The sequence below is a fragment of the Uranotaenia lowii genome, chromosome 3 (assembly GCF_029784155.1).
Source record: "Uranotaenia lowii strain MFRU-FL chromosome 3, ASM2978415v1, whole genome shotgun sequence".
Classification (NCBI taxonomy): Eukaryota; Metazoa; Arthropoda; class Insecta; order Diptera; family Culicidae; genus Uranotaenia; species Uranotaenia lowii.
Window position 1 is genome coordinate 73,154,882 of NC_073693.1, and position 50,569 is coordinate 73,205,450.

Sequence of the window (50,569 nt, forward strand, 5' to 3'; positions counted from 1 at the left end):
TGACCAAAAATGACACAAAAGGAAAAAAAATGACAAAAATAACAAAAATGACAAAAATGACAAAAATGACAAAAATGACAAAAATGACAAAATGACAAAAATGACAAAAATGACAAAAATGACAAAAATGACAAAAATGACAAAAATGACAAAATGACAAAAATGACAAAAATGACAAAAATGACAAAATGACAAAAATGACAAAAATGACAAAATGACAAAAATGACAAAAATGACAAAAATGACAAAAATGACAAAAATGACAAAAATGACAAAATGACAAAAATGACAAAAATGACAAAAATGACAAAAATGACAAAAATGACAAAAATGACAAAAATGACAAAAATGACAAAATGACAAAAATGACAAAAATGACAAAAATGACAAAAATGACAAAAATGACAAAAATGACAAAAATGACAAAAATGACAAAAATGACAAAAATGACAAAAATGACAAAAATGACAAAAATGACAAAAATGACAAAAATGACAAAAATGACAAAAATGACAAAAATGACAAAAATGACAAAAATGACAAAAATGACAAAAATGACAAAAATGACAAAAATGACAAAAATGACAAAAATGACAAAAATGACAAAAATGACAAAAATGACAAAAATGACAAAAATGACAAAAATGACAAAAATGACAAAAATGACAAAAATGACAAAAATGACAAAAATGACAAAAATGACAAAATGACAAAATGACAAAAATGACAAAAATGACAAAAATGACAAAAATGACAAAAATGACAAAAATGACAAAAATGACAAAAATGACAAAAATGACAAAAATGACAAAAATGACAAAACAAATGACAAAAATGACAAAAATGACAAAATGACAAGAATGACAAGAATGACAAAAATGACAAAAATGACAAAAATGACAAAAATGACAAAAATGACAAAAATGACAAAAATGACAAAAATGACAAAAATGACAAAAATGACAAAAATGACAAAAATGACAAAATGACAAAAATGACAAAAATGACAAAATGACAAAAATGACAAAAATGACAAAAATGACAAAAATGACAAAAATGACAAAAATGACAAAAATGACAAAAATGACAAAAATGACAAAAATGACAAAAATGACAAAAATGACAAAAATGACAAAAATGACAAAAATGACAAAAATGACAAAAATGACAAAAATGACAAAAATGACAAAAATGACAAAAATGACAAAAATGACAAAAAGGAAAAAATGACAAAAATAACAAAAATGACAAAAATGACAAAAATGACAAAAATGACAAAAATGACAAAAATGACAAAAATGACAAAAATGACAAAAATGACAAAAATGACAAAAATGACAAAAATGACAAAAATGACAAAAATGACAAAAATGACAAAAATGACAAAAATGACAAAAATGACAAAAATGACAAAAATGACAAAAATGACAAAAATGACAAAAATGACAAAAATGACAAAAATGACAAAAATGACAAAAATGACAAAAATGACAAAAATGACAAAAATGACAAAAATGACAAAAATGACAAAAATGACAAAAATGACAAAAATGACAAAAATGACAAAATGACAAAAATGACAAAAATGACAAAAATGACAAAAATGACAAAAATGACAAAAATGACAAAAATGACAAAAATGACAAAAATGACAAAAATGACAAAAATGACAAAAATGACAAAAATGACAAAAATGACAAAAATGACAAAAATGACAAAAATGACAAAAATGACAAAAATGACAAAAATGACAAAAATGACAAAAATGACAAAAATGACAAAAATGACAAAAATGACAAAAATGACAAAAATGACAAAAATGACAAAAATGACAAGAATGACAAGAATGACAAAAATGACAAAAATGACAAAAATGACAAAAATGACAAAAATGACAAAAATGACAAAAATGACAAAAATGACAAAAATGACAAAAATGACAAAAATGACAAAAATTACAAAAATTACAAAAATTACAAAAATTACAAAAATTACAAAAATTACAAAAATTACAAAAATTACAAAAATTACAAAAATTACAAAAATTACAAAAATTACAAAAATGACAAAAATGACAAAAATTACAAAAATTACAAAAATTACAAAAATTACAAAAATTACAAAAATTACAAAAATTACAAAAATTACAAAAATTACAAAAATTACAAAAATTACAAAAATTACAAAAATTACAAAAATTACAAAAATTACAAAAATTACAAAAATTACAAAAATTACAAAAATTACAAAAACTACAAAAATTACAAAAATTACAAAAATGACAAAAATTACAAAAATTATAAAATTTACAAAAATTTAAAAAAATTACAAAAATTACACAAATTACAAAAATTACAAAAATTACAAAAATTACAAAAATTACACAAATTACAAAAATTACAAAAATTACAAAAATTACAAAAATTACAAAAATTACAAAAATTACAAAAATTACAAAAATTACAAAAATTACAAAAATTACAAAAATTACAAAAATTACAAAAATTACAAAAATTACAAAAATTACAAAAATTACAAAAATTACAAAAATTACAAAAATTACAAAAATTACAAAAATTACAAAAATTACAAAAATTACAAAAATTACAAAAATTACAAAAATTACAAAAATTACAAAAATTACAAAAATTACAAAAATTACAAAAATTACAAAAATTACAAAAATTACAAAAATTAAAAAAATTAAAAAAATTACAAAAATTACAAAAATTACAAAAATTTCAAAAATACAAAAATGACATAAAATAACAAAAATGACAAAAATGACACAAATGGCAAAAATGACAAAAATGTCAAAAATGGCAATAATGACAAAAATGACGACAAAAATGACAAAAATGACAAAAATTGTCAAAATCAAAAAGATTGCAAAAATGACAAAAACTACAAAAAATGATAAAAAGGACATAAAATGACAGAAATTACGAAAATTACGATAATTACAAAATGGAATGAATTGTAATGTATTGTAATGTATTGTAATGTATTGTAATGTATTGTAATGTATTGTAATGTATTGTAATGTATTGTAATGTATTGTAATGTATTGTAATGTATTGTAATGTATTGTAATGTATTGTAATGTATTGTAATGTATTGTAATGTATTGTAATGTATTGTAATGTATTGTAATGTATTGTAATGTATTGTAATGTATTGTAATGTATTGTAATGTATTGTAATGTATTGTAATGTATTGTAATGTATTGTAATGTATTGTAATGTATTGTAATGTATTGTAATGTATTGTAATGTATTGTAATGTATTGTAATGTATTGTAATGTATTGTAATGTATTGTAATGTATTGTAATGTATTGTAATGTATTGTAATGTATTGTAATGTATTGTAATGTATTGTAATGTATTGTAATGTATTGTAATGTATTGTAATGTATTGTAATGTATTGTAATGTATTGTAATGTATTGTAATGTATTGTAATGTATTGTAATGTATTGTAATGTATTGTAATGTATTGTAATGTATTGTAATGTATTGTAATGTATTGTAACGTATTGTGTAATTTTTTGGAATGTATTATAACTTTTACCAATCGTTTTACATCTTAACTTATGCTAGTTTCACTCAACTTCGTCCTGATTGCCATCTTTAAAGCTTTAAATGTCGAGCCAACTGTTGAACTGTTTCACCCGAACGGTGGAGAAGCCATTTCTCTTTTTTCAATTATTCTACATCCTCTCAGGGCATGGCACGGCACATTTCCGGTGTCAACGCATCGCCCCGGCAGCAAAACATTGTTCCGGTTTATCCAACTTGAAGCGATTATAATCGTCTTCAAGGACTCGATTGCTCTTCTTTCCTGAAAGGTTGTGTGCCGATTGCCTCATATCGATTTCAAATCTCTGCCTGGTGTTGTGGAGCAGAGTAGAGCGGGGGTTTGGTAAACTTTTTGCAGCTGTGTGCCTCTAAAGGGGACCATTCTTGGAAGAAGATTTTCTGCTCCAAAGCATCACCACAAAAGGAAAACGACTGGGGATGGCTTCGGGAGGTTGTTTTTCTTGTCCATTTTTTCTTTGTAAACTTTCCGTCGGGAAATCGCACTCGTAAGTAAGTAAGTAAGTGCTGCACAACCAGTAGTGAGTGGCAATGTAGGGAAATCCGGAACCACAGAGAGATTCGATTGAAGATAATTGAAGCAACAGAAGCGATGCGAATGATATGCCGTATGAATGGATTTGGCTTCCTATTTTCCTAAGTTTCTATTGTTCCTCTGGCATATTTAGTATGGAGGGAAGTTTTGAATTAAAGGAAATACATTATGATCACTTGTTTCCGAGCGGAATTTCCTTTAAAACTAATAACAGGAATTTGAAATTGAAAAAAAATGGAATGTAAGCATTTTTCTAGATTACGAACATCATGGAGACAACACCTGCTAATAATCATCACATTTTCGTAGCACATCACATATACAATATACAAGTAGAGAAGTGTATACTGGGTTTGGTAACACTTCCATTTTTACGAGCTACTGGGCTTTTCCAATATTAATGTTTGGATACGTTGACGTACATTTTTTTTTCATTTTCTGCTGTTTCATCATTATTTTTGCGATGGTGTAGGCATTTGGTTTACTTCATGAGTAGATTGCTGTTTTCATCAGAAAGATGTATCCGATTTAACGCCCATCCAAAACGGTATTCTCGGGTTGAGAAATTACCATGGAGACATAGACTGTTAGACATAAAAAGGTTACATTCCTTAATTTTTTTTTTTCAAATCAAATCAAACAAAAACTTTTTTGTCCGTAAAAATCTGTTTTAGAAGAACTTGACATAAACTTGGCATACCACTTCACCATACTATCAAGAAAATCTGTGCCCGCGATTCTATCTTTCGCCCTAACTGACCTAGATCACTTTGACATTGTTGGCTTCCGGCCCAGAGATTTATCAGCCAGCAAATTAAGCTCTCCCACCCATTTCGTAATTTGCCAGAATGGCGCTGGTGGGCTTGCCAGTAAACTTGTTAGAAAAGGAACAAAGTATTTAAGTTTGCCATTTGAAATTCTCTTTTTAATTCAAATTTTAGTCAAAACGTGTGAAAGATTTTACAAATTTTGGAAGCAAAATATCTTTCGGTCTCAAAAATGTTTCAATTCAAAATTTCAATTATTTTCTGGATTTTCGATTATACTATACCTTACCATAAGTTAAGTTGTTTTCTCCATCTCAAGAAAATTCAATTAGCACAGGAACGGCCATTTCAAGTACCGTGTACCCTAAGCTTGTCCAATGTAATTAAACTAAATTGACATCGTGCCCAATCAACTCAATGATGGCCGTCCTCTGGAAGTAGGCCATCATCGATTAAGGTCCTTTAAGGAGGCGTTCTCTCTATCTAATGGGAACACAACCCCTTTGAGTCCCTGCGAGTAATGGGGTTTTTATCACGCCCACTTCTCAAAATGGGGCGGACAGATACCGACTTTGCAAATCGGCCCCTAATCAATTTGTCTGATCGACGTTGAGACAAAGAGAAGGACCGAGAACGCGTTGGCTATTCCACGTGATCCTTACTCGCTCCGAGCTGAGGGGAAATGCAATCAAGTGATATCAATCAATCACACGTGAGAGATGGCCCGCGCAAAAAACACGAACCAAAGTCACGCGTGCTCCCATTTGCGGATTCTTGGGGGGCTTCCCACTTTGAATGCAAGATGGGGTTTATGGGAATGGATGGCGCCGGTCGTTTTAGCTAATTATAAACAAAAGTTCTGACGGAAAAAGAGGTCGATGTTTAGTTTATTAGTTGAAATAGAAAAAAAACTAACAAAAGTGGTTTTTGATTTCTTTTGACTTTTATACGTAAATGTGCTCACTCAACTCGAAATTCCATAAGTAGGATTTTCTAAATCCAAGTGGCTTCCTGGCAATAATTTTTCTTCCAAAATACACCAAATTCGATGGATGACGTATATTATAAAAAATACCTCTAACGAATTGACTAAACATATTTTTGTAACCGCATCAACGACGGTTTCTTCTCTCAGGTCCTAAAATAATCTTACTGCCCTTGAAATAGCGGCTTCAACCAAAGAAGAAAATCGATCCAACCTTTTGGGTACCTTTGACTATAAACCTTTTATTCGTCCTATGGGTAAAGCAAATCCTTCGGCTAGGATTTTTATGAAAGAATGATTCACCAAATCATTCCAACTCGACCGACCTGCGGCAGCAGCAGTGGGAAGAAATGAATGGCTCTGTTTCTTTCTTATAAAAAGCACAAGTAACAATATTCATAACAACCACCCAAATGGCACTCAGTCACGCCACCGCTAGGCCACAAATGGACATCTTTTCTTGCTTGCTTTCCAGGAGGAGAGATGAAAGTTTTCCGATTCGTTGGAGTTAATATACTAACCAGCTGGTGGCGGATGTTGTTGGTACTGGCACCTTTTTTTTGACATTTTACGTTCAATTTAAAGAAAGAATTTTTCAACTTATTCATCAACAATAGAAACTAAGTCAGAATTTAGGATAAACATAAAATTACTTACCTTAAGAACAGCATTGACGTTCATGAAGCCCATTTTGAAATCTTGAAAGAATCTTTTTCCATGAGATTTGTATGTGTTTTCCAAGAAGTAGATCTGCAATGGAAAAATATGTACTTTTTATTAAAAATTCTGCCAATGTTTAAAAACTACTTCAATATGCAGTAAATACAAGTATTGGATCATCAAATATTTCTTAGCAGAATGAATTGTGAACTAAATTCTTACTTATTCAATTTTTTAGTTAGTTGGAACTAATATTTAAACGCACAATTAAAAAAAAGATCTCATGATAGGGATGAATAAACCAATCGGTTTTAAATCCCAAAAAAAATCTCATGAGACTTGTTAAGAGTTGAACGACTACACTATTAAATCAGCTAAACAGAAGATACAACTATAATCAAAACGAAGAAAAAACTTATGGAAATGACCAATAATTGTGTAACAACGATCGTGAAGATACTTTAGAAACTTAAATTTGGTCTAATAGCCTTTAATAAATCTTGGAAGCTAGCTGGGTATACAAACTAGTACATTTTATATTTAACACACAAAAAGAGATTTATCTAAGCCTAGGTCAGGCAAATAGGAATTTTGCTACAGCATTTTTTACTTTTCGACAAAAAAATGAGCACTTTTTGAAAAGATTTGTAATCTTTTATGGCAAAAATTCGTGCCAGAACCAAACAAAATCAACAAAGCTGTTGTTTCATAGATGAGGCATGCTCAGTTTGGTGAAACTTGTAAACTTATCCAATGCAAAACATGTCTCAACGACTCAAAAAAAGTTTTAAGAATGGTCATTCGAATGAAACAAAATTTGATGCCTGCTCACTGGTCGGTGATTTAATCAGATCAATTTGTCATTTGAGCGCCTTTTTTGTTTTTTTCTTCTGTTTTCCACCCCTAGAACTAAGCTATATTAAACGAAGTAGAACTATTATGTACGGTCTCAAAATAAAGAGCTTATAATGCATTTAAAAAAAACAATTTGGTTTTTATCAAATCTAAAACTTTTCTACGAATATGTACTCTTACTCATCATTGCAAACGCCTGTATTGTGACATCATCTCTTCTTCTATCTAGCCGCGTGACGTGACAAAACAAAAACACCTTAAAACATCTTCTCAGGAAGAATTTAACTGTTAAACTGATATGACATGATGTTTTTGTCTACAAAAAATATCTACTGTCGGCGTTGGGGAGTTCAAGTAGGCGTTGCCTAGTAAGGACGTCAACATTTTCGCACCGGGAATTTTTTTTTCAGGAGTTAGGAATTAGTGTAAAAAAGAAGGTTATTATCAATTGATAATTGAAATCGAAAGATTCCCTTTAATTCAACAACGGTAAAACAAAAGTTCAGATACCGGTATTTCGATAACAACCTACCATCTTCTTCAGTGAGCGTTTTCGATTTATGAATGTGTATCGTTTCCCTCCCTCATATTTTCCTAGTTAGGAAACATTTTCTCGGTAAAGTAGTGAAAGATTTCCGTTGAAATTTTTTTTCTTTTTTCCTTAGGATGGCCTGAATGGCTCTGTTTGGTATCCATTTTTTTTAGCCGTTCGGAGAATACCTATATTGAAGCTCCTTTTCTCTTCCTTCAGTTGAGAGAAGAATGGAGTTCATTCGATGGATCATGTGGTGGAACGCCGCCATCTTATGCTGGAACGAATGGTTGGAGGTGCTCTGTACTACTCTCATGGTATTCGTCGGCTTTCTATCGAATCGGAATAGGCCTTCATCTCTTCTTACCAGAACATCCAGGAAAAGTAATTTTCTGTCTTCTTCTATTTCGCAAGTGAATTTGGTATTCTTATGAAAACCGTTTAGGGATGTGTCGTGATTTTACGAATCTCAATTCAAAGATTCATTTAGACATGCTGTCGCTCACAAGAATAGATCAATGACTGACTTTGTTTTGTTTGTTCGCCTAGTGTTGCCAAAATAGCAAACGTTGCCATTAGTAAGAATTTATTTCATTTTATTTATCTTCAGTGTTGCGGAATACAACTATTATTTTATTTTATTTTTAATTAAATTTGATTTATTTTCTGCATATCCTTCATCTTATCCCTACATTCCTTCTCACCTCTATTATCAATTAAAAAATTTTACGCGTCGACTTTTGTTTTTTTTCCTCTAGAACAAAATTTTATTTACCAAAAATCCTTAATTTTTATTCCATATTCAACATCTTTATTCTCCATACCACAAATTTTATTTAATTTCTGCTTATCCTTCATCTCATCTCAACATTCCTTCTTAACTCTATTCTCAATGGAATCTTCAATTTACAGACTTTTGTTTTTTCTAAAATACAAAATTTTATTTATATCCCAAAAAATTCTCATCTCAATTCTACATTCCATTATCTGCAAAAGCTTTCCAAATCTTAATTTTTTTTTCTGCATATTCTACATCCCATCCAAAAATATTCTTCACTAAAGCCTTCCTAATTAGTGTTGTTCCTGTCGCTCTGCATTTGTTTACTAGAGCCGGAACAATCCTCAAAAAAACATTCTTAGCAACAGCTTTCTCAAACTGCGCTTTTCTTGTCACTCTGTCTCTGTTAACCATAGGCGGAATAATTCGATATAGTGTTCTTAGAAACAGTCTACCCAACCAGAAGGCTTATTCAAAACAAACAATCAGCAACAGTAGCCTTAAAAATCCAAATCCAAATAAAAAAAACGAAAGCATCAGCCTTAATAATCTGCGCTTCTTCAGCCAATCCTCTCTTTTCCACCAGAAGGCCAAATCAAAATAATCAATCAGCAACAGCAGCCTTAAAAATCTTACTTCCTTATCCAATTCCGATTTTTTTTACCGTAAGGCCAAATCGAAGCAGACAATCAACAACAGCATCCTTAAAAATCTGCACTTCCTAAGCCGATTCCGTCTTTCTCCACCGGCTGGTCAAATAATTACAAACAATCAGCCGCAACAGTCCTGAAAATCTGCGCCTCCAAAGTCATTCCGACTTTATCTACCGAAAGGCCAAATTATAACAAACGATCAGCAGCAGCCTCAAATATCTGCGCTTCTAACGCCAATTCCGTCTTATTCCACCGGAAGGCCAAATCAAAACAACCAGCAGCAGCAGCCTTAAAAATCTACGCTTCTATAGCTGCATCCGTCTTATTCCATAGGAAGGCATAATCAAAACAATCAGCCGCAGCCTTAAATATCTGCGCTTCTAACGTCAATTCCACTGGAAGGCCAAATCAAAACAATCAGCAGCAGCAGCGCTTCTAACGCCAATTCCGTCTTATTCCACCGGAAGTCCAAATCAAAACAATCAGCAACAGCAGCCTAAAATATCTGCGCTTCTAACGCCAATTCCGTCTTATTTCACCGGAAGGCCATATCAAAACAATCAGCAGCAGCAGCCTTTCTACCAACCACGCCATTGTCGTGATTTTACGAATCTCAATTCAAAGATTCATTTAGACACGTATGTCGCTCACAAGAATAGATCAATAGGTGATATGAAAAAAACTTAGCAATTGCTTTTGCTAAACCAAATCGAGCAGTCGAGTAGTCACTTAAAGCAATTGCTTTGGTTGCTATGAATAAAGTTTGTTTTGACAGCTGTTTTCTCTGACAGAATCTTTTACTTTTAGAACAAGCTAGTTTGGTATGAATAAAGCCCAAATCTGAAGCAATTGCTCGTCAGAAAAAATTCTTCTATAACGTCATAAACTTATCAAATGTGCAATATTGCACTTCAAAACAATTCAAATAGGCATTTTCAATATGGATAAACAAAAATAGAAGTGAAACCAAAAATTTTTTTTTCATATTCTTGGCATTCTATGGAATGATTCGTCTTACATGAAATTGAACAAATCGAATAGCAAACATTCCAGATTACCGGGAATAGTGAACGTATTCCCAACTGGCCCGAATAACATTTTAATAATTTTTAACGATTTTTTTTTAGGTTTTAACAAAACATTTTTTATTGATTTTAAAGTAGCTAATTTTAATTGGAAAAACTTGGCAAAAATTTGTTTTTCAGGTGAACTAACTGTTTCTTGCTTGCCAGACCAATTGGAATTGTCCTATCAACAAACGAACATTTCAACCTGCGCTTTTTAAAGCTTGTCATGCATTGCCTAAAATAATTTTCGATCGTTCCTACCCGCACCGCTGAGATCGTGGCTGTTTTAGCCGTAATTTTCAATTTTTTGATAGTTTTATTTTAATTTACTTAAGAAAACTACAGATTCTGCTTGTTGGATAGCCATATTTTTCAAGCAAAAGCTATGTTCTAAAGTTTTAGCACACATCCGCTAAGCAAATGTTTATTCATACCAAACTAAGCAAATGCTTTGAGCTTTTCCTTTGCTTGATTTCGAGCTAAGCAAATGCCACCGAAGCAATTGCTAAACCTTATTCCTACCACTAAATGACTGAATTTAGCTTCGTTCAACGGTTGGTAAAAATCGGTTTCAACTGGTTTCTGTCAACTGGTAGATGTTCAACGAGCCAATGTTTTGGTCGAAACAGGTCTGGTCGTTGTTCAATGGAGCAAGTTGAGCCTAGTCGAAACCAATTCAGCTCAGCAGCCGGATTAGTTTCGACCTGGTAGAAATCGGTCAAAGTCAATTGGAAACAGACAGGTGATCAACTGTCAATCCATTTCTACTTGTTTCGACCCGTTTCGACTAGACTTCATTGAACAGACATTTTGTTTTGTTTGTTTGCCTAGTGTTGCCAAAATAGCAAACGTTGCCATAGAAATTTATTTCATTTTATTTATCTTCAGTGTTGCCGAATACAACTATTATTTTATTTTATTTTAAATTAAGTTTGATTTATTTTCTGCATATCTTTTATCTCATCCCTACAGGATGTTAGAAGTTCTTCAAGAAAATCTTTGGTTACTACACAAAAAAATGTCATCGACGTATCTTCCAAATGAGCCAGCCACACATGAATGGAGACAGAGGGTTTCCTATTGGCGAACATTAATCCCAAATGAAAGGTTTAGAGTCAAAGGTATAAGTGCACGAATCATCAATTTTAAGTTAATTATAGCAAAAGATTCTCCGTTTTTTTAATCTTTATCTGATGTAAATTTCAGATTTTTATAATTTTATCTCCGTACTTTTTCAAAACTAAAACTATCGCAAAAATATATTGGAAACAAACAAAACGAAAATTTTGCAGCACGTTGCAGCACGTCGAAAACAACTTTGATACACTTACATATATCTCTTTGTCTCTCAGGGCTTCAAATGGAATTCAAGTCAAGTTTAATTTGTATCTTATTAGGAAGTTTGATGAATTACTTTTTACCTAATAAAGAACGAATTTTAAAGGCAATATTAAGGAAAAGAAAATAAATTAATGAAGTAAACAATTTTAAAACGCGCTTCCTGAATAAGCATGTAAGATTTGACCAGACAAAATAAATCACTTAGCGTATCAACGAATTATCCATCCATCGCTAAATGCCGATTCGGATAATATTCGTTCCAAAACAAAAAGGAACCAAAACCAAGAAGCCAATTGCATTTTATCTATTCCAAGGTAGAGCAGTCAATAAAAACCAAAAACAGATAGGTATGCAACTGCAATGCCCCCCCTCACCTGCAGTCTGAAAAGGTTACCACTTCTGGTGTAATTTTCGATGCGTTACATGCCTATCGTCCCCTGTATAATGAATCTTTGCAATCGGTCTTAAATTTTTGTGCTTTTGTTGATATTTGAATACAACAAAATATTTAAAAAAAGTTTCATTCAGGAAAAAAAAATTGATTGGTTTACATTTTCCGTTAAGTTTTATCCTTCGTTTCATCAAATAAGACAGAAGAAACAATTAATGTAAAAAAGTGAAAATCATATTTAATTTTTTTTTTCTTGATGCATCATTTCTTGTTTAAAATGATTTTTATAAAATTAAAAAATCGTGAAATGAAGCGCGAATGACAAAAAATGTTTGTTTTTTTTCGTGAAAAACAAAACAAGAGCGTCGCTATGCATCCACTAAACTAAAAAAAAACCGGAATCATACCATGTGGGTAATCGCGATGTGAAAGGGAGTTTTTTTCTTCTTCTGAATGCATTTCGAACCTGCAACTAACTAGGTACAGAGTATCAGTGGTTACAATGGAATGTAATTAACCAAAATCAGCTGATTTGCAGTGACTAGTAAGGTCATTGGACGTACTCAGTTAAGGGTAAATACTTCTGACAAGGAACTGTTTATTAGTACAAACAAAGATATCAAATGAGATAATATATGCATCAAATTAATTTAAAATAATCAATCTGTTATTCAATGTTTATCAGAATCAGAACCAATGAGTGATTCAGGGTTCAAATCCAGCAAAGACCTTTTCATAACCTTTCTTTATTCTAATATTTTTCATCTATTTTAGATTCGATCAATTTAGAGCTGTGGGTGGCGATCAAAGTGGATATGAATCTTTAACCAAAACAAGCAATAAAACTCTCTTCCTGGAGCAGAAGACGATTCGAATTCGATGCAGCAAATGTTGCCCGGTATGAGTAGGTATAGCTATTTGCATAAATCAGCCGTTAGACCAATCGGAAACAAAATTGCCAATGCGTAGAAGCACGTACGAATGTGACCACGTGTTGTTGGGGTTGTTGACAAACAAAATCTGAACAAGAAACTTGATCAGGCCGATTTATTCGAATTTTGAATATGTTTTGTTTATTGTTGAAACTCCCACAACAAAATTGTGAATTTATCGGAAATATTCAAAAATTGTTAAGTTTAACTTTGTTACAAGAGTAGTAAAATTTCTCTGAACTTTTCACTATATCGAAGGCATCTACAGACCAACCTGAAACCTTTAAGCTCTCAAGCCATTATAAATACGAAAAAATGGAGCGGAAGGAATATTTTAGATTTTTGTTGATAGCATCATTAGTTTCCAAAAGTAAGAAAATTTGATCTATGTATATTTAAATTTCACCGAATAGAATTCGATGTAAATATTTAGTAGGTATTAATTTTTTCACTACGTAGCGAAAACGGTCGGGAATCTGACCAACCTCAACAGCATATATGGCAGTTAAATTTCGCAAGAATTCGCAAATCTGTCCTGCCTCAACAGAACGAATTTGAAAATTAAGAAGAAGAAAAACCGGATCAGTAAAACCTGAAAAAGCATCATCGCCCACCGCATCCCCTTGTTGAAAAAGAACCGAGCCGGCAAAATTCACCGGTGAAATACCACCGAAGCTTGAAGAAAAGCCTTGATCCTCGGTACTAAATATTTTTATGCGGTCAACTTAGAGCTGAAAAGCTATTTTATGTAAATATTTGCAAAAAAAAACTATACATAGTCTAGCCTTTGTTTGTTCAGCTAGACTAGTTGAGATGAATAAATATACATATTGAGTTCAATCAACAAAATTGAGAAGAGCGCTGCGTTGAAGACAAACAAGTGATGGGGTTCGTATTTTGGCGAGCACGACGTTCATATGCAACAGTAAAATCAGGATTGCCGAAGTTGAGATTAGTTCCGGTGAAGATGAATTGAAATATTCAATGAATATTCCGCAGAACGCAGAATATTTGAACATAAACTATCATAAGAGTAAAAAGTTACTGAAGTCGTTGTGACAGTGCGCGTGCTTCCCCTTTCTATAGAATTATGAGCTGTATATGATCCATTCCAGCGTTGCGTCATATCATTGGGAAAAACTTTTTCAATCATTGTTGTAATAACTTTAAGGTGTTTAAATGTTACCCAACAAACTATACATCGTCGTGCTTTACTTAATTAACCTTCAATTTGTACCTAATAAAAGTTTTTTCAATTCAGTCGCCTTGATCAGTTTGGCCAGCTTCCCGGAGAAGCCGTTCTCGTCCATGATTTTTCATAGCTCGTCACGGTCGATCGTGTCGTATGCGGCTTTGAAGTCAATGAACAGATTATGCATAGGCGCTTGGTATTCACGGTATTTTTGGAAGATTTGCCATAATTTGAAGATCTGGTTTGTCGTAGACTCAGTAGACCGTCCCTCCATGAAGCCATCCCGATGACTTCCCACAAATCTGTTTGCTTGTGGCGTTGGGCGGAGTAGGATTCGGGACAGCAATTTGTAGGCGGCATTGAGGACAGTGATCGCTCGGTTGTTCTCAAAGTTAAATTTGTCGCCTTTCTTGTAGATGGGGCATATAACCCCCTCCTTCCATTCATCTGGTAGCTGTCCTGTGTCCCAGATCCGGACCATCAATCGGCCAACTTGTCCGCTCCCGTTTTGATGAGTTCAGCTGCGATGCCATCCTTGCCAGCCGACTTGTTGCTGTTCAGCCGGCGAATGGCTTCCTTAACTTCACTCATCGTTGGGAGTGGCTCCATCTCGTCGTTGGCTACACCGGCGAAGTATCTTTCCCCACCGTCTTGATCTCCTGCATGTGCGCCATTCAGGTGTTTAAATAAGTGCTTTTGATCACGGATCATGATTGTCCGTCAAGATGCCCCCGTCCTTATCCCGGCACAGTTCGACTTGCGGCACGAAGCCTTTACGGGATGCGTTGTATTCCTGATAGAACTTTCGTGTTTTTCGGAACCGATGCAGCTGCTCCAGCTCCTCGATCTCCTCGATCTCCTCCTCCTCCAGAAGAAACTTTTTCTCCTGGAAAATTCATCATCACCAGATAGTGGTCTGACTCGATGTTGGCGTTTCGACATGATCTGACGTCGATGATGTCCGAGATGTTCCAATATGGTATTGAAGCTAATAAAATCGGTCATTTCGCACTGAAAATACCCCCAAATCTTCAAATTTCAACACAATCGAGCATTTTTTGAGGAAGATCAAGAATCTCTCTCTGAAAAACAAAAAAAAATCAGGAAAAAAGTGGAACTGAGAAATAGCAGTTGGGGAGATCTCTATTTGTCTAGAAACCTTAATTAATAGGCGTCGCACACAGGGGTAAATGCACCTAATAAGCGATCAAAATTATTTGCGGACAAACGATAGACATTTGATGTCTTCGCAACATTTTTATATTTTTTGATGATCTATCAAATTCTTGAAAGAAAAAAGTGATTTTTCCACCTGGAAGGGAGATAAAAAAATTATTTCTTAATATAATTAGTTTAGAAGCTTGATGTCTTCGTAAAGTGGTAGATCTTATTATTTTAAGCAACTTTCAGACATCATAAAGATTACATGAAAATCATAAAAGTTACGAGCATTTTAAAAATAACGAGAATTTTAACAAGTAATTTTGAGTTTTTATTTGATATCTTTTTTAGTATACGATTAACAAACTTGGTATATTTGAGAAAGTTATTCAGATTGTTAAAACGCACAATTTTGTAGAACATTTAAAATACATATTTCTATTAAGAAAGGAGATATACTACAAAACATCCAAAATAATGCCTTTTTTCAATAAGTAATAACCTTAAGAGTTCGGACGAGTTCGTATAACTTTTTGAGTGGATTTTGTTGGCCAAGTTATTGGCTTTCCATTGATATATAAATTAAACATTAGTTTCGAATAGATTTTTTACAAACAAGCAATAAAAAATGAGCTTTTTCCCCTAAAAAACAGGAAAAATTGAGAGTTTTTTTCTTCGAATTTTTTGTGTTTCTAAAGAAAAAAGCGCATTATTGATTGCTAGTTTGCAGAAAATCTATTCAAAACTAATGTTAAATTTGTATATCAATGGAAAGCCAATAACTTGACCAACAAAATCCACTCGAAAAAACATACGAACTCGTCCGAACTCCTAAGGTTATAAATTAATAAAAAAAGGCAATATTTTGGATATTTTGCAGTATATCTCCTTTCTTAATTGAAATATGTATTTAAAGTGTTCTACAAAATTGTGTGTTTTGACAATTCAAACAACTTTCTCAAATATACCAAGTTTGTAAATCTTATTCTAAAAAAAATATTAAATAAACACTCAAAATTACTTGTTAAAATTCTCGTTATTTTTAAAATGCTCGTAACTTTTATGATTTTCATTATGATGTCTTCAACAAAGTTGCTTAAAATAATAAGATCTACCACTTTTATGAAGACATCAAGTCTCTAAACTAATTATTTCAAGAAATAATTTTTTTATCTCCCTTCCAGGTGAAAAAATCACTTTTTTCTTTCAAGAATTTGATAGATCATCAAAAAATATAAAAATGTTGAGAAGACATCAAATGTCTACCGTTTACCGTTTGTCCGCAAATAATTTTGATCGCTTATTAGGTGCATTTATCATTGTGTGCGTCGCGACGCTCACTTGCAATCGAAAATACCAAAGGTGGTCATTGGACCGCTGCAAAAAATTAATTTTTAGTTTTAATAATTTCATGACATGTTTTTGCAAAGCAGTTTTTTGAGATTTTTTATTCTCATCCTACGGTTACACAGCTTTCAAATAAACAGTCTAAAATGCTAAAATGAAAAAAATAATCTTGAAAAAAATGTATAGCATCGAATATCTTCTCTGGGGTAAAAGTTGGTTTATGCTTTGTTCACATGAGTTGTACTGCAAGAACCAAGGAAAATTTTTCAACGAAAGTTATTTTTTTCGGAACTTTCAGTACATCTCTGGCAATTTTTGAATGAAGAATTGGGGTTTCCCATATAAGTTTCCATGCAAAATTAAAACATGTTGCGCTTATTTAGGATTGGAAGGATCGATTCCAAAATGTTTATTGCTATTTCTGGCAGCGAAAACAACAACAAAAAGTTATGCGAGATGTACAAATTTAAAATTTTTAAAATTTCCATACAACGCTTGTAGCGGTCTATTAGTGGCCATACTCGATGGTTGATTAGATAGTTTTTGCTATTTGAATTTCCGTCTGTCTGTCTGTTTTTTATATACTCGAAAACTTCTGAGGCGATTTACAAGAAATTTGACAAAAAATTTGAAATGTCTACCATGCGATATTTTCAGCAGAACCTAAGAACAAATAAAGCAAATAAAATCAAATTTATCATTGAAGTATTATTAATAATCAAATCTTTCTCTGATGATGTAAGATATAAATAAATTAAAATGCAATGCATGTTTTCTCTGATGGTTAGAGACTTTCCCTGGTAGGAAGGGAAAGGAATTCACTAATATAATTTAATTTTTGAATGACTTGAGAGTTAATCGAAAGCCTGAAACCAAATGTGACATGGGAACGTAAGGAGTGTATTCGAAAAATTGCAAAACTTCGTTTTGTGAATAACTTTTAAAAGCATGGATGGAAATTGATGAAATTTTTCAGTGAAACTACCTAGCAATGAAATGTGTACGTATACAAAATTTGGTGACAATCTGTCAAGTGGTTTTTGAGATAGCGTCCAATACTTAGGTTCATGTAAATTTCTTTGGGCAGGATCGATAAACATCCATTAATGTCTCATTGGGAGAAACAAAACAGCTGGAAATCAACTATTCGACCAAAGTTCACATGATAAAGTGTTTAAGAAGTCTTAGAGGATCCAATAGTGAGCTTTGGTGTCAATAAAAGATGATTGATTCCATGAAGTTGAGGAATGTGAGCGGTTTTTCCAAGCTCGATCCGAAAATATCAATAGAGGAACTGATAAAAAAAGATAAATGACTGGTTCGACTAACTGACTAATAAACAGACCTAACTTCATTTCTACAACACGGATAAAAAAGTCTACTAGTTGTTATAAAAATTTGTATGGTTGCCTCTTCCATGCCAATGATTTTCAATTCAACGTACAGTTTTGTTTGATCAACATCGATATCCACGAACAAATCAGCGTTGCTGTCAGGTTGTTTTGGCTATAGAGAATTTCTCATCTGCTCAACGCTAATATGGCTAACATATGGCGGATTTGGCTATTTTATTCAGGTCAACTTAAAGATTCTTAAATTTAGTTTGAGAATGTCACAAAAACAGAAGATGGTAGAAGTTATTTTTTGCAAACATACACACATCAGAAAGCGAAAATGTAAATTTAATTTGTTGTGTCCGTTTATTTGCTCTACTATTTAACAGTTGCATTCAGTTTCAGATTCATTTGCTTGGACATATCTGTTGCAACGCGCATACTTTGATCCCGGTAGGCCGAGGCAAAGGGAAATAATAAAATCCCCCAAAATGTCTCCAAATCAATTTTATCACGTAAGTCATACGATATTTTTTGAATATTGATAATGCTCTCCAGGGTGGCGGAGCAGCAGCATGAATTAAGTTTATTGCATTGGATTGAATAAAAAAAATATGCCACTGCTGTCATATATGATTCAATAAAAAACACGTGTCTTTTAAAAAATAAAAAGGAAAAACAATGCAGTTAAATGCTTACATTAATTTTGATTAACATTTGAATCTACAATTTCCGACGTTCATGGGGAGCAGTAGTGCAGTTAAAACAGCCATACGAATGATTGACTTAAAATTTCTGTTGGATTCTCGAAGCTGATGCGATCGCTAAATCAGCCATTTATCTATTTGTGGCAAAGTATGATCAGATGATTGGCTTTATTGTATTTTCGGGTCAGAACCAAACAATCATATTTATGTTCATGTAGATGCGTAATATCGCTGATAAATCTATATATTTTTCTCCGTGAAGGAAGAAAAGCTGACCACCGGTAAAATAAACAAAATACGGTGGTAAAATCGTGCGCAAAATATTCGAACTGCTATCGTAATGGACAACAAAACGTACTCTTTTGCGGTCACCTGGCTGATTTCCGACCAGAAACTTTTCGTTGACAAGTTTCATCTGTATTTCCCGGAGATAAACAAGGAGAAAAATTTAAAAGTTTAATGTCTAGTACTTGAGGCCGCTAAAGATCTGTGAAAACTGCAAATCACTCAGTGTTTCATTACGATTGACACAATAAATGGCAAAAAATACAAAGAAGAGTGCCTCCAAATGCGACTGTTTTCTCTGTTAAGCACTTCAAAAGCTCTCACAAAGTATACGTGTTTAAGTTGGATCTAGAATCGTGCCATTACTCAAAAACTGTGGTAGAGTGATGAAAAGTCAAATATGTAGTTTTTGTGCCGAAGGAGGACAGTCGTCTAAATTAGTTATAACTTCGACCAAATTCAATTTTAGAGTTATTTTGAAGGTCAAGCTTCAGGAAACAGAAAACGTCATCAAAAATAGCTGTGATTTGAATAAAGGATGGTTAATAGTACGCATCTAGGGGAGAAAGGCTGAAATTCGCTGTATTGTTTTCTGTATCGTTTTTTTTACTGTTCGGCAAAAAAAACAGCAATTTTCGGAAAAATTTGTAATCGTTCCAATTTTAAATTTAGATGATTAGTTCCCTGTGGTTAGGTAATTGCAGCAGATTCAAAAGTAAATGTACAAATCGAATACACCAGCTAGATCATCCAATGCCAGTCTGTCAACTCTGTCGTAAATATAAATTTCGAACTATATGAAAACGTTGTTCGGTCCACGGGAACTAACAAAACTCAAATTCTGTTATTTAAGCTATTTTTAAAACAACCATTTATGAAACAATTATTATTTATCAGCTTCAAAAATGGTGGAAGCAGCACTTCGATGAACACCTGAACGGCGCACATGCAGGAGATCAAGACGGTGGGGGAAGGTACATCGCCGGCGTAGCCAACGACGAATACGAGCCACTCCCAACGATGAGTGAAGTTAAGGAAGCCATTCGCCAGCTGAATAGAAACAAGTCGGCTGGGAAGGATGGCATCGCAGCTGAACTCATCAAAATGGGCCCGGACAGGTTGGCCGATTGCCTACACCGGTTGATAATCCGGATCTGGGACATAGAACAGCTACCGGAGGAGTGGAAGGAGGGGGTAATATGCCCCATCTACAAGAAGGGCGACAAATTGGACTGTGAGAACTACCGAGCGATCACTGTCCTCAATGCCGCCTACAAAGTGTTGTCCCGAATCCTACTCCGCCGCCTAACGCCACAAGCAAACAGATTCGTGGGAAGTCATCAGGCCGGCTTTATGGAGGGACGGTCTACGACGGACCAGATATTCACATTACGGCAAATCCTCCAAAAATGCCGCGAACACCAAGTCCCTACGCACCATCTATTCATCGACTTCAAAGCCGCATACGACACGATCGACCGTAACGAGCTATGGAAAATCATGGACGAGAACGGCTTTTCCGGGAAGCTGATCAGACTGATCAAGGCGACGATGGATGGAACGCAGTGCTGTGTGCGGATTTCGGGTGAATTGTCGAGTTCATTCGAATCTCGCAGGGGGCTTCGACAAGGTGATGGTCTATCCTGCATGATGTTCAACGTGGCGCTAGAAGGTGTTATTCGACGAGCGGTGGGCGAAATGCGGGGCACGATTCTCAACAGATCCAGTCAACTTATTTGCTTTGCCGATGACATTGATATAGTCGGCAGATCATCTGCGGCGCTGGAGGAGATCTACCGCAAACTGAAACGCGAAGCAGGAAGGATTGGGTTGTTGATTAATACGTCCAAGACGAAGTACATGCTGGCCTGCGGATCCGAGACCGACCGAACCCGCTTGTCCAGTAATAACAAGGTCACGATCGACGGCGACGAGCTTGAGATAGTCGAAGACTTTGTCTATCTCGGCTCACTGGTGACCGCAGACAATGACACCAGCCGTGAGATCCGGAGGCGAATTATCAGCGGAAGTCGTGCCTACTATGGACTCCACAAGCAACTGCGGTCGAGAAGACTTAGCCCTCGCACGAAGTGTAACCTGTATACGACGCTTATTAGACCGGTTGTTCTCTACGGGCCCGAGACATGGATATTGCTCGAGGAGGACCTGCGTACACTCGGAGTATTCGAGCGACGAGTGTTAAGAACCATCTTTGGCGGCGTACAGGAGAACGGAATGTGGAGGCGAAGGATGAACCACGAGCTCGCGCGACTCTACGGCGAACCCAGTATCCAGAAGGTGGTGAAGGCTGGCCGGATACGCTGGGCGGGACATGTTGCGAGAATGCCGGATGACTGTCCTGCGAAACAGGTGTTCGCCACGAATCCGGTAGGAACAAGACGAGCGGGGGCGCAACGAGCGAGGTGGTTAGACCAAGTGGAGCGTGATCTGGCGAACGTGGGGTGCCCGAGGAATTGGAGAACGGTTGCCATGGACCGAGTGAATTTTAGGAATTATGTTCGTCAAGTTATGTCTTAAGACGGAATACTATGTAAATAAAATAAATAAATAACAGCTTCAAAAAATTCAACGAAATTTGAACAAATTATTACGCCTGAACCTGCATGGATTTGCCAGAACAAAACAAACCTAATTAAATAAATGTTTATTACAAAACAAGTACATTTCAGCTTCAACAAAGTTTTATTGAAAATCACTAAATAAGAAAGTAACCTTTTGAACCTTCACACTGGTCGGTAGATTGATGAGAAAAATTTGACGTTTGAACGATTTTTTTTTCATTTTTTATTCAGTCTTCTGCCCCCAGGTATGCATTATAGTGTTGTCCAAATATTAAAGTCGAAAAAGTTATTCACAAAACAATGTGTTGCATTTTTTCCGAATACACTTCTTATTTGTGTACAGGAAAAACTTCTCTGATAGTTCCTCCAATTTAATGATAGGAAATGGGGAGGGTTAACTCTTGAAGATTTTTAAATAAACCGTGAAATGGAACCAGATGTGGCACGGGATCATATTGGTTTAAAATAATTGTTTCTCTGATGTTAACCCCTCGGATGACTAATAGGAACATAAGAAGGGGAGAAGGAGACATTTTACAATGTTTATAATAACTCGAAAATTATTCAAGAAAATGAAGAAAAAAACATAGGCAATTAGGGTAGGGGAAAGGTTTCCTAAATGGGCCTATCGGGTTAAATGTGCCTAATGTGAAATTTAAAAATTCATACAAGGTTTTGATATCTTTTGATGTAATATTTTGACTTTTAAAAATTATATGTAAAGAAGCTCAAAACAAAAAGTTGGGTGTTTTTTGTTTCTTATTCGAATGAACCGTAGAAATAAAACACATTTAAGCTTTTAGGATGATTTCATAATGATTAGTAAGTGGAATAAGAGAGTGTTTTGTATGCCCCCATCATGTTTGAAAAATGCCGCTATCCTAAAATAACAGGTTAAATTGAATAAATATATGATTTTTATCATTGAAACTTCGGATTTGAGCTCTAATTAACACTTTTGAAAAGAGTTGAAGATCTCAAAACAGATTTGATAAAGTTTTTCTTATGGATGAGTTGTTTCCATAATTAGGAACCCTAACTTCTGTTTTATTGTATAAAATAATAAAAGAAATAGATTTTTGTAAAACTTCAGCTCTGTCGTATGAAAGTTATCAGTTTCTAGCATTTCCTATGAAATTAAACGGAAATATTTTCAAAAAAAAACAGAAATTTTGCCTAAATCATAAATAGGCGCATTAAGCCCGCACGGTTTGAAGTTCGGCTATTTTGACAACAGTTATAATAAAATCGATTTCTCAAAAACTGAAGGAGATTTTAACATAAAAATTACTCCAATGTATAAAAAACAGATGTCTGCTCATGTAAATATATTTGATGAAATATTTGATTAAATCAGTATTCTGCCTCTTTTGTGCTGTGAGCCTACTTGGTTGAATGATTCAACAGAATCCAAGCAATCAAAAGATCTGGAATCTTTCGATTGCTTGGATTCAGTCAGTATTCTGCTTAATAGGCGCCATGGCCGTAGTAACGGGGGGGGTTTTGGGGGTTAAACCCCCCCCCCATGAGGGTCCAAAAAATGTCAAGCAAAATGTTCTTCTATAAACTCAAAATTTCAAATTCCTAATAAAATCTCGAAGAACGACTAAAGTTAATCAAGAGTAACAATCTCGACTCAAAACTAAGGCCAAAACATCGAGATCTTATCCCATGTCCAAAATTCTACTATAGATTTTCAAAAAATTTTTCACTTGTTGATAGAAACTTATAGACTGTACTCGAAAAACACTATCAAAAGTTGTTTCCATAATTAGTTCTGCATGAATTTTGGGTACAGTCCTGAGTCTCCAATATCGAATTTTCAATAAGGTAGCCTGAACAATTTAAACTGCGTGATAACAATTTTGTATTTTGCGTCCAAAACAATTTTTTCAATAAATTTTATACAAATAAACAAATACATACAAATAAGCTGATGTGTTTCGATGAAAACAAACTGCTTTTCGAGTTTTTTCTTCTTGATTTTAATTGAAGAGTTTCTAAATTTGCCTGGATATTGTCCAGATTTTGGGTTGTTAACTTTTAAATCGAATGCCCGGATTTTGCAAGGTTTTTAAATAAAATTTTCCAGATTTTCCCTGCCCCGATAAGTGCGGAAAAATATCTAGTGAGCTCAGGTTTGAATAATTTCCGATGTTCTGGTACCAATTTTTTTCATAAATCTAAATTTGTTGCTTGTGCCCGGATTGTGGAATCTGAATCCAGTTTATAGTTCTTGATTTTCAGTTTGGTTCATCATTGTGACAAAATCCTGATCCGAATCTCATCCAGAACTCATTATTCCGGAATATTTAAAAATATTTAAAACAACAAACGATTTTTGAAATTTGGAATTCAAATTTTTCTCTTAATTCTTATGACGAATTGAAACTTTAAAATGCTCCAATGGTGATACAGAAATGAAATATCAGAGTTTCATCATTCGGAATTTTCAGTCGGATAAGAATTCAAAATTTGTATTCATGTTCAAAATGCAGAATTCAGATTCGGAATTAAAATTCAAAATTTCTCAAAACAAAACACGAAACAGGTTAAAAATCATTGTTATAAAATAAGATCTAAACTCATTTTCAAAATTGCGTTCCCTGAGAAATCAAAGTTTCAATTTTTCGCAGGATTTCAATAATGAAATAAATCACTAATGATATTTTACTGTTGATAAAATAATTTGTACTTCATTTTCGGTTTCAGGAAATACATTTAATTAATTTGTTGTTTAACATTACTTATATTGTAGATACTTAGAAAAACAAGTTTTTTTTTTCAAATAAAGCTTTCAAGATCCTTCATTCATTTTTTTTTAATTCAAAAAAAAACTTAACATGTTTAGGACTTATTTTTGAAAGTAATTATTTGAATAACTTTTAATATGAAAGAACTGAAACCCGAATAATAAGATACTTTTAGCATCACTTTTTTCACTATTCTTCATATACGCATTTTTCAAGCAAAAATGTTCTAGGAAATATTTTTTGTCCAAAACTCCCCCTATGAGGTCGTTCTTCCTACGGCCCTGATAGGCGCATATAGCCCGCTTCTCCCCCATATGCTGCCGAATGTTGCATATGACGTTTTTTGTTACGGAAAATATTCCCATGATCGTTCAAGCCCTTCTCATAGTGGAAGGGAAGAAAAAGGATCCAAAATAAATAAAAAATAATAATTTTGGCGTAACTTATGAATTGATGAGGCAAATAAAATCAGGGTCTTTAACTTAATATTATATTCCAAACAATGATGAAAACACACATTTTGAATAAGTTTGTTGAATATTTGATTGGTCTTATCCAGTAATAGTGATTTCCTTTTAAGCAAAGAACATTTCAAGATTTTGAAATTTTATAGACGGATAAAAGGTTTGAAGAAATCAATCATGGCGCTAATGAGTAGAGTTGAAATTTATTTAGAAGCATTTTCATCACATAATTTTTGTTTTTGTTTAGGAAGGGCCAACGACTATGAAATGGTAGATACCGATAAAGTTGCATCTACCACCATACATTAGTAGTCCAAGCGTAGATCGCCTCACAAGCTGAAACTTGTAGTGCGAGCGAGCAACAAATGATAGGAGAAAGTCGGAAATGACGGACACAGCGGGTAAAACGGACACTTTCAATATTTCGAAGATGACCATGTTTGGCACAAACCTAATCATAGAAATATGTTTGCCTATGTGTATCAACACTTTCGAGATCCTTTGTTGTTTTACACTAAGCTAGCTCTCATAAAAGTAATCAAACCAAACAAAAACTTTGAGCATGCACAATTTGATGTAATTTTCTCTACTCAGAAAATAGTCCATTACTCGCAACATTTTCGGAAATTTCGTTTTCAATAGTGGAGTATTGTTTAGGCTTCCCATTGACAACCTGGTCGACGGGGTTGAGAAACGTTTTGAAACAAAAAACAGTTTCTAGGTCGGGTAAGAAGGACACTTCGAGGTCGGATACAACGGACACATAAGTTTCTCCATATACCTTCAAAAGACCGGGACACGACCAACTGTTGGTCGAAAAGCATTTAGAATCTCAAACAGGCCAAAACACTATTAAAATTTGTCCCCTTGTAAAAAAAGCGCCTATGAAATACAGAATTTCGAAAAACAAGCGTGGCCTACTTATGTGTGGTGGTAGATGCAATTTAATCTGTATCTAGCACTTCATTGTAGTTGACCCTTGCTAAACAAAAAACCATCTTTCATTCCTTCTAACCTTTTATCCATCTATTAAAATTTCATAATCTTGAAATGTTTTTTACTTAAAAAGACATCACGTTCACAGAAAAGGGCGATATTAACAAACATAACTGATGGTGGGTAAATTCTTCATGATTTGGATAAGGTTTTAAACAGAAAAAAAAAAAACAGAAAAAAAGGTAATTTAAAAGAAAAATTTTAAATATTGTGCAAATAAATAAATTTGATTATCTTTGGAGGGTGTAGCAAAGCCCACCGTCTCAGCTAGTTTTTCTCATAAAAGTTGAGAAGAGAAAACTGTACAAAATTGAAATTTTTTCATCAAATGTGGTATTCTTCCGTAATAGACTTTGAACAATTTTCATTGTATCTCTGTCTAATTACTCATTACTAACTTTACTGAAATGAAAATGTGTATTCTTCCTGTGTAAAAACTAATTTTAAAAGATTTACCTCATCAAAAAGCTTTTTCATTTCGAATGGATTCTTTTTATTCGATAATGGGCAGCAAGATCTTCAATTAACATCATCAAGATAATGCGCCGAATATCGCTTGATGCAATGCAGTAGTAATTGCAACCTGACATTGAACTTGAACTTCACACAAAAAAATAAACGTAAACAATCTTTCGCCTACATACCTAGCACAAGTACGTTCATATGCCTATATCAATATTCACTAGCAGCTCGGCGCAACGCCAAATCCTCCAAAAAGAACTGGCCCATTGGCCTTGAGTCCAGCTCGTCGAGCCGCGGTTTTCCATCTGCTAGCTAAGTATATAGCCGATTACATGAGTTTGGTTGAGACGATTTCCCACAACCAGCGCGCCGGTTCTTCTGAATCAGAAGTTCTGATGCCTTCGCGAGATTCCAGCAACCAATTCTCAACTTGTTCCTGGACGGGCAAGGATCAAGCAAGGAACTTTGCAGCAAACTTGACGATCAGTTTACTTTAAATCGTCGCCTGAGAAGGTTCGCGCTAAGAAAAGCTCGATTCGGTTAAAAACGTGATTCGGTGTGTGTGATCATTATGAAAAAGTGGGAAAACATGTTCCTGACAGTTGTCGGCTTGATACTTTTGGGAGTTCTAAGTTCGGTGAATTGTGATTTCATAAAAAGTGAGAGTTGTTTTCAAGTTTTTTTAAGGAAAAATGGTGTGAAAATAGTACATCCTATATTTCAGAATCGGAGTACAACAAAATGCCCAACATTTTCGAGTACGATCATTACGACGATTGTTTGTTCAACGATCCGGAAGTGTCAGCGACCTACTGCCTGGTGCGGGCTGTCATCAAGCCGGATAACGAATCGGTCGTTTGGAGGCTAATCGAGCAGTTTTCGGCCAACACCAAACTCAATCTGAACCACATGGCTCTGGATCGGGGAATCTGTCTCCGAAACAATGACAACAGCAGCACCGTGGGACAGCTCAAAGATCCCAAACTTAGCCATCTGATCGTACCGAAGTTCAACATAAAATTTCCGGTATGGTCTAGCGTTGATTTATGCTAATGCCTTCAAACAACATAACTCGTGCGTGGGTAAACTTCCTCGGGGATCACTTAAACCAGTTTTTTCGGGAGACAAATTTGGAGATGCGACAATTTTGATTGTGTCCCTCCAAGAATCGTGGTGATTTTTCGAGAATATATGGAAACCGGTCTTGGGAGATACCGAAAAAATGATTTCATTTTCGCACGTGTGGATTTTAAAAGCTCAACGAATGACGTCGTCGGACTGTTTTGGTGTTTTTCTTTTGAAGAAAGTGAAAACGTGTTTTATTAGGAAAGATAAAAATACTAGGACTCTTTCCCGAAGAACGCTGACTTACTTTTAAGGTGTACAAAATTATGGATTCACCGAGTTTGAACCCGAGTTTGAAGGATAAAAAAAATGAGATACAAAATCTCATAATATAGATCGAAAAAAAATACGAATCAGCATTCAGAATTCTATATTCAACTGTTTCAAATAAGTTTCGAAAATGAAGTGTTATTGGAAGCTTGTTCATTAGCAGCATTTTCTCATTAACAGTTTATCCTGCAGTTTATGGGGCATAAATTCAGCAAATAATATCCTACTGCTGAATTTGCTACAATTATAGTTATGGCGTGCTTCGGGAACATGCATTCTACGTTTCACATTATTTTTATTGCAAAAATCGTTGGGGTATTGTGGTGTGAAATTCCCTCGACCAACAGATTGAACTTTTCTTGACACATTTGGGACCGCGAAAAAATCTAAGCCCGAACACACCAAAAAAATGGCATTCCCTATCTCGGAAACGATTGCACCAAATACTACAAATTTTGCATCATTGAGTTATCAAAAGTGTTGTACACTATTATGTGGAGTAAAGTTTCTTTATCAAATGTACCACATTTGAGTTATGCTTCTCAGTGAAGCGCACTCACCGCATGCGAAAATACGAGATATCTCGCATTTGGTCTTGGTGGTGTTAAAATACATCATCTTTTTGAGGAGAACATATGGCAAGTAATTTTATATTTGATGAGAAGTGGATAATCAACAAGACTAAGGGACAACCTTCATTTTCCTTCCCAAAACCTTGTTTTGTCCCAGATTACCCTATAGAATAGCCCACATAAAATCCCGATTGCGTTCTTGAGGGATACCAACTTGTAGGTACATCTCGGGTGAAAAACACCTTCTGAACAACTTTAACACAGAGAACAACAACGGTTTTGCATCGTACCTAGCCCCGTTGCACAATTCCGAGAGTTGACTGAACTTGAAGGATCATTTTGCATCACCGCTCTGCCGGCAGCCAGATTCAGACAGGTTCTCGTGACTCGTGATGAATAGCTAACGGGAGTGATCGGTGTTTTGTATTCTTTGTGAATCATCGGAGACTCCCTCATTCATCAACAATAAATATCATACTCAACCTTAAACTTGCTGAAATTAAAAATCAGTTAAAGAAAAATACTTTTATTTTAAATTGTGTGCTTCTTCAGGAATTTTACACTTGTTACAAAGCACAACGAGCTCAATTCTATCACGTTAGTTTCCCGAATATACAAAATAGGAACGCTTTAATAAAATTCATTTAAAGTTTATTTTTCGTTAAAATATACAGTGAACTCATATCTGTTATTTTTTAATTATTAAAATTTTCTTTAAATTCAATTCCCGCGAACATTACTTTTCAAGAATGATATTAATAGGTATTCAATTAATATCGTGCGCATCGAGTTCCGATTTTTACCTTTTGTTCACGCTGAGGCCTTTTTCACTGATTATTGTGCGCTTATCTATCCTGTTGACTTTGAGCAGGATGACGTAGGTTTTGTTCCTTATATTTACAAGGCAGCTGCTAACGGTATATTTTGTCTAGCGTCGATTCTATTTAAGTCGATTGTTTGAAACGGCATAACCTAAATAAGTATTCATAAAACGTAAAGTATATCGTGGGTACCATTATTTCCAATTAATGACTGCACTCCAAAAACTATGCTTTTATGTGTTTACTTGCTGATTTTACCCGGCTTTGCTTGGGTTCACATAAAATATACATCAAAATGAGTGTTTTGATTTCTAGAAATTTTTTAAGCTTTGTATTCATCATTATAGAAATTTGGCTTATATTTGACCATGTAAGCATTGTTAGTTTTGATAGAGATTAGGGTACCTATTCACTGTGTTTATCGTTTTCATAATATTAAAAAATTTATTGTTTTGAGGTTTGTATTAATAGAAATAATTTCCCTTGAATGATTATACAATACATCCTATCACGAAAAACATTTCATACCCACCATTTTTTAGAAGGCTGAATAGATTCGGCATTATATTTTTTATTTTCAAATGATGAAACTGATGTTTTTTATCTACACCATCTCCCATTGAATGAAATTCTCTTTGGGAACATCCATAAATGACGTAGCTTTTTTTTGGAGTTTTTATACCCCGCCCCCCTCCCCCCTCGTAGCATTTCGTCACAAAGTCATAGACCCCCCTAGATAATAACGTAGCTTTAATAACCCCCCCCCCCCCCATTTTTAAAAATCGGTTTTTAATTTTCACTTTTATTTTCAGCATTTTGCAAGAATAATACAAAAAATAACAAAAAAAAAGGAAAGAAGTTATAAATGGAATTTTAAAAAAGCATATCAATCAGTCAAAAAAAAATCAGCTGCCTCCACCCACTCTCTATCGTCCTCCGGAGTGATGACCAGCACTTCGTGTCCTCTTTTAAATTAATCAAAACAATTTTGATTTTTTTTTTCAATATTTAATAAAAGCTACGTAGCTTTACTTGAACCCCTACCCCCCCTCTCGTCACACATCGTCACACAAAGTCAAACCCCCCCCTCCCCCCCAAATGCTACGTCATTTATGGATGATCCCTTTTGGAGATTATTCCACTTTTCAAGATAGATGATCCCCCTGTAAAATGGAATATTCAAGTTTTTTTATTTAGAGATTTCCAAAAAGACCGAACCTTGTTCAAGATTCACTGTTGCATGTTCTCAACTGTATTTGTTCCTTTTTTCCTATTTTATGATTTGTTTTTTTTAAACGTTGAAAGTTCCAATAATAGTTTTTTTGAAGGTATCGAAAACATATCATCGCGGAACCGATATATCCTATTTTATAATGTTACGAAAAAGGTTTTACTTGAGATCTATTTAAATTTTTCTATTCTTCGACATAATAACCCCATTGATAAGGGACCGTCCATTAATAATGTCACGCAAAATTTGGAAAAAATGTACACCTCCTCCCCCCACCCCCCTTGTCAATTATTGTCACAACTTCCGTAACCTCCCATTTTTGTATTACGTCACGTTTTTAACCGTTTAGAAATGTTATTAAAAATGTTTATTTTAAAATCATCGGATTTATTCAATGAATTGCAAAAAAAGGTTACCATCTTTTAGCAAGCCTTCAATCATTGCTCAAAACACATCAGCGACGATGTCTGGAAAACCATCCAAATCTAGCTCCTCTTCTACAATCCATTCGCAAACCAAATCTTCTCCACAGGCAGGTTAGAACAGCCAAGCATTCCTGTTCACGTTTTTCCACAATTTTACTGGGGCGGACTTTCCTGAGTGTTGCAATGGAAGTGTTCTTGTGAACTTATTTACCTATGCTCAAAAAATTTACCCAGAGTGATTACGTTAGTATTATTATTCATTAACAGAATGGTGCAAGTATAATTTTATTGAATTTAGATTTCCCCTCATGTCACAAATTGTCACAAAAATCGAAACCCCCTTTCTCTCCCTAACGCGTGATATTTCTCTATGGTGATATCATTAATGGACGGCCCCTTATTGTGAAGAGTAATCAATGTAAAAAATCTTAGATATCATTTGTTTGAACTTACAGTACTAAAATGTTTATGTTTTCTCATAATTGAATGGTAAAATTAAACACATTGATGACCAACAATAACTCAAAAGTTATAAATTGACCAATGAGTTTGGATTTTTTTAAAATCAAAACCTCTGATTTAATTAGTAAAATGCAGAATGCGGGGGATTTGGCTTTGAGTTTTTCCAGATTATGCACGTTCAATTTTCTGACCCCCCATTAAAATTTCATGACGGCCAAAAGCTTGAAATCGCAACCTTTAACTCATAACTCTGATTTTAATTTATTTTTCTCTCTTTATGAGGAGTTCCAAAAATATGAAAATGGTTGGTTCTTAAAAGCTAGAATTTATGAATTCATTTGTTTTCAGCACTCAGTCCAAATAGTCATTCAGCTGAAGAAGTCAATTCATTATGAAGGTGTATCATTGCATCCATATTTCACACACTTATATTCTAGTAGACTCTCAACACCTCCCAGCGGCGGAAGGGACCACTTTGAAAACCACTGTTCAAATCTATTTATTTCTAACAGACGAGCAGTATTTTTTTTTTCATCCTAAATTCAGGCTCATTATTTCATCCAAGAACCTCGTGCTTGTGCCCCGTGCTACGAACAGTAGAAAGGAAAATCCCGCCAAAAATTTCGCCATCAAATTTTCAATCATTATCAGGCATTGATTTGCCGTCCAGTACACATGAACTCTGAATGGTCGTTTCTAAAGGGCGAACGGGAAGTGATTGCTACACCGAAAATGTCATGCCAATTTTCTTATAATATTTGGAATCAAACCAAAATTTTAGGGTAGTATATTTATTTAAAAAATCAAAAGAAAATTTTATCGATGGAGCCTTGAGTGTAAAATTACAGTGTCATCCGGTACTTTTTTCTCAGTTTTTTATATCCCTTTTCTTAACATGTCCTTCTCGTCTTTGACTGTAGACACAGATTTGTAGATCTTGCCATCTGTTGTCCTCTTTGTCTCGAAACGCTCACTCCTCAGTCATCAAGAGCAGATGGCCTGCCAAACAAGATGTTTTTAGGTGAACTTCGACATTTTCTTCTTCTTCAATTTGTCGTCCACATCGAACTTGCTCTTGGCGGTGAAAAAATCTAACCCCGGAATTTGCTTAAAATCGGCTTTTAAATACGTTTCGTTGTCCATCACACAGCAGCCATATTTTGTCAGCATCTTCTCGTAGAGCTTCCGTGCTCGAGTTTCAGCCGTCGATTGTTGCCGCTCATCGCGGTTATACTGACTATTCCGGTCAGATTTGACTTTTCTCGAATTTTTCAAGGGATTTATGGACAGCCTGGATATATTAAGAACATTTTAAATAACGATAATCAGAATATAAAGCAATCTACAGTGAAAGATACCCGGATTTACTGAAACCTGAAACCACGTTTTTGATGAGTTTGGAGCTTTTTAAAGATTACTATTACTTAAATAGAAGATATTTATGCATATTTTATAATTTATCCAACATCAGTGTTTATGTGTGCGTAGTGTACGTGCCTCCTGATCGTTCCAGTGACTGGTTGTAGCCGAATCTTTTTCACGTTGCCTCTCTAAAGCCCGGTATATTTGAATCGGCAGAGAGGTAACTCAAATCGCCAGAGGGATCGTAACGATCTCTTTGGCGATTTTGCATCATTACATCGTTAGAGAGGAACACACCATACGCGTGCCTTGGGTGAGTGCCACGAATTAAGCTAAGACACGCCCTCCAGAGAAACACACGAACACAATCCGAATCGTGTTTGTATGTTTCCCTCCGAGACGCGTGTTCGCCTGCCTGAGAAGTCGACAGCTACGATTGAAAGCACACACGGGACACGGGGACAAAATGCGACCACACCGTACGAGTGTACGATTCAAACTGATTTCGCATGTACGCATTCGTATTTGTTGCCTCTAGGTATCTCGGCAGGACAAACCGAATGAAAATATTTGCGTTCTTGGAGTGTCGCCGAAGTTAACCGTTTTATTCTAAGTTCGGTGACTCAACTCTCAATTTTTTGCAAGCTCTGTCGATTTCTGAGAGGACGCGCTTACTGGGAGTCAGTTCCATTTGCTCTCCTGAAGATGACATCCTCGTCATCGGCGACTTCAACATGCCTGGCTCGAAATGGTGCTTTTCACAAGGCGGATTCCTGTTCCTCCTTGCAAAGTCTACTTAGATGCCTTAAGCACAGCAACTCTACGTCAGATAACTTTGAAAACGAGAACGGCAGGATGCTTGACCTCTGCTTTGTTAACGAAGGGTTCAGGATTCCGACGATCGATTTAGCTCCCGCTCCACTCGTCAAAGACGTCCTATATCACCCAGCTCACCCAGGTCTCACTCGGTGCCGCTAGATTATATTCTCCCATTGAGAAAACGTCTTACTATAATGATTTTAAGAATATGGATTCCGAGCCTATATTGCGCGTTCTGGAATCCATCGAATGGGAAGTCGAGCTCGATCTTTCTGGTCCCAACGCAGCTGCAGAGACATTTACGAATATCCTTAATTATATCATGGATCGCCATGTGCCGAAACGTAACATAGGTGCTTATCTGCGGGCTCCGTGGGTCACTAAAGAACTGCGGCAACTGAAGACATCTAAAAAACGTGCCCTTCGTAACTATCACAAGCACAAGTCGCTCTACGCTCAGAACGAATACCGCAAACTGAACTCGACTTATAAAAAGACCAGTAAGCGCTGCTACCAGAATTATCTTAATCGGCTCCAGCGAAACTTCAAGACCAGTCCGAAAAAATTTTGGAAGCACGTAAAAAATCAGCGGAAAGAAACAGGGCTCCCGTCCCACATGTTTCTGGACAACAACTCGAAAATTCGAAATTTGTGAGCTCTTCGCCGGGAAATTCTTAAGCGTTTTTATAACAGAGGGCATTTCTTCAGAGCAACTAGCCAGGGCTGTCCGGAATATTTTACCTCTAGGTTCATCTTTGAATGGATTCCCAATTGGAGATGCAGCCATCTTGAAAGCAACAGCAAAGTTGAAAAATTCTACCTCTACGGGCCCGGACGGTATACCAGCAACTTTTTTGAAGCGTTTTATGCCACTTTTGCTGACTCCCATCAAATATATTTTTCAATCATCGCTGGACAACGCAATTTTTCCCTCACTGTGGAAGGAAGCTCATATGTTTCCTGTCCATAAAAAAAGGGGACAAGAGAGATATTAGCAACTCGTTATGGAGGTCGTTATGGATCCTGTTTTCTCGTTTTGCAAGCCTCACATTTCCAACGACCAGCATGGATTTGTTACTTATCGAATAGCAGCGGCTAGACCAGCCACGCAAGGTACTCTAAGAGTACGGAACCTCAGGGCCGGCTGGCTACTGGGTAACCAAGGACTTTACGGATAAAATACAAGAACCCGGAAATTTCATGTTTCTATGTTATTTTTAATGATGTTTTTATGTGGCGTATTGTCTGTGTGTATAAAACAATTTTCTGTTTGTAATGTGGCGTGTAAAAAGACTCACTAACCGTGGGTTTGCTGCAGGTGCTGTTGCGTTGCGACGATGTGGCTCCGAAAACCCAGTTCCGGAAGCAGGAGGGCCGTCGATTTATTGGCGTATCAACGGGGTGCCGAAACTGTCGGCGCCAGCGGGCGTTGCTGGACTCAGTTGTTGTAGGCGTCTTCCTTCATTGGCATTTAATCGGCCTGCCCACGAGAGTGCCGGACAGGCCGAGAAGGGAATTCCTCCTTGGGAGTTGGGGTTCCTCAGAACCCGAGGACGATGACGATGGTCTTTTACGGTTAGGCGCGAGACCACAAGGGATCTGCGGGCCGAGCCGTGAGGAAGCCAACCGGTGTTTCCGGGCGAATTCCGTGGAATTTCACGAACACTAAACACAACACGGACTTTACTCACGGATGCCTGATTTACAAGAGACTCGAAAAACGGAAGCAAGCTTCCTTTTCTGCTTTTTCGTTTCATTTTCCAAATATTCCTCCTTTTCCTCCAATATCAGTGACAGCGGCTTGCAGAAATGTAGCCTACTGTGGTGCTATCTTGTTGTGAGACTTTACAAAAACATGAATTTTCTAGAATATACCATTTAAATATACAATACTACAAAATGAAAACAAAAATCAAACGATTTGTAACCAACCGGTTACAGATCCATTCCTAAACGATCCACAACTACCAACTTACTTACTTACATCTTTCGTTCAAGACTGCTTTGCCAGGAAGACCCAAACTGACGCCATTTACATTGATCTCTCAGCTGCGTTCGACAAGGTAAATCATGATATTGCAATCGCAAAGCTCGGACGCTTAGGATTCTGTGGATCCCTACTGGATTGGTTCCGGACCTATCTAGAGGGACGGAAATTATCCGTTCGAACTGGTGAATCCTTTTCCAGGCAATTCCCTGCCTCTTCAGGAGTACCTCAAGGAAGCCACTCAGAACCGATAATATTCGTAATCTACTTCAATGACGCACTCTCGCTCCTTGAAGGCACAAAACTTGCTTATGCTGATGACCTGAAACTTTTTCACGCCATAAACAACCAAAACGATATCGACTTTTTACAGCAGCAATTTTCCGTATTTGCTCACTGGTGCGACATTCACTGCCTGCCGTTGAACCGCAGCAAATGTTCGGTTATATCTTTTTCCCGTAAGTGGCACACTCTTTGTGCGGAGTACATCCTTGAAAGCGAAACCATCACCCGAGTAGAACACATCAACGATCCAGGAGTTATCCTCGATCAACGGCTGGAGTTCAAGACTCACACGAACTATGTTGTTGACAAAGCTTCTAGAAACCTTGGATTCCTGTTTCGCATGGCCAAAGACTTCAAAGACGTGTATTTGCTGCCTTAAAAGTCTTTATTGCTGCATAGTTCGTTCCATTCTCGAGTACGCATCAGCTGTCTGGTGCCCCGTCTATCAGAACGGAGCTGAACGAATCGAGGCTATCCAGCGGCGCTTCCTGCGGTATGCCCTACGTCACTTGAATTGGCACGATCCGTTTCGTCTGCCAAGCTACGAAAATCGTTGCCGCCTCATAGACTTGGACACGCTTCAAGTTCGTAGGAACGCTACTCGTGCTCTGGTTGTGGCTGACCTGCTGACATCGAGAATAGACTCTCCCACGCTGCTGGAGGCTGTCCCTCTCAGTGTATGACCCCGAGGATTAAGAAACCAGCATTTGCAGCTCTACGTTCCCATTCCTCTGAACAACTATGAGGCCAACAGCGCTTTTGTCGGAATCTTAAAAACTTTTAATCGTTTTTCTGCGCATTTCGACTTTGACGCTTCGAAGAATGTGTTCCGGAGGAAAATATTAGACGTGTCCAGAACTGTGTCGAGTGGATTTAAATTTTGATAAGTTATTTAGGATTAAGTTATCATTTGGATCAACATGTGATCCGTTGATTTTTTATACAAATAAACAAATAAACAAATCAGTTGAAAATTTTTGAAAATTCTGTTATTGCATAAATTTTAAAAAAAAAATTCGGCCTATTCGGCCGAATACTTAGCTCAACTATTCGGTAAGCCTAATATTCAGCTTAACGGTTTTTGACGATATTCAGCGCCGAATATTCGGCCAACCGAACATTCGGTACATCCGTACATCTCTTATTGTTACCCAATGGTAAAAAATTTATGCCCTGTTGAATGTGTCACAAATATTTCGTGTTCGCCCTTTAATCAATAATGCATAAGAGTCTCATTTAAAAAAAATATTACAATTCGATAACCGATCAAAAATTTTAACTTTTTTCAGTACATTTTAACAAATGGCACATTCCGTAACTCTGAAAACTATCGAAGGAAGTACGATAAAACCGTGGCAGTTCAAATCAACCGGAAGCTCCTTAAACGATACGGCCTCAAAGCATACACCGAAATCGAATACTGCGACCAAACAAGCGTCAACGAATTTCCCATTGGTCGGTACCGAAAAGAAACTTTTGGTTTATTCGAAACTGAAATCGTTATTGTATTCCAGACCGCCTGGATATTGCATTCCTGGTGATTTTGGCCACACTCATCCTGCTGCTTGCGGCGTCCAGCATTTATGATTACTCCTGCAAAGAATCCAGTGGATTGGATCACTATAAACAAGACATGCCCAGTCAAAGTCAGGTTTTATAATGGTTTTATCATTATCTGAATCCTTAAAAAGTTTTCAATTCTATTTTCACTCTTCATAGAATCACAGCTACTGACATCGTTTTCTTTGCTCCGAAACTGGCACCGTTTGACTGCCCGATCGCGCGATCCTTTCAGTCGAGATTTACGGGTTATTCAAACACTCCGCTTCACAACCTACATCCTGACGCTGATCGGTCACGCAAGTATCCTGGTGATTCCACGAACCGGATGGGTGATCGAGGAAAAATATCGACAACTGTCCACGATGATCGTGGTGAATGGGTTTCAGATTGTTACCATTTTCTTTGCCATCAGTGGAGCTGTTTTTACTATTATGTACATCCAGAAGATTGGGGAATCCGGTCGCAAGCCGGGACTGTTGGAGATTGTGCTGATTACGATTAATCGATACATTAGGTAAGTTTTTTTGAAGCCTTGTATGAATTAATTTTTCAAAAAAAAAAAAAAATCACAGGTTGACTCCAGTTTACTCTTTGGTCCTGTTACTAGAGGCTAGCTGGTTTATTCGTCTACAGGACGGCCCTTTTTGGAGAAGAGGAGTAGAATCCGGTCTAACGTACTGTCGAAAAAATTGGTGGGCCAATATGCTTTATGTAAACAATTACGTTACGATGGAAGAACCGGTAAGACGCAGAGGATAATATAACAGGTAAATTTAATTATGTTTCAATTTTTTAGTGTATGCAACATTCGTGGTATTTGGCGTGCGATTTTCAACTTTCGATTATTGGAATCGTGCTGGTGACACTGGTGATGCGTATGTCTAAGGGAAAAGCCATCATCCTTTCTATCATTACTGCGATATCGTTCGTCATTCCTGGTTTGGTGATCTACTTCAACGCTCTGGAAGGCGTGATACTGTTTACACCAGAGTGAGTAAAATTGAAAAATTTTGGTTGTGGTTAAGTTATAAAAAAAATTGCACTTGAATTGATGTTACGAATAGTTGAGTAATACGCGAGAAACCGATACTAGAGGGATGAAGCAATTCCATCTTTTCGAGTGGGTTTGCATAAGGCGTGATGGCGTAACGTTGAAATTTCTGAAACTTTTCATTTTTACCCTAATGCGCGGTTTTAACACCACCTTTTTACAATTTTTGTGACCATGATCTTAAAAAATTTCAAAAAATATATACTCATGTGCAACGCATAGCCTCTAACTTCAGCTTTCTCGGACACTAAGTGATTTTTTTAGCATTCTGTAGCTGATCAACAGTCTTTTTCCGAAGCATGTTTTTTTCGGATTTTATTTTTCTTGGACTTTGAATAAGTGTTGGAGGTGAACAATGTCTAACAAATTTATTTCAGTTTCATTACGAGTTTTCCAAAACTATGAATTTTCTAAAAATCGGTTGGGAAACAAGAGAGATATATTGGTTTTAGTCAGGGGTGTTGAATTGACACTCCAGGGACTGTGACGTTTTTAAAATTTCTGGAACGGATGAGGGTTAAGAAGTATAGGTATCCAAACATGTTCGTGCTTCACTTTATTACTAAAGGGCAAACACGAAATTATTGCGAAAAATTCAACGGGGCATAAAATTTTAACCATTGCACAATGGGGAAAAAGTGTACAAGAAGAAATTCAATATCTTTCGTCCTACAAAACCCAAATCTATGAAATTATACTTTCATTTTGTGAAAATTTCCGGAGAATCGATTGGACATAGTTTCAAACGCCGCACAAGTTTACGAACGGAGATATAGTGCCTTTTTAACCCCTAATTCCCCTATATTTTGTAAACATTCCAGAAAAACACTGATTCGAACCACAGAATTTTGAACAAAAACAGACCTATCGTGTGTAATTTTTTCTGAGGAATCGAATGAAGGCTGTTTGGGCCACCGCACGCTTCAGAAAATGGAGTTATGAATGTTTTTACCCTCAATTCCCCTATATTTTTCAATGATTTCAGAAAAAAGTTTGTTCGGACTTGAAAATTTTGAACTAAATGGGTTGTATCTAGTGTGTTTTTTTTTTCGAGAAATCGAATGAAGGCTGTTTGAGCCCCTGCACGCTTCGGAAAATTAAGTTATGGCTTTTTTACCTTCAATTCCCCTCAATTTTTCAAATTGTTAAGAAATGCATGTTCGGACTTGGAAATTTTGAATCTATTAGGACGTATCTTGTGTGTTGTTTTTTCCGAGGAATCCAATAAAGGCTGTTTGAGTCACCGCACGCTTCGGAAAATGAAGTTATGGCCGTTTTTACCCTCAATTCCCCTACATTTTTCAATGATTTCAGAAAAAAAGCATGTTCGGACTTAAAAATTTTGAACCGAATGGGTTGTATCCTATGTAATTTTTTCCAAGTTATTCAACGAAGCCTATTTGAGCCACCGCACGGATTGGGAACAGGAGTTATGGCTGTTTTACCCTCAATTGCCCAACATTTTTGAAACAGCTTAGAAAAAGCATGTTGAGACTTGATAATTTTGAACGAAATTGGTTGTATTTTGTGGATTTTTTTCCAAGGAATCGAATGAAGGCTGTTTGAGCCCCCACACGCTTCGGAAAATGGAGTTATGGCTGTTTTACCTTCAATTCTCCTACATTTTTCAAATTGTTAAGAAAACGCATGTTCGGACATGAAAATTTTGAATCTATTGAGACGTATCTTGTGTGATTTTTTCCAAGGAATCCAATGAAGGCTGTTTGAGCCACCGCACGCTTTGGAAAATGGAGTTATGGCTGTTTTTACCCTCAATTCCCCTACATTTTAAAATGATTTTTTTGAAGAAATAGCTTAGCGGCCCACCACACTCCCTTATACCAAAAAGCTCATTTGAGCCCCCTGGTAATGGACGCTAACTGTTCTCAGCATGTCTGGCAGCAAACAAGAAAATAACATTAAAAACTCAAACGCGGACAAACTTAAATCATGCTGAGAACGTAAAAAATATTATTTACTACGAGGAAGTATGAAAAAAACAAAAAAGAATTTTACTCAATGAATCTCAGTGGAAGAATATTCCTCCGAAGAGATCCTTTTTGATGATTTACAAATTAATTATGAGAATTGATAATAAAAAACTAAAACTAAATTATTATAACTAAATTTACTGCTAAGAAAATTATCGAAATAAAATATTGCTAAATTAGTGGTTGGTTATTGATTTAGGTTTACTTTGAAGTATTGTATTAGTTTGATCTTAAAAATGTTTCTATTAGAACTGTTTTTTATATGTTCTGGAAGGCTGTTGAACTTCGTAGGACCAATGAAAGAAATTCGACGTTGACTAAGACAGGTAGAGGCTGTGCTGCGCATAAGCATTATAGGAAAAAGCATGTTCGGACTTGGACATTTTGAACCAAATGGGTTGTATACTATGTAATTTTTTCCAAGGAATCCAACGAAGCCTATTTAAGCCACCGCACTGATTGGAAACAGAAGTTATGGCTGTTTACCCTCAATTTCCCTACATTTTTCAAATAGCTCAGAAAAAGCATGTTCGGACTTGAAAATTTCAAACTAAATGGGTTGTATCTTGTGTGATTTTTTCCGAGAAATTGAATGAAGGCTGTTTCCCCTCAATTTTTCAAATTTTTAAGAAAATGCATGTTCGGACTTGAAAATTTTGAATCTATTGGGACGTATCTTGTGTGATTTTTTCCGAAGAATCCAATAAAGGCTGTTTGAGCCACCGCACGCTTCACAAGAAGACAGTCAAAGATGAGAAGGACATGTTAAGAAAATGGAAAAAAGAACTGAGAAACTGGTACCGTATGACACTGTAAAGAATTTGATGGAGGGAATCAAGTGAAAAACCGACTTCTGCGAAAAAAGTTACAGAAATTTTCAATTTGTTTACTTTTTCCAATTCTGAAAAATAATATATTTTCAACGAATGTTTAAAGAGGTATTTACTAAGTTGAACTTAAGATATATTTTAAAGCGAAAATCAAATCGTTTTGCATTGGACTGGTTAACAAGTTTCACTAAACTCAGCATGCCTCATCTAAAAATCTATGGTTTTGTTGATTTTGTTTGGTTCCGGTATGTGTTTTCATCACAAACGATTACAACTCTTTCCAAAAAGGGTTCAGTTTTCTGTCGAAAATTTAAAAAAATGCTGCAGTTTCTATTTTCATGACCTAGACCACACTCATGTGACTTATCGAAAATTCTTTTTATATGCTCAGTGCTGCTCCCTTCTGAGAAGAGGCATCCTAATATGCAACTAAAATAGCTTGTACACTAGGGTGTCCCAAAATTGGCTCACCCTCAAAATGGTAGATAAGGAAAAGAGAACAAACTTTTGTATGGGGCCGCCTAAAAAAAACCATGTTTAGAGGTTCCGCAAACGCGATCTTTGAAAAAAGTCCACTTTCAAAAGATTTGATTTTAAATAAATTCTGGGTACAAAAATTTTCACAAAATTCATAAATTTTATATTTTTTAAAATTTTGTTTGGGTTAAAAAAAATTAAAAATTAACTAAATTTACATGTATACAAAAGTTTGTTCTCTTCATCCTTATCTATCATTTTGAGGGTGAGCCCCAGATTCCCAGACATTATGCAATTTTAGGACACCCTATTGTACACCCTCCATGGGAGTCAATGGTTTGAGTATTCGACAACGTCAACGTCAACGTCAAATAACTTACAAAATTATCAAAGCAAGCTGTTCGTATTCGTACATCCTGCAAGTATTAAAGTCCAGTGATCGAAACTCGCAGAAATGGAGTCGAAAGAACAGCTCGTGCGTGATAAAATCTTGCGCATTCATCACGAGAACAAGGATCTCTCGCATCGTTCTACGCTAAAACGTTGGGAATCGCGAATTCCACGGTGTCGCGAGTGATAAAGCGGTTCAAGGAACGATTGATTACCGATCGGAAGCCCAGAATTGATGGAAAAAGTATTTCGTACAACACCAAAAATCACAACCGCATAGTGGGGTCTTCAACTGAAACCCGAACACCTCCGTTCGTGTTGTGGCTAAGAAGCGGCACCTAAGCCGAAGTTTTGTCCAGAAGGCCAAAAGTAAGGCTGGGCTTCGAACGTTCAAGGTACAAAAGGCTCCTAATCGCGACGACAAGCAGAACAAGTCCGCCAAAACCCGTGCCAGGAATTTGTACCTCAACATGCGGACGAAAGGTGAATGCTGCATCATGGACGACGAAACATATGTGAAGACTGACTTCAAACAGACCCGCGACAACCTGTTTTTCACGGCCAAGGATAATTTCAGCGTTCCGGAGCATGTCCGCACTCAGAAGATGTCCATATTGCGAAGAAATTCCTGGTTTGGCAAGCCAGCTGCACGTGCGGGAAGCGAAGTGCACCTTTCGTGACCCAGGACACGATGAACGGACAGGTTTACATGAAAGAGTGCCTCCAGAAGCGGCTGCTTCCTCTCCTGAAGGCCCACAACGTCCCAAGAATCTTCTAGCAGGATTTGGCCTCATGTCACTTATAAGAGGACGTGCTGAAGTATTATGCGGACAATGAGGACAATTTCGTGTCGAAAATGTTCACCCTTTCCAACACTCCGGAGCTCCGCCCCATCGAGATGTACTGAGCGATTATGAAGCAGCACCTTCTTAAACGACCTAAGGTAGTGAAGACAGTTGAGGAACTGAAGAAAGTATGGTTTTACATGCAAAAAATAATTGATTCACAGGTTGTGCAGAATCTTATGGCCAGGGTTAAGGCCAAGGTTCGGGCATTTGCGTATGGACTGTAAATAAAATCCGAGTAAAATGTTAAAATGAAATTTCATAGTTATTTTTCATTCCCTGAAAATTCGTGTGTGGCAATTTCATCGTGGACACCCTTTAGATGCATGAATCTTGTTGCCAGAACCCTTAAAATGGCGTCGCCAGCATCGAAGGTCCATATAGAAGAATGATTGTTCGTGGTAAAGCCTTCTTCCTTATCTTGAAGTGACAGTATCTTTGCCTAGACTCAGACGACTTTTCCGACACCAACCACTGCTTCCAACCTTTAAGGCACTAACTGGTCACAAACAACAGGTTTTTATATTGTTATACAAATCACGCATCATAAAACCTTGAGTAGGCGCTGATTTGTGAGGACGTCAAAAATTTTCGCTCTGTGGGAAAATGTTCCAGTTGAAGTAGAAAAAAGTGAAAAATGTGCTATTAAAATCAATTGATAAAAACGATAAAAATCGCGACCGTGATCAGAATCTAGAAGTGTACAGTTGAAGGAAAACAATGTAAGTTGCCAAAGTTGAATAGAAATTTGACTTCAGTATATGTTTCTTAAGATAAGCCCCGTTGCTGACAACTTATTTAGTGAGATCAAACCTTTTTCACAACTTCAACTTTCAGTATTCAATGAAGGCGGGAAAGATTTGGTTTCTACCTAATTTTTCTCAAAATTCATAAACAAACAAAACCGAAACGACATTTTATTATGATAAATTTCTCAATAGCCCATGCGAAGCATTTGGCAGGGAACTCCACGCTCGATTTCTCCCCTTGTTCCAGTATCTTTTGCGGTATTTGCCACATGGTTGTCCTGGCCGTAGTAATATCTGCAATGCATAGTAATATGTAACAGATATTATGTTGAAAAGAAAAATGAAAGATGCAAGTCTTTCATTTTCCAGGATGCTTACAACGTTTGGCTATGTTGGTAGGAGAAGATCAAGAAGCAGAAGAAGAAGAAGTCAATCCTTCTAGTTGAAATTAATAAGAATTTAGATTCTTGCCGTTAACATTAATAAATAACAACATTAAAAATACAAGTACCAAAATCTATTTGTCTTTTTAGGGCCCGTCGATTCATCTTCTGGTACGATAAGGCCTATCACCAGGCGTATCTTCCGACACACATGAATCTGTGCATGTACATGACAGGCATCTGCATGGGATTTATTTATGTCAAGGCTAAGAACAGTGACAACAACGTGTTCCAAAAACTCGTGAGTATCAATATTTCAAAATCTGATTTTTATCTACAGTCAATTTTTTGTTTCATTTAAAGGCCTTCAAACTGTCCTGGTACTCGATCTTTATCGTCGGTCCATGTCTGTTTCTGTTCGGGCAGCTGTTCTACTTCAACGATTATCCGAAACCATCGGTGTGGATGTCGGTGTACTTTGCCGGGGCCAGAATAGTTTGGGCCCTGATAATGGCGGTCGGCTTTTTCGGATTCGTATTTCAGGTGAACAAATCGATAACCCGACTGATGCACATCCGGCTGTTTGAAGTTCTCGGTCGGTTGACCTATGGAGCCTACGTTGGACACTTTTTCATCATCAAAATGATGTTCTTCAATGTGCGGGAGCCCTCGAATTTGGGCACCTTTGATATGGTGAGTTTTTCCTTAATGCTGAAAGTAGCAGAAATAAAAAAAATATGATTTTTCTATTTCCAGGCCACGAAAATCAACGCGACTTTATATTTGTCCTACATGTTATCGCTGGCTCTCACTCTACTGATTGAACTGCCTGTGTCGGCTTTGCAAAAAATATTACTCCAAAGGTTCACCACACGCAACACTCAGCACATTCAACCGGAGGAAAGTCTAGATACGAAGACAAACACCTTCAATGGGTACCTGAACAGTGGTTTTAAGGAAAATTTTCGAAGCCGCGATGACCTAGCTTAAGTGTGATGTTTTTTTTGTGTGAGAATTAATTATTTACTATTTTATTGTACTTTTTTTTATAAACCATGATATTCAATTTGTAATTGATAGAAAAAATCCAATCAAAATCGTGTTTTCTTCAACTTTTTTTTTTGTTTTAAGAATTCTAAAATTTTCGATTTTAAAGCCGGTTTCTTTTCATTATTGAGAACCTAGCAAGGTAAGCAACTGAAAAATTTCCGAAACATATCTTCATCAGCCGAAGACACGAGAATCGTTTGCAGTTCTGCTTTCGATCCCTGGTTTATTATTAATTTTGGGCTTAGCTACACATCCTTGTGTATGCTTTTCAACCGGGAATGGTTCGTCTGTCTGACACAGCTCAACAACATTCACAAGCAATGGCAATGGTTTGTGAACGGTTTTTCTTTTCCCTTATTTTTGTCAGTTTAGATGGTCGCCCGTGGAAAAGGTGTGTTTTATGAAAATAAATACCTAGGGAATGAACGAAATGGATACCGCGCCACGGCTTGATGACGTGCTAGACAGCCAGCCACAATATGTAGAAATGGATTACAGTATTTTTGCAATTTTTACCGTTCGTGATAGCAGGTGATTTCAAACTGCTGGCTGAAACACGTGGATGGAAAATACTCTACAGCACATATGGTTTCAATGCTGGAAAAAGGAAAAGGATTGAACACATTGTTGTTCCATTTAAGAATCATTCAGTATTTTTAACAGTTACATTTCAAAATATTAAAATAACGAACTTGAAAAAGAACAATTTTATGAATTGGTGAGAAAAAAGTTATTTGATTTAAACAATTCGTTAGTGAAGTTCGTCGAAAATGTTTAGACAAAATGTGAAAACAAACAAAAATATACGTACAATGCTCCAAAAAATACTCGGCCCTCTTAACCCATTGGAAACTGAGCCTTTTTTTCAAATACCTCGCCGAGGATGATGATGATGATGATGATGATAATGATGATAATGATGATAATGATGATGGTCCCACCCCATTCCCCTTCACAGGTTTGAGTTGGTCGATTTATCTTCAAGATAATTTGAAAATGAAAATATGAAAACTTTCAACAGAATCAGTATGCAAGTAAAAACGGGCTGATATCTGTTTTTCGCTTACAATACACATTCAATACTAAAGTTAAAAATTCTTACTTTGATCCACGCGCTTGGCTCAAACATATGTACACTTTCTTTTTTCACTCTACTCTACTATCGGCAGAAGGTCACCAATAATTCAGCAATCAAAACAAATATCATCATCATCGGATAAACACAATGATTTGCTTGTGAAATGTGAAATACAAAGTTTCTTGAACTCAGAAAAAATAAGATCATATTTTATTTCCCGCGGTAACGAATTTAAGTCGGTTATGACCAAGGTTCTTAGATACACTAGGTTTTCCGACTTTCACAGTAAGTAGGCGAGAAGTGAGCGGGGCTCTCAATGAGTTTGTTTATTTTTTGCTCAGCTTTTATGTGGTTTGTTGGTAAACAAACTTCATGAGTTCCGTATAGTTGCATAGCCTACATAGCCAAAATGGCTGAATCGGGAATTCGTTATTCGGGAACACCTCCTGAATATATACCCACCTTGGTTATGACTTTATAATACAAAGAGTTTTGGGTTGCGCTGAGAATCAAAGTGGGTGTTCTCACTTCCGACGCCTTTCTACACCGAAAATAAAAAATAGGTAAAGTTTACCGAGAAGTGAGGTGATTTTTTTCCACCCAGCTAACTCGGTAAATTTTACTTTTTTTCATTAACCTAGCAAAAAGGATAATTTTAACTTTTTTCAATTCACCTAGCAAAAAGGTAAATTTTACCTTTTTCGCGTTTTCTCATTCACTGATTCAAAAGTTAAATGCTAGTTGGTTTGGTTGGTTTCTGCAATAAAAATAAAACAAAATCTATTTAAAAAAATAATATTTATTAGAGATAAATAGACTTTATTGTTGAGGCAAGTAATTGCTTAGCCAGGCTCGTGGTAATTAGGCTTCACGTTCTTCCGAGCCACCATGGCCACTTCTCTGTTCGACTAATCCAGTCAGGTCTGGTTTTTCCGGAATGATATCTGGAGGATGACGTGGAATACACCTCGAAGCTCTGTGGACAAGAGCACAGTATTATGACAAGAACCAGCACAACTAAATGATATCTAAGAAAACACTTACCATTCTATTCCGATTCTCACATATTGGGCCAAAGCAAAACTTGTTCCTGACCGACAAACTAACTTAACCTCAATTAGTTACTTTTTTCTAGATCAGTTGTACCGTTTTGTTTAGCTCAATCCAGGTCAAACTCGCCTTTTTACCTTTTTTTTTATTTACAATTCAGGTGAACTCCACCTTGGTACGAGGTAAGATTTATCTTTTTTCTCGGTAAATTGTACTTTTTTTGCCTGCTCGATTCAGGTAAACTTTACCTCACTGTGAGGTGAGTTTCACCTCGAAAAGGTAGAAGTTACCTTTCCGCCTTCCGTGAGCGTTCACCTTGCTATCTCGGTAAATTTTACCTTTTTATTATTTTCCGTGTAGTAGGGTAACGGACTTATTTTGGACCAGAGGACCTATTTTGGACCACCTTGCCTAGCTCTCTTACAAAGCAACAATTCATGATTTTTTTTTAAATATAGTTGAAACCCGACCACTTAATGTAATGCACCAATTATTTTCATGATTGGTTGCGACTTTTCAGATTATCATTTGAAATTGATACTCACCGCAATGAGTATCTAACGGTACGCGATAAGCTGTCCATTGTTTCAACTTCTTTCAATTCTCTTTTCCAACGATTTTTTTTAACGTCGTTGGTTCTTGACATACCTTCTCTTTTCCGAACTACCGTCAACTGGGGCAACATGCAACAATTTTCAACTTCAATGGCTTCTAAAAAACTTACGTTCTCAGTGAATCCTACCCTTGTAGGTAACTCTTTCAAGCCAATCCGTCATACTGGATAAAGTATTGTTTGGCATCGAAAAATGTTAAAATTTGTACATTTATTGCTCGATTTTTCAAATTTTATATAAGAATACAAAACTTTAAAAAACTAGCTTAAGATCCGAGTAATTATGTCATCATCATTTTGTTATCATTAAAAGACAGCTTTATTACAAAACATTAAATTAAAAATTGATTAAGTGTGGTGTTATATAAATGTAGCATCTAACCCCGCTGTTGCGTGATGCCCCGTTTGACGGTACTTATTGGTGGTGCAGTTTTCTGCAGAATTTTTGACCGAAATAGTCACTTAGAGACTGTAAAAGATCCGGCACAACCGTAGAAAAAAACAATTTTCGAATCAAATCTTAACATACCTTATATCTCAAAGACCACTTCAAAATGATTTACTTGGCTGTAAATGATCAATTTACAGTCTAAACTAGCCATTTTACTAAAATAATTTTTTTTTTTCAAAGGGCATTTTTTAACGTACACAAAAATCGTTTCAAAATCCCAGTTATGGTTATTAAAGAACAATTCATTTATGATGCATGTGTCTAAGAAGCTCATAAGATCATAATCAAGAAATTAGTAGTAAGGCAGCTTAACAAAAGAAGCGATTTTACAATTACTCCAAATGGTACACACAACGAAAAAAATCTGTAAAATCACATCACATGTGATGTAAATAAAAAGAAGCATCATATATGACGGAATTTTCAGTGCTAGTTGGAAATTACACGCCAGTGAAATTTTGCAACGTGTAAAATAGAAAAGATGTAAAATTTTGCAACGTGTAAAATAAAAATGATGTAAATTATAATCTCACTGAATATTGGAAGAGAAACTTTCCAATTGGAATTTGTTTTGTTTTATTTTTGTTTATATGATTCAATAATAAAATTTTCTCATCTCTTCATAAAAATTAAACCTTTTTATAACTTATTTAATTTATTTTATTTAGCAACAAAAATTTGTTAAGCATTAGCACGCAATTTTTTTTTATTAGGATTCACTTCACCCTTTCATTTTCTTCCCCGGATCCTAAGTTCAGTAACGTGGAGCCGCTTACGGAACCGCATCCCTGCTTCACGAAGATCTCCGGGAACCTCACTCGCGGGAAAACTGCTTAAAACAAATACTTTGGTGCACAACTTGACTTGACACTTTGTTTACTTTTGTCTATAGTCCTGTTCATGACAGTTTATAATTTTACATGACATGGATATGTAATATTGATTAAACACAAATTCAATGTCGTTATCACATTCCATGACGTGTAATTTTAATAAACTTCTTATTCAGTGTTGTTAAGAATTGTGTGCGACCAAAAACATTTGTAAAATTACATCACATATGATGTAACGAAAAAGAAGTAACACATATTATGGAATTTTCAGAGCGAGTTGAATATCACACGACTATGAATTTCAAAAGACGTGTAAAATTTGAAAGACATGTAAATATTTAAGACGTGTAATATTTAATTCGCACTGAAAATTCCGTCATATGTGATGCTTCTTTTTATTTACATCATATGTGATGTAAATTTACATCAAATAATCGCGTTCCGTGTCAAGTAAAATTCATGTCATTCGAATTCAGTGCTATTATGGTTTCAACTTTTTTCAATCTATAAATTTACATCAATAAATTGCGTTCAACGTCATGTAATATTAAAGGTTTTTCAATTTCAGTGTTGTTAAGGATTCAAATTTTTTTTCTGTGTAGTACAAAAATATTTGATCTATAGATATATCTCAATATTCAATGGCACATTGTTATTTCCGTCATATTCTTTTTTTCTATTTAGAATTCTATAAAGCTTCTAGAAGCGCTCTTAATACAATAAGTGAATTTATTAGACGTCTAGGAAAAACCTCACTCGATAAAATCTCAATCTAATGAGATTTCGCAACCTTGCTTAAGACAGAAATAAAATAAACAAATTCTTATCATTAACCTGATCAAACTGAACTTTTAACAGTATGTTCTTTATAAAAATGTTTTAAAAATGTATAACGGTCCTTTAACATTCATCAGGTGTAACTGACAGTGTTTTAAAAAGTTGTGGTACACAGAAAAAAAATCTGAATCCTTAACAACACTGAAATTGAAAACCTTTATCATTACATGACGTGGAACGCGATTTATTAATGTAAATTTACAAAATAAAAAAAGTTGAACCCTTAACAGCACTGAATTCTAATGACACAAACATTATTTGACACGGAACGCGATTATTTGATGGAAATTTACATCACACATGATGTAAATAAAAAGAAGCATCACATATGACGGAATTTTCAGTGCGAATTAAATATTACACGTCTTAAATATTTTACCTGCGTCTTTCATATTTTACACGTCTGTTGAAGTTTATAGACGTGTAATATTCAACTTGCACTGAAAATTCCACCATATGTGATGTTTTTTTCCGTTACATCATATGTGATGTAATTTTACAACATTTTTCGTGTTACACAAAATTTTTAACAGCACTGAAATAGAAATTTCTTAAAATTACACGACATGGAATAATATAGATCATTGAATTTGAATTCAATTAATATTACAATACACTGAACGCGATGATGTCATGTAATAA

At 35.6% G+C, this 50,569-nt stretch overlaps 1 protein-coding gene across 1 annotated transcript; it reads left to right on the top strand.

Moving 5' to 3' along the window:
• Positions 1-26,881: 26,881 nt before the first annotated feature.
• Positions 26,882-45,067, top strand: LOC129756831 (nose resistant to fluoxetine protein 6-like). Its single transcript, XM_055753860.1, has 10 exons — positions 26,882-27,036; positions 27,102-27,403; positions 37,026-37,191; positions 37,251-37,382; positions 37,456-37,813; positions 37,872-38,040; positions 38,096-38,289; positions 44,166-44,316; positions 44,379-44,708; positions 44,772-45,067. Exons 1-10 carry the CDS (start codon positions 26,949-26,951, stop codon positions 45,003-45,005), a joined length of 2,124 nt encoding a protein of 707 aa, XP_055609835.1. The 5' UTR covers positions 26,882-26,948; the 3' UTR covers positions 45,006-45,067.
• The last annotated feature ends 5,502 nt before the right edge of the window (positions 45,068-50,569 follow it).

Bases quoted from the DNA above. Each gene is read 5' to 3' on its own strand.
- LOC129756831 (XM_055753860.1), top strand. From the start codon at position 26,949: ATGAAAAAGTGGGAAAACATGTTCCTGACAGTTGTCGGCTTGATACTT. The intron at 37,192-37,250 runs GTCGGTACCGAA...ATTGTATTCCAG, and splicing joins CGTCAACGAATTTCCCATTG to ACCGCCTGGATATTGCATTC. The intron at 38,041-38,095 runs GTAAGACGCAGA...TCAATTTTTTAG, and splicing joins ACGTTACGATGGAAGAACCG to TGTATGCAACATTCGTGGTA.